This window comes from Pollachius pollachius (assembly GCF_949987615.1).
Source record: "Pollachius pollachius genome assembly, chromosome: 8".
Classification (NCBI taxonomy): Eukaryota; Metazoa; Chordata; class Actinopteri; order Gadiformes; family Gadidae; genus Pollachius; species Pollachius pollachius.
The window spans coordinates 18,171,064-18,228,563 of NC_136941.1; the positions used below are offsets into that span (position 1 = coordinate 18,171,064).

At 48.5% G+C, this 57,500-nt stretch overlaps 3 protein-coding genes across 4 annotated transcripts; 1 reads left to right on the forward strand and 2 right to left on the reverse strand.

Moving 5' to 3' along the window:
• Positions 1–2,889: 2,889 nt before the first annotated feature.
• Positions 2,890–17,791, forward strand: LOC307079116 (PDZ domain-containing protein 4-like; the record flags this gene model as incomplete). Its single annotated transcript, XM_079741216.1, has 8 exons — positions 2,890–2,949; positions 11,142–11,195; positions 12,088–12,422; positions 12,597–12,684; positions 13,118–13,216; positions 13,351–13,413; positions 13,832–13,933; positions 15,728–17,791. 8 exons carry the CDS (start codon positions 2,890–2,892, stop codon positions 17,789–17,791), a joined length of 2,865 nt encoding a protein of 954 aa, XP_079597342.1.
• A 2,152-nt stretch (positions 17,792–19,943) lies between these two features.
• Positions 19,944–35,504, reverse strand: kdm5c (lysine demethylase 5C). Of its 2 annotated transcripts, XM_079741202.1 has the most exons (29): positions 35,185–35,504; positions 33,658–33,805; positions 33,495–33,572; positions 33,282–33,404; positions 32,995–33,165; positions 32,165–32,299; positions 30,414–30,470; positions 29,163–29,286; positions 28,552–28,853; positions 28,283–28,441; positions 28,021–28,140; positions 27,771–27,929; positions 27,495–27,676; positions 27,221–27,383; positions 27,012–27,131; positions 26,707–26,901; positions 26,382–26,563; positions 26,167–26,291; positions 25,930–26,077; positions 25,761–25,851; positions 24,730–25,112; positions 24,392–24,530; positions 24,032–24,211; positions 23,676–23,804; positions 22,474–23,220; positions 22,322–22,364; positions 21,621–21,820; positions 21,224–21,412; positions 19,944–21,131 (listed from the first exon to the last, which is right to left on the reverse strand). In XM_079741202.1, exons 2-29 carry the CDS (start codon positions 33,799–33,801, stop codon positions 21,123–21,125), a joined length of 4,797 nt encoding a protein of 1,598 aa, XP_079597328.1. In that variant the 5' UTR covers positions 33,802–33,805; positions 35,185–35,504; the 3' UTR covers positions 19,944–21,122. The 2 variants fall into 2 exon arrangements, with proteins under 2 accessions (XP_079597328.1, XP_079597329.1); XM_079741203.1 differs by lacking the exon at positions 30,414–30,470.
• Positions 35,505–36,571: 1,067 nt separating this feature from the next.
• iqsec2b (IQ motif and Sec7 domain ArfGEF 2b) lies at positions 36,572–46,616 on the reverse strand. The gene is given in 15 exon segments (XM_079741212.1): positions 36,572–38,994; positions 38,997–40,005; positions 40,409–40,458; positions 40,705–40,881; positions 41,098–41,259; positions 41,352–41,451; positions 41,626–41,751; positions 42,330–42,469; positions 42,877–43,043; positions 43,303–43,425; positions 43,792–43,953; positions 44,119–45,161; positions 45,497–45,814; positions 46,069–46,399; positions 46,606–46,616. Coding segments are annotated over 14 exon segments (4,254 nt in total). The 5' UTR covers positions 46,396–46,399; positions 46,606–46,616; the 3' UTR covers positions 36,572–38,644.
• Positions 46,617–57,500: the final 10,884 nt, after the last annotated feature.

A 57,500-nucleotide genomic window follows, 5' to 3' on the forward strand; every position in this document is an offset into this window, starting at 1 on the left:
GACACTCGGGGCTGTGCACTCTCAAGACGCAAACCACCTGGAAAAGCTCACCGTATTTGCTCTCCCCTGATGCCTTCCCGTGGATTATTGATGACATTAATCACCGCCAGACGAAGAGCCAGAACGGGGGATTTCTCACTTCAAGACGCGGACCCGACAACTTTCTAATCAGGTTGTTTTTGTTTGTGTTTTGACTCAATCGGCCGGGCGGCGGGACCCCACTCACTGCACCATGTGGCGTGCCTCCGTGCGTGTCCTGTAGACATGGGACGCGGCAGTGGCTGTTCTGCAAGGGGACGACAGGCTGAGGCTGAGGTTTGTGACAGAGAAGCAAGTCATGTAGCGCTGGAGGAGGGCAGCAGCTGTACGTTGTACCTACCGTCTACCCGGTGTTGAGGCGCGGAGGATGGCGACAGGGGAGAGGGACGGCAGTAGGACCCCCCGACCAACCTGCTGGCTCTGCCTCACCTGCTGAGCGTGTCTCACACATGTCTGGACAACGCCCGCGCCGGCAACGTGGACACCTTTTCCCGTTGAGTATAGTTGAGCGCGAGCGTGTCTGGCTGTGTGTGCTCTGAAGCACGTCGTATGCTAACGCTGTTTGTTTGCAGAGGAGCGCCGAGGGGTGGGCCAGGTAAGGCAGCGGGGCTGGGGAGGGGGTTAGGTTAACACCGCCCCTGGAGAGGCGGTGGGCCCGGGTTGGTCAGGTGTGCAGAGGACACCTGGAACAGGGGGATTAGTAGCGTAACACCTTGCTCCTGGCAGAGGTCTCTGGAGCACTCAGACAATCGTGTGCAGCTTACAGAGAGCCCTGCAGTCCTTCTGGCCGGAGCGTTAGAGATAAAGCAACGACTCCCGGGGCAGGGCGGGGGGGGGGGAGGGGGGGGGGGGGGGGGGACAGAGGAAGGGACTAAGAGGACTAGAAGGGGATCACACCTGTAATGCTGCATTTTCCCTGGCCCCACGTGGGCTTTTAGATGGATCCACAAACTGTCAGGTTTATGTTGGTGAAAGGGTGAATGAAGAAATAACACATGCAGAACGGAGCCTGCAGGACAACATTTGCAGCACGTACTCAACTTATGTTTTATCAAATCAGCATGTTGGTTTTAATGTTGTGTCAGCAGAAATTCATTAGATTATTGACTCGCTAGACCAAATGGGAGCACATCACCCCATAGGGCATAACAGCGAAGACAAATCTTGATGGGAAACACTGTTTACATGACGGTTCCTTAATGACCTAGCAAACGTAATATCTGTGAGGTCCGTGAGCAGGTCTGGCGTATTGATTCAAGCCTCATAACCAGGTTAGAGCTTTATCAAGTTTCTGATAAAAAGGGCAAATCATTTAATCATAATCCCTCATGTTGTCACCTAGCCTAGAGCGATAGAGTGCAGGACTGTGGGTGTGATTAGAAATGTTATGTCTCTGAGAATCAATAGAGATCAATGATAAGCCCTGTAGACCCGCTGACAGCGACCGCTGACCACAGTGAACCCAGGAGATCCCTGGCCTCCATTAAAGGCTTTCTCTATTGTTTTTCACACTTAACTATCAGACACCACACATTCTACTAATACGCCTTGGTTAACTATGTCTTAAGGATAAGGCCCTTGCCAGCAGTCGTGCTTAGATATTGTGAATTTGTCCGAGTTTTGGGTCAACTTTGATTCCTGTGCAGTTTGAGTGTGTGTGTACGTGCGTGTGTGTATGTGTGTGCATGTGTGTGAGCCCCACAGTGAGGCTTTCGGACATTCTGTTAAACGGTGGAGCTGGCATCCCCCCCCCCCCCCCCCCCAGTCTACCAATACCCTCCCCTCACCAACAGCACACTTGTCCACCCTGCCTCAGCCATTCAGCAGCCCTGGGCTCCTGGATGAATGGACAATGCTGAGTTAAATTAGGCGCCGCAGCACGGAGCAGGTGTTTAAAAACCTCTCTGAGGTGGTGGTAAGCAGGCGGGAAGTCGTGAGCGTTATCTCCCCAGCCAGACACGTCAACCCTGGAGACCAGAGAGAAGAAAGTGGGAACCTTAGTGTGGGTGTGAGGGAGAGAGACAGACAGAGAGAGAGAGGGAGAAAAAAAACTTGCCAGGCCAGGAGTTCTTTGATAGAGAGCATGCGTCTGTTCTTATCTGAAAGTCAAAGTCTTTTGGGTGCGATTCTGCTGTTAGAAGGATTAGTGCAACAGCCAGGGAACAGAGTGGGCGAGAAACAGTCAGAGAGTTCTGCTGAGAAGTCCTGCGCTGTCATCTGTACTCGCACAGACCGACGCTCAGAACAGCGTGGCATCAGTGTGCCCGTGTGATCGTAAGGCTAAGACTTTGGATCATTCCGGATTTGTGCCGCCATCACCATCTGATCTCTTTTTAACCTTCCACGGACCTGTTCATTGCACTTTTTTATACACTTTCTCCCACAAAAAAACAATCCAAAGAAAAGCTGAATCAGATGAATAAACAGCAGATGCCTCGGAGCTCATGAACTAAAAAACTGCATTTGCCATGTGATGGAGACAGAGGCCAACAGATGGACCTTTAACACAATCATCGTCCTGTTGGGAAACACATTTGGATTATGATACTTGAGATGCATTGATGAAGAAGAGCAACCGAGGAACAGTGCTTCACAGCCGGTGAAACCTCGTTAGAGACACGCCTCTCTCTCTGAGCTGGAGCTGGAGAGAGGATTTGTAATTCTGTGAAGAAGGAGCAGCCCAATAAACCTCCACCCTGTGGCTCAGGGTGGGGCTCCCCCACTGCAACAGACAAAGACCTGGAGAGAGAGAGAGAGAGAGAGAGAGAGAGAGATAGAGATAGAAGGAGGAGCTAATCTTCTGTGTGGTGATTGGTGACCTCCGCGGTCAAGCACCAGCTTAAGGTCACAATGGGGTGCAATATGTGCGTGGTGCACAAGCCAGAGGAACAATACAGGGTGATGTTCCAGGTGAGGACTCCTTCTTTACATGTTCTGTATGTCTGCCTGTCTCTGTACCTCTCTCTCTCTCTCTCTCTCTCTCTCTCTCTCTCTCTCTCTCTCTCTCTCTCTCCCTATTATAATGATATTGTTCTTTCCACTCTAAAGACCTTCTCTTCATCTTTCCCTCCATATCTTACTCCATATATTTTCACTCTTTCAAGACATAAGAATGATATGGCCTTTCACCAATTCTGCATAATTACATCTAACACTTCCATATGGCAATTAAAACAGGAATATAATGTCATAAAAAGATGTGTCCCTTTTGAAAAAAGAATCCACCAATTATTTTTCATTACCTAATAAAAGTTACCATTCTAAGATAAAATCTTAGAATGGTATTACAGACTAATAGTATGTTTTATAAAGTCATCAACATGGTGAACAAAGCAGCAGAATGCAAAATCAGGGAAACGTGACAACATTTTATATCATACATTAATCATGATATAGAAATCATGACATAAAAAAAAATAATGATACAAGGGCAGCATGATTGTTAATTAGTTCTACCTTTATCACCAAATCAATAGCACCTATTTAATTAATCAAACACATAATTATTCAAGTGGTGATTGCATATCAAGTTATAGTAATTATATCAGACAACAATATTTAGACTGGTTTGAACCCTTTAGATATTACATGTTTTTATCAAATAATCAAGATAACAATGATACTAAGAATGATCTTAATCATGTTCATGGTTATTAGAACAATCAAAGTCCAAGAGACGAGGAAGAGCTTCAATACATAGAGGGATGTGTTCGGCTGAAGAAAGAAGACAGAGGCAGAAAGAGAGAGAGAGAGAGAGAGAGAGAGAGAGAGAGACAGAGAGAGAGAGACAGAGACAGAGAAATAGAGAGAGGGAGGAATAGATGGATGGTTATAGCTCAACTAAAGAGTTATGGGGAAAAGGGGGTTGCCACGGTTACAGCCTCAGCACCAAGGGCCGACCGACCAGGAAGCGGAGAGTGTTCTCATCGTGAGTCGGCTGGTCTTGCTCTGCAGTGATCTGCAGGGTGAGCTTCAGCCGCTGGCCGATCCCCTGACGACTGTCCGCTTCAACCCATCAAACTGACCGGTGTTTTCACCATAGACTGTGTAAAAGTTTAAACAGAGCGGCGATGCATCCACGCCTTTCAGAGCTTACCCTGCTCTGTCCACAGCAACAGCAACAGAAGCCTTTCCTGAGTGGAATCCCTGGCAGGCTGCAGCCCAGGTCTGTGCCAGTTAGGCTAGGCTGCATCTGCTGCCTCAGGCGCTGCCAGGAATGGGGACAACAGTGAGGAGGGTTTTACTAATGAACCGAGGAATACAGGGAAAAAATACATACACATATATAAAACTGAAGAAACTAACGGGGGCTGAGAGGCGCCCCAAGACGCAGGGGTGGTGGGGTGTGTTTACGCTGCTGCTCGCCGCCAGACAGCAGAGGTAATTGATTCTAGCAGTTTGGAGAGCAGGGGTGGGGTGGGGGGCTTTAATGGAGAAGCCAGGGAGTGTCTGCAGAGCCGCGTGGCACGACGGGAGAGACAGACGATAGGTGGAGGCGGTGCTGCGATGTGTGGTCGTCGTAGCGCCGTGGGAGACCGAGCGTGGCGGGCCCTTACCATAATGGCCGACCCCCTCCGACAGAGGGCAGGTCTGACGGCGCCGGCCCTGCAGGGGTCAGGGTCTGGAGGGGCCGGAGGGGCCGAGTGGAGCACACGTTCGATCCGCACCGTTGATAGATCGTAGTTCGGACAGATCTAGTGCACAGCATGCTCAATGTTTTACAGGTTACTGCAACAAAGAAGGAGGATTGTGAAATGTCCAGCTGTAGCACATGGAGGATATTTGTCTCAGTTACTCTCTCTTACATGACTACATACTTCATACAAGCATGAAAGTTAGGACAGAAAAATTCTGTGGCTGAATTATGCTGGAGTTTAGATAAAATTGCTAACTTGTGGAGTCTCATATGCTATACTGTGATAAGGTTATGATATTATAGTGAGAGGGAATCACATGTGCAGGGCGGCTGAGACAAAGGCTCCAACACTGTGTGAAGGCCTGGTTGCCTGAGGCCAGAATGAATTATGCTTTGAAAAATTCGATAACGTATCAGGATACTTAGCAACGTGCAGAAAGGGAATTGGCCAGAACCTAATTAATAAGAAAAAATAGGAACTCAATGTCATTACTAGACCCGAGGTTTTGGTAACTGGTGCTCCCATAAAATGTTATCAGTCATTACATTTTAAAATAAGATTTTAAAATACTGCTGCAATTCAACAATGCTTATCATATGGCGGAAAGACATTGTCACTGAAAATTTAAAAATATATAATTGTGTTTTTTCCATATTTCATGGCTTATCAAATGTCGTGCCACGGTAAGCCCTGGCTTTGTTCTGCTCTATCTCCAGCAGAATGCATAATTACACCTCAGATTGTTTTGGTGAAATAAAGGCAGGAGCTCCATAGCAGGCCGTTCAACAGCTGACTTCCTCAGGAGCTTTGGCAATCCCAGGCTGATTAATGTGTTTGGGGGGAACGATTTGTTCTGTTACAAGAGGAATGTAGTGCATGCATTATACATAAGGCCTACTATAGCACATTGCAGTGTGCACTAGTGGCACACTCACTCACACAAACACCAACAGACACACACACACACACACACACACACACACATGCACATGCACACAAGCACAGACACACACACAGGCGTACGCATAAGCACACACACACAGACACACACACGTAAACTCACAGAAGCCCACTTACACATACAGGCTCGCAAACTTACCCATGCCTCTGATCAACGCGTCCACACAGCGTTAAGTAATGGAGTCACATAGGGAAATGCACTTTATAAATTGGAATCTAAGTGGTTTGCACGCAATGCACCCAGAAACCTGGGAGTGGCTTTTTGCCTCGCTCACATCCATATGGTGGAGTATACCTGGCCAGCAGACACACAACAGACTAGGTCCATATCTATAGGTTAGAGTGTAGCTGACCAGCAGACACACAACAGACACTACACTTCTGAATGTACAGTCCCCGCACCTCCCTCTCCCTCCCTCCCCCGATTACTGTTGGATGGGGCTTTCAAGGGAGGCTGTTTCCATGGCAACCAAAATCATTAAACAAGCCCTAATGTGCTTTTGTATTTTGTGAATAACACAGAGAAGCATGTTGACATTCATGCCGAGCAAACAGATGGGTTTTTGATGCAGAGCAATGACCCACAGAAATGGCATGATTAGCATACAGAGCAATTTAATGTTATTTTATTATCAACTTATATTTCCTCTGAAATGTTTCTCTGCCCATTATTATCCTGTGGCCCAAAAGTGAATTACCTTTTCCTACAGTTCGATCCCTATGATCGGCTCGGTGTTGTTGCTCCCTAATGATGCAAAAACACAACACTAATTACATCACCTCAAAAGCATCATATGACCTCAACTTAATGATCCTATTTTGATCATATCTATCCTCCCAAAGCAGTTTGTGTGTGTGTGTGTGTGTGTGTATACATGCATGCATGCACACGTGTGTCTGTGTGTCTGTGTGTCTGTGTGCGTGTGCGTGTGTGTGTTTGTGTGTGTAAGTGTTGTGACCTTGGATATCTTTGTGTGTGTGTGTGTGTGTGTTTGTGTATACATGCATGCATGTGTGTATTTATGTGTGTGTGTGTGTGCGTGTGTGTGTGCGTGCTTGTGTATTTGTTTCTGTGTGTGCATGTGTGTGTGTGTGTGTGTGTGCGCGTGTGTGTGTGTGCGTGCGTGTGTACGTGTTTGTGTGTGTGCGTGTGTGTGTGCGTGTGCATGTGTGCGTGCATGCGTATGTGTGTGTGTGTGTGTGTGTGTGCGTGCGTGTGTGTGTGTGTGTGCATGTGTGCGTGTGTGCCTTGGTTACTTCCCCTCCAGACTTGACAGGCCTTATGATTGACAGGGACACCAGGCAGGATGCTGACAAAGATCATGTGTATTGGTTGAATGTCACCTCGCCCACCCACCTCCTCCCTCACCCATCAGAGACACGAGAGACAGGAAGAGGACAGCCAGCCCAGAGGAGCACACAGTTAGAACGTAATACCAGTAGGTAGACCCACACTAATCACATTTAAATGGTTGTATTCAAAAAGCTCCCTGCTAATCAAACAGCCCAATCCGATGACAACAAAACCATCACAAATAAATAACAAACCTCCTTTATTTCTCCTTTGTGTAAGGAGATGAAGGTATCATTACAAATAAATCATCCCACGGAGACCCATGAGTTTATTTCTCATCATACGTCTGAATACTGCAGTCTTGCACTAAATCAATAGCTTCACGTTGTTAACAGCTTCTAAAAGGCCAAGCAGCACAAACCCCACCACCACCCCCACCACCACCACTACCAACCCCACCCCCACCCCCACCCTGGGCCGGTCTATTTACATCTAGCCTTGAGATATCAAACAACTCTGGCTTAGCGCCACCGCACAGGGCCGGCGGTGGCTTTGGAATAATTGATTTCCCGAGGAGGTGACTGCTGCAGCACCTGAAAGCGCGGGAGATGAGAAAAATCAATTACCGAACAAGTGGAATTCAATATGTGGGGGGCATGTCTCGGTCAAGAGGAGCCTGTACGGGGGTCCTCAGTGGGAGCTCTGTAACCCCGGAGGTGGGCTGGGACGCGGAGAGGGGCTCTGTGATGTCGGCTGGTAAACGATTAACCGCGCGTTTGCAACGGGCCGCAGTAGATTAGCTTCGGCATTATTATGGTTATTAATATTTTCTTCAAATAATACCGAGTGTGGCCCGCGTGCTTGTCTGTCGTCTCTTGTTTTGTGTGGTGTTCATGATTGTTTCGCTTCGTTGAAGAAATCCACATCATTGTAAACTAATTATGCTGCAGCCACTTGTTAATTTCCCCAGGGCTTCCGCTGGGAATATGTGTCTGTGTGTGTGTGTGTGTGTGTGTGCGTGTGTGTGTGTGTGTGTGTTTATGTGTTTGTGTGTGTTTGTTTGTGTGTGTTTGTTTATGACAAGCGTTGCACTTTGAGCTGCAGTCACACCTAGCATTTACATGGCTCCCTGCGTTTCCCCCAAAGCTTCTTTTGTTTGTGTCTGCTGCTTCATTACCCACTACTCCTTTTCATCCTTCACCTCTCTCTCTCTCTGTGTCTCTCTCTCTCTCTCTCTCTCTCTCTCTCTCTCTCTCTCTCTCTCTCTCTCCATGGGATCTGATCCAGTGTCTTCATCCTTCACCTCTCTCTCTCTCCCTCTCCCTCTTTCTCCACATGCTCTGCTCCCGTGTCTCTCCCCTCACACACCCTTTTCTTTCTCTTCCCTTCAAACCACTTTGAACTCTTTTGGGTTCCCTTTCATCTCTCTCTCTCTCAGAGCACCCTATCCCCCCCCACCACCCTGGCTACTGACACAGCGATCCCCTGCTGCGTGCAACTCCACAATCTGTGGTAGGTTTGCTGTCAACCGCAGCACGTGTTCTATTTCACTATCCTATTTGGAGAGTGATGGTGGCTAATATGAATAGCAGTCAAATGCATGGCAAAGTATTATCGGATCAGTCTATTGTTATAAGCATAAATTGTGGCATCCGCAGCATGCATACGGTAGCTTGTAGCACGAAGCTCGGGAACGTGAGGAGCTCTGCACTCGCAGGTACCAGCAGACAGGGACCTTAATGGATCCCCGCATACCATACAGGACTGATTGACTTTTTAATGCACTGCAACCATCCCTGAATGTATAAATCCTTTTAAGGAAATCTCCTCACCTCTCATTGATAATGAATGAGACTCCACTCCCTTTTCTGCTGCCGGAGCTCTCCTCTGTATTCAGGGCTGTCAGTCAGAGCCACTGAGCTCAGCCCTAATAGCCAGCCCCCCTCGTCTCCAATCCTGCTTTCAATTCTGTGAAAGGGACTGTGTGTAAACCGTGAATAGGCCGGAGCATGGAGAGCTTCACCCAGGGGGCAGGGGGGGAAGGCAACGCGTGCCGCTCCCCCCTCACACACACGCACACACAGTGCAGAGAGAGGAACAACCTTCACAAAAGAAGGCCGCTGTGTGAGACGTGATGACAGAGAAACACAGCTCTGCATGTGTATGGTAGAAGTGGGGTACAGGCACGATCATGTTTCAGCTAGAGGACATGCAGAGAGCCCTGGATAGAGTCTTAGTTGTTTCTCAAGTGAAGGAAGTCATTAAGAGGGAAAGCAAGATTTATGAAGGGTCATTAGAGTGTGTGGAAGGACAAACGCAGGACCATGGGGAAGGAGAGGGCTGAAATAGAGCACGCTGTGGTTATTCTTTCTTCTCCAGGGAGGGGAGGTTGGCGTGAACAGAACTGCTGAGGCAGCACAGCAAGAGATAGAGTGAGAGAGGGAGAGATAAAGAGAGAGAGAGAGAGAAGGAGACAGAGAGAGAGAGAAGAGAATGGGAGAGGGAGAGAGAGAGAGAGAAGGAGACAGAGAGAGAGAGAGAGAGAGAGAGAGAGAGAGAGAGAGAGAGAGAGAGAGAGAGAGAGAGAAGGAGACAGAGAGAGAGAGAGAAGAGAGAGAGAGAGAGAGAGAGAGAGAGAGAGAGAGAAGGAGACAGAGAGAGAGAGAGAAGAGAGAGGGAGAGAGAGAGAGAGAGAGAGAGAGACAAGGAGACAGAGAGAGAGAGAGAGAGAGACAAGGAGACAGAGAGAGAGAGAGAGAGAGAGAGACAAGGAGACAGAGAGAGAGAGAGAGAGATGCTGTATGGATACAGAACTGGGAGAGAAGGACCCGACATTGGGTCGTGAAACAAATGGGCCAGTAAACGGACAGAGAAGAAAAGGAGGGAATTGGAAAATATTCCCAGCCTGGAAACACAGGCATGGGGAGAGAGCAGAGGGATAGACGTGAAGGCAGGAAAGGAGGGGAACCAGCAGCAGAAATATGGCAAGAAAGAGTTACTGGCTGGCTGCACAGGGCAGCATTGATTTGACATGCAATTACTGGAAGAGCGACAAGACATAAAATGAAAAAAAAAGAGAGAACGACAGAGCGAGGTCGGAGACAGAGGTGGAGAGAGCGGAGGAGAGGAGGGACTAAGACATCGTAGTGTGATGCTGAGCGCGTGCAGCAAGCCAAGGTTAGGGTGTTCAACCTGAATACACACTCACACAATGGCCGTCTGACTCGATAAGAGTCATTTGTCTGCGAGCACACGCGGCGTGTACAACACTACACTAGCGCCAAAACACACACATACACACCGAATTCTAAGTGGTTGCCAAGTAACCAAATGCAAATAAAATAAATTTCCATGCAGATTTTTGTTCTGCCCCAACCACTGAATGAATATTTCAACACTCTGTTGAAGAACATGCACATACATGGTGGTGGCAAATCTAATCCAATCTGTTTGAATCTGGGAGCTATAGGAGTGGGGGTTATGCTTGAAGTGGATCAGGTGAAATATCATTAGCTGTGTTCTAAAAACCAACTCTTTGCCGGTTCAATCACGTTCCCTGAACCAATTAGCTCTCACTGAACCCAGAGCTGTAATCCTCTTCAGACGTCTAATCTTCCTCCCTGTCCTAAGTAACTGAAAGGCATGAGAGTGGAACACCAAGAGAGAGTATGATCGATGTTTCATTAAGAGGGACTGTGTTGAAGGAAAAGTTTAAGCCTCATGAAATATATCAATGCAAAAAGAAAAAGTCCTATAATTGATAATCATCCTGTAAATTTAAATAATTTTGTTTCATATTTAATTTACATAAAATACCATAACATTACATAATGATGTTTCAATTGCAGAATGGTTACTCAAAAAACTAAAACATATCTAATATTCTATACATAAATAACAATATAATAAAAAAAAACTATTCCTTTGGTCTATCTCATTGAAGATAAAACATACTATACATACTATCCCAATTAAAGAATGCAAATACACTAAAGTCAATTCTGGGTTCACTTTGGGTATTTTATGAATTTAATTACGAAATATTCAAATTAGCCCCTCATATGAATTAGAAACCACCTGTCATTTTTTGAGTTTACATTTTGGAATTAATTTATATTCACTCACTTCCAATTTTTAACATTCTCCATTCTTCCAATGGCTGTGCCTCTAATGCCTCCAATTTTCTCCCATTATTCTCTCTCTTTCCACAGAAGGGTCAGATAAACAACATGCTGTGCTCTTTTGACGCTGAGGGGCGCTTGAAGGTTTTAGTACAAAGCTTTCCTCTGTTCACTGTCCACATTATTGAGCTCGTAAAGCTGTCCTTTAAAAAAAGGTGTCCTGGATTTTCAATGTGCCTGTCAAAAACAATAACACTTAGAATAAGGTCTATTATGGTTGTATTCATCATAGTTATTGATCAGGGGTGGAAAGAATACTGTACTTTTCAAATATTATTGATTGCCATTCAGATTCCATCCAAGGCAAAACTAATTTGTTTGTTAAGGCATATGAATAGACCTTATTTGAAAGGGTTTTGTGACAGATGAGAATAACCATCACACTGTTAGGTTAAGGATATTTCTGAGTCATTTTCAATTTTTTTTGGCTATGTTTCCGTCATTGGTTTTGTTTGATGTAGTAATAGTGGTAGTAGTACTAGTAAGTAGTAGTAGTAGTAGCAGTTCCCCTCCCTCCTGTACTCTGTCCTAACAGGTCAGCTGGTTAATGTGGACTAACCTGCTGACGGGTTAGTGTGTTATCCTCTCCTCCTGGGCCTTGTGTCAGCAGACTGTTGACTGACCTTAACCCCTTCCTCCTCCCTGTTCCCTGTATATTATCTTGTGTATCTTGTGGATATTTCTGGATCTAGGCTTGTTGTAGATTTGGAGAAAAATGCTTGCTCAGCGACAACATCTGTCTTGATACTCTGCCGATTGGTCTTTTCCCCCTCATTCATCCCCCCCCACCCCCTTCTCTCTCCCATCCCCCAAACCTCCTTGTCTCTCTTTCCGCCTGGCCCTCTCCTCTTTCTCCCTCCTGCTGAGCCACCCCTCCCATGTGTGTTTGTGTGCACGAGTGCATGTGTGCACACTTGCATACGGATGTGTGTGCGCATGTGTGTGTGTGCGCGTGTGTTTGCTTTCTCCTCTCCAGATGAACGGGAAGGAGCTCTCCCGTCTCTCGCGGGACCCCACCCTGGACCTACGGGACCCCGTGCTGTCCAACATCCTGCGGCGGGGCGGCGCCCGCAGGAGGGCCGAGGGCGGGGCCCTGCTGGTGGGCCGCGGGGCCCCGTTCGGGGGCCCGGCGGCCCTGACCATGGGCATGGCCGACTGCGTGGACAGCTGCACCCAGACGGACATCAGCTTCCAGCATATGTTGACCCTGGGCAAGAGCAGCCTGCACCCCTGCAGCGCCCCGGCCGTGCCCCACCCACCCCCCTCGCCCCCCCTCCCCCCCGCCCTGGAGCCCTATCTGCTCAACGAACTGTAAGGGAGAGAGAGGGCACTTATGCACAAATTGCTGTGAATAATATGTAATTATATAATATATGACTCTGTTATCTATGAATATATTCAGTCGTATTATGGTAATAGAATAGCTTGCTGGAAGGCTTTGCAGTGCCTAACTGAATGTCCTCTCCTCCTCCTCCCCCTCCTCAGCCTCATAGAGCCTGAGTACTACGACCCCAACGACTACTTTGACATCAGCCAGCACGAAGTGGACCGCCAGGACGAGCTGGAGTACGAGGTGAGCCGTGCGGGAAGAAGCCATCACTCACCCTCCAGGCAAACCTTGTGGAGTAGAAAACACTATTAGCTTAACGCTAACGTCACACACTCGTCCTCTGGAACCGTGTGTGTGTGTGTGTCTCTGTATATGTGTGTACGTGTATGTCCCTTTATATGTGTGTGTGGGTTTGTATGTCTCTGTGTATGTGCGTGTGCGTGCGTGCGTGTGTGCGCATGTGCGCATGTGTATGTGCGTGCGCGCGTGTGTGCGTGTGTGTGTGTGTATGTGCGCATGTGTATGTGCATGCACGCGTGTGTGTATGTGCGCATGTGTATGTGCGTGCGTGTGTGTGTGTGTGTGTGGGTGTGTGTGTATGTGCGCATGTGTATGTGCATGTGTATGTGTGCGTGTGCATGCGTGCGTGCGTGCGTGTGTACGTGTGTGTGTGCAGGAGGTGGAGCTGTACAAATCCCGGCAGCAGGACAAGCTGGGGCTGACAGTGTGTTACCGGACGGACGAGGAGGAGGACCTGGGGATCTACGTAGGAGAGGTGCGACGGACACACATACGTCCTCAGAGACGTCCCTCCTGTCACCTGGCATGTGTCATCCATGGACTGTATAAGATGGTGTCCTCCCATCTTATCCTATTCTATCCTATAATTATTCTGACGTTTTTATTCAGGTTAACCCCAATAGTATTGCAGCAATAGACGGACGCATCCGTGAGGGCGATCGAATCCTACAGGTATATGTGGATGTCTCGATTTCCTTTTTGGTGTGTACGTCGTTTTTCCGTGTTTCAGGTGCTATGCTGTGACGTTTTCTCAACAGAAGCGTCACAAGTCACTCAACCGAACTGTCTTCATCCGTTGTTTAATTTGATTTGGTTTGTGTTTCACACAGATGTGTCAAAGTGTCAAATTACTTTCCCATCCCATTAAAATGGCTACAAACCCCCGACATATTGGCTGGGAGCGGGTGGTTTCGTCTAAATCCTTCTTCTTGAGGGTATTTGTAACAGATTGTCCATTGTCAGCAGATGTTCTCCGAAAGGTTTGAAATCTCCCAACTGAACTGAGAGCTAATGGCAGCCTGCCACAGTCTCAGGGGGTTTAGCCAGTCCGTCCTCAGCTCACCTCTCCCCTCTCACCACTGGGTGTCAGATCAACGGTGTGGACGTCCAGAGCCGAGAGGAGGCCGTGGCCATCCTCACCAGAGAGGACAGCACCAACATCTCCCTGCTCCTGGCCCGGCCCGAGATCGAGGTGACAATGTGATGCAAGCGAGACGAGTCCTCAATGGAATACATTTCATGTTATTAGATTGCTTTTGCCCCCTTTACGCCTTGCATCTTATGCACGCAACGCTGATCTTACAAAGCCGTGTTAGATGAGAAGAAGAAATTCCCAAGATGTAGCCCTCGGCGCATTATCATACGATAACAGTTGATCTGATTAGCTGGATGGGAGGCATGGGGTTGCATTCAGAGCAGAGAGGAGATCAGAAGGCTTATGCATCACTCGCTGCTTCTTATTCTTCGTTCCCAGCCATCAGTTTGCTCATGCGTGGAGAGCAGGAAGGTGAGACGATATGATGAGAACACGGATAAGCAGCGCCAGGAGAGGATAGATAACAACACGATGAGAGAGAGAGAGAGAGAGAGAGGAGCTGAGAAGGAGGAGAGGAGGATAGGAAGAGAGGAGAAGTAGAGAAGGAAGAGAGGAGATGGGGAGAACGAAGAGGGGAGAGGAGGGGAACGAAGAGAGGACAGGGAGAGAAGGAAGAAAAGATGGTGTTTACATTCCTAGCGCTATAGTGGATATGCTTTGTTCCCCTCAAGGTTACTGCTATCAGACGTAGGGACACAGTACTGCATATAGGACCCCCAGTCCCCCTCCACCCAATACACACACCCTGCCAAATGGCTCACACACACACACACACACACACACACACACACACACACACACACCCACACACACATGCTTTCTACGAGCACACTCTAACAGATGGGCCACTGTTGCTCACTACTTTAGACCTGGGTATTAGATCCTAACGCGCACAGAAGCACATTTAGAATGCAAACAAAATGTCAGCCTCCTGGCAGCACACGCGACAGCACAGATGCGAGGGCCAGCCATCACAATGAGTTTAACACACACACACACACACACACACACACACATACACATGCAGAAACACACACACAAACACACGCACAAACACACACACATAATCAATTTCCCTGTTTAAGAACACCTTTGTATGTTCTGAGAGAGCTGTGTCGAGACTGTGAGAGAGATACGAGATCCGGATATTTCTATAACTCAGAGGTGATATCTAGCCTGGGAAGCGAATCACAGGCGGGAATTATGCGAGCACAGATTAAAGGCTTGAACCCTCGTCTAGGGAGAGGATAAGTGAGGAAGATGCAGTAGGAATAAGAATGAAGTCAGAGATAATCAATACTCTCGACAAAGAGCCAGAAAATAATTCACATTCAAATATAATTGATCGGGCAATATAGTCCAGTTCGAGGCTGTTGATCAGATTAAGCCTCAGTCTATGTCTTACTTCCCAGCTTTGCTGGGAATGTCAATCAAAATAGCACATACATTGTTAATAAGATGAATATATTGTTGGTCAAATTCCAATATTGACTACGATTTCCACTTTACTTGACTGCTCAGTAATACTATTACCTACTCCACAAGTAAAACAGCACTTGGAGTTTCTCCATAACAGGTATGCAAAACCTTGTTTTTTTATGGTATCGATTTGTCCTTGGGATGCTTTCAGCTCCTTTCCAGCACGATGTTAAAAAAAAACGCCTAGAAAGCAAAATGTCCGGCGTTCAAATGTTATGCTGACTTAGCTCCACCTAGTGGTGATGATCGGTACTGCGTGATGCTGCTCATGCACAGATGTCGAACATCATAGCAGTATCTGTGACTATGCTCCTTATCAACACTCCAAGTAAAATATGTTATCTAACTTGTGTCCAACATAACGAATATCACCCTATAACACCCTCACATACTGTCTGTCTTTATCCCCAGAATGATAACCAACTGGACCAGGACGAGCTGGACCTCGAGCCGCTGGACAATGCCCTCCACCTGCCCAGCCCCCAGAGCCTGCGGGCCGCCGGCAACCCTGCCCTCTCCGGGGGCCCCGGGGGCGTGGGGGCGGGCGGGGGGCGGGGCCGCTCGCTGAGCCGCGACTCCCCGGGCCTGCTGCTGCACACGGTGCTCAGCAACAGCCAGGAGCTGGACAGCGGCGTGGGCCGCACCGACGAGAGCACGCGCTACGAGGAGTCGTCGGAGCACGACCTCCTGGGGGACGACCACACCAGCGCCTCCAACACCAACGCCACCAACACGCCGGGCAGCATGCGCAAGTTCATCTCGGGCTGCGGGGACACGCCGCCGCCGTTGCTGCTGTGCTCCCAGGACCTGCAGTTCAGCACCGACTCCCTGCTGGGCCTGGACGCCCCCGAGAAGGCCGGGCAGCGGAGCTATGGCGCCGAGGACCCCGTCGGGGCGATGATGATGATGCCGGGGCTGACGGAAGAGGAGTGCGAGCGGTACCGCGAGCTGCTGGAGATCAAGTGCTACTACGAGAGGAACAGCAAGGCGCTGATGCTGCTGCAGCCCGGCGAGGAGGGCGGGGTCAGCCCGCTGGACGTCAACATGAACGAGAGCCTGATGCAGCACGAGATGGCCCTGCTGGAGGAGGAGCTGCGCCACCTGGAGTTCAAGTGCCGCAACATCCTGCGGGCGCAGAAGATGCAGCAGCTGAGGGAGCGCTGTCTGAAGGCCTGGCCCCTGGAGGAGGAGAAGGAGGACGCGGGGCCCGCCGGGGCCCCGCTGGGGGCCGGCCGCCTGGGCTCCCTGGTGGGCGAGGAGTCCTGCCACCACGCCCTGTCGGACATCAACGAGCTGCCGGAGAGGGAGCGGTCGGACAAGGACAGCACCAGCGCCTACAACACCGGGGGGGAGAGCTGCCGGAGCACGCCCCTGGTCAACGAGCAGCCCCTGTCCCCCTCCACGCAGAGCCTGGACGGCCCGGAGCCCGCCCCCCCGCCCGGCCTGCGCCTCTCCTCCCGCCACAGGGAGCGGGGCAGCAAGGGGGAGCGGCCCGACAAGGGGCCGGTGAACCTCAACCAGACCTACTCCCCCAGCTCTCACCGGAGGGCGGCGGAGGCCAAGACCTCCAGCCCTGCCGCTAAATTTAGGTCCCTGTCCAGGGACGGAGGCGTGAGGAGGGGCTCGGACGAAGGCGCGAGGAGGGGCCCCAAAGCGGCCGGCGCGACGGAGAGCCGGACCGGCGGCCGCAGCGCCGAGAACAGCCCCTACCTGTCCCGGCGCCAGAGCGGCACCAAGCTGCCCCAGCGCTACCAGAGCTGCATGCACCTGTGGTCCCCCTCCACCCCCGAGGGGCCGGGGGGCCACGGGGCCCCCGGCACGGAGGGCGACGCCAGCCCCATGAGCCTGGGCAGCACGTGCAAAGACGCTCCCCAGGGCCCGCCGGACCCGCCCCAGCACCTACCCGCCCCCCTGCTGCCCGCCTCGCCCCGCATGGAGTGGAAGGTGAAGATCCGCAGCGACGGCTCGCGCTACGTGGCCAAGCGGCCCGTGAGGGACCGGCTGCTGAAGGCCCGCGCCATGAAGATCCGCGAGGAGCGCAGCGGCATGACCACGGACGACGACGCCGTCAGCGAGATGAAGATGGGCCGCTACTGGAGCAAGGAGGAGCGCAAGCAGCACCTGCTGCGGGCGCGCGAGCAGCGGCGGCGCCGGGAGTTCATGATGCAGAGCCGCATGGACTGCCTGAGGGAGCGGGAGAGGGAGCAGGGGGCCCAGCAGGGCGGCGGGGACCAGCAGGGCGGCGGCGGCGGAGGAGGAGGAGGAGGAGGAGGAGGAGGAGGAGGAGGAGGAGGAGGGGCGACGCAGCCGGAGCCCGCCTCCATCCTGGAGCTGTGCCACCGCAGGAGCATGAAGAAGAGGAGCCGCAGGATCCTGGACAACTGGATCACCATCCAGGAGCTGCTGGCCCACGGGACGAGGTCCCCCGACGGGAAGAAGGTGTACAACCCCCTGCTGTCCGTCACCACCGTCTAGAGGTGGGGGCGGAGTCAGCCAGGGGGACGAGACCACGGCCGATGTACGAGCGACCACATGAAGGATTGCTAATATGTCATTGCATTTGTCACCAGCAGTAACCGCGATGCTGTTTTTGGGGATATTTGTAGTTCCTCCGATTCAGATTGGTGTTTGTTGGATATCCTAGATCAGCAGGAAACCCACAGCCCTGCCAACACAACTGAATAACAGATGTTTAAAAGTGACCTGAACTTCCCTTTAGATCTGATACTGTATGCAAGGGAGAGGAGGTCGTGAGAAACAGCGCCCCCTACTGCTGTTTATCCGACAGGTGGGGAAGAAACCAGTGATGGGAAAGTAAAGAACAAAAAAAGGAAACACACTCCGATATTGTTGGAAGCATAAATCCATATTAGTGAACTACTGATTTAACTGAGATGTGTTATAATTGCTTCTGGGCCATAACGATCATCATCTACACATCGAGTGTAACCGTAGAGTAGAATGTAGTTTAGGCATTAATGTAGACGTGCATCAACAAGTGGTCTTTTTTGGGCTGAACCATTCAGTGTGACCCCATGACAAGTCACAGAAGCCTTGAGCTGATCTATCGTGTACACGGTGCCTTTCCGACAGGCAGTCTTACTGTACAGTATGCTTTTTGTTAGACACGCATCAGGACAAGTCGCCACTGAAGAGCTGGATAGTAAGGCACATAACAACCAACACGCACACTCGTGTTGGAGAAGGGCACAACGTATTTGACAAGCACAGGAACGAATACCTATCGGATACATGCATAGGACAAAAGCACACAATTGAAGAAAATGTGGTACTATTTTCTGAACAAAATTTCTCGGTAATATTTTTAACCTGTCTGTATGGTACATTCTGATATAGTGGAAGGCGATGCTGAGCCATATGGGGCCGTTTGTAAACCTTTATTGCTGAAAAACTTTAAATCTTTATTTCTAAATCTAAATCATAAATATAAATTTAAATCTATATCCTAATTCTAAATCTATATTTTATTTTTAAATCTCGATCCTAAATCCATGTAACGCTTATTCTCCTACATATAGCCTACTAATTAGTTCTGATTTCTAACCAGTCATATTACTCGCATTAAGCAGGACAGCAGTTCAAGCTATTTGACATCTTCCCCACATCAATTGGCTATTTATCTTGTATTATGCAACGTGCCGTTGCAGCTGGGGTAACAGCAGCTCTGCAGGTCCGATCTACAGACATTATTCACACGCTGCTTTGGCATCGGCCTGCTGTCTGTGTCCGCATTTCCTGCCCAATGTAAGTGAAGCCTCCCCCGATTATATTACTGGATAGGATGATATGTATGAGAATAAGCATATCCGTTGTCTGGATATAGGATTTAGATATATTTGGATATAAAATGTATTATTAGGTTTAGGATTATATTTAAAATAGTTCTAATTTTAGTTGTTAAAACGTGAGATTAAAATTTCAGTGAGGTTTGGAGGGCTGTTTATTTGCTGAATTTAAGAAAAATTAAGCAACGCTTGAGCTAAATCTGTAACAAGTGAAGCACATTTTTGAGCAGCAACAGTTTACAAACGGCCCCACACAGATCCAGGCTATTTGATGCTTTGAGTGGTTATCATGGTCAACTATTCAATTCAATTATTATTTTCAATCATTCTAAACGCTTGTGCATATTGCAAACCTGAAGCTCTAGAAAATGTATTTAGCCTACATCGTTTAGAATAAGTTTGCAATAGGAATAGGATTTAATTTTTGTAATTATCATTTATGTTGTTTCAGGTACCAACCTTAACTTTGTTTTCTACAATTCTTACTGCTTTACATCTGGTGCCATGGCTTTGTTGGTTCATAAATTATTACAGTAAAGCAAACAATTATTTTACATTTCACTTCGATGCATGTTTGAAATCAAAAGATTTTTATCTTACATTTATCCTGGATTTATGTAACTGTGGATGTGGTGTCCCTGTAAAGGTGTTACTAGAATAGAAAATGTTTGTGCAGTTGTTCATTCAATATCGTCTGTAAAAGGTCTGTCTGCTATTCTAATGTTTGAACATTTTTTAAATAAAATATTGACTGTGCAAACGACTCCAAATATAAATTCTCTGCAAACAGAGGTGGCCATCAAGAAAGAATAGTCAAGATATCCTAAACAATTCTAAACCTTTATTTTCTAACAAGAGTGAAAAGAAACAAAATTCAACATTGAAATGAGAAGTTCATACACAAACTCACGACAACTGTGTGTCTGCAATATCAATAACAATAATAATAATAATAATATCCTTTCAACCCAGAAAACTGAATAAAATGTGATAAAGTGAGATACAGTGAAGAGTTACTTATGTTTATACAGAAAGAGAGAGAAAGAGGGGAGAGGAGTTATGAGAAGGGGAAACATCTTACCAAAGGGACTAAAAGGAGAGCGAGGACTGAAGGTAGAAAACAAAGCAACACATGGAGAGAGAAGAAGAGGTACAGATAAGGGTCTTGGGAAAGTAGCACCAAAAACATGAATGCCTGTTTTTTTACACTTCCCAAAACACTATGGTCTTCATAAGTCCCCATAAATAGCCTCTTGGAACACAATAGTCAATATATATATATATATACACACCATATATATATATATATTGATATTATAAAAGTTTAACCGTGGTGTGTTCACCTATTGCCTGTCATCACATACTGCCAACCGGACACTGGAGCTTCACGCCTGTCCCAAAAACACAAATAACAACCAAAGTTCATCCAAGTTTCTGCGGACAGTTCCTGGGGAAAGACGCGTGGTTGTGCCTTGAGATTAGCATTCGACTAAAACACCTCTGGGACAACACAGCATACTGACAGACCTCAGAGCGACAACTTAAGACCGAGACGCTGCCCCCCCAATACAACGACGCCTTCATTGGAAGAGACGGGGGGCCGAGGGCCCGGGGGGGCGAGGGGGTGGGCAGGTGGAGGGAAACGGGAGCAAAGGGTTAGGGTTAGGGTTAGCCTCCCTAACCCAAAGGGAGGCTCAGTAGACTTGATGGTGGTGGGTGGGGCTGGGGTCAGGGGCAGTGGAGTGTGGATGAATGGGCTCAGAACTATCAGCACTGTGTTAGTGTTTGAATGTAAGCGGGGGGGGTAACAGGGAGGGAGGTAGAGAGGGACGGAGTGGGGAGGGATGGAGTGGGGAGGGTTAGAGGGGAAGGCAGGTGGGAGGGAGGGGATGTCCTGCATCTCTAACGTCTTGGTGTAGTCTTCTGACGGAGAAAGATGCTTCATTCTGTTCCATTTTAACTGGATTCTGGTCCTTTCTGGGGTTCCACTGTGGACTGCATCACAAAACCTGGGAACACACACAAGAGCATGAAGACAGTGAGTTAGGAAGCTGTTGAATCTACAGCGGGCGGCCATTGAAACGGAGCCTGGGAACCTCACCTCTGTACGGGGCTGAATGGGTAAGCGGGGGGAGGGGCTGTGTCCGAGGGGGCGGGTCTTCTTGGACTCCGAGGCGTCCAGAGACTTGGGGCCTTCGTCTGGCCCGGAGCCACTCCTGTGACCCTTCCTCTTCCTCCTCGAGTCCTTGGCCCGCCCCCGACCAGCTCCTCTCTGCTCCTGAAGCTCAATCTGAGACGGCACGAGGTGGGACATTTAGCAAACCATGAAACAATAGAATACATACTACAGAACAATGGTGGAGCGTAAAGGATAAAAACATCCAACATCATTAAAGGATCGAGGTTCTGGAACACCCCCCTAGTTAAGACCGTAGGTGTATGATACAAGTCGCCTCTGCTCTCTGTGGCTCGTGGGGGGGGGGGGGGGGGTCTCTCACCTGGATGAGTGTGTGCAGCTTCTCCCTGGGGGGCACACCGTGGGCATGCAGGACTCGGTGGATGTTGTGGCTCTGGTCCAGGGAGACCTCCAGCAGGTCTCCCTCCAGCTCCAGCTCCTCCAGCCTGGCCCTGGTGGCCGGGGAGAGGTTCACCACCTGGCCCGGCAGGGAGGGTAGCAGGGGAAGCAGAGAGGCCACACCTGGGGTCCAGAGAGAGAGAGAGACTCATCAGGGGGGGGTTTAGCCTCACAGCAGAATCACAAACCTGAGGGCAGATTTTAGACAAAAGGCTGATGGAAAAAAAGCTCAACTCTGGCGGTGGGGCGGTTCACTTTCATGCACACATTTGTTTGGACCGATCGTGTTGCCGAGTGCGGGGATCTGAAAGCGTGTAACTGGCTAACAGTGACCAGACAAGGTGCTCCGTGGCTCGTCGGGTGTGGGATTCGCTTTATAATGAAGACCGACCCTGCCGTAACCGTGTCGGACTCTACTGACCTTCTCTAAGAAACACTTGGCTGATATTGAGGTCAGCAGGTAGAGTAGAGTGCACTGTGGCTGATTAACTTACTCTGGAGAACTTGCAGATTTTTTTGTATTATAATATTTTGCCCATCGATAGGTCGTAGATTTGGTCGAATTTCAGTCTACCAAGATGTATCTGGTTAACCACAGCCCTGGTATGTATAAACAATACTAACCTGTAATACTGGACTTCTTGCCGAGTCCATTTGCACATTCAGCCTGTGGGGAAGCACAAGGATGAGGTGAAATGAGGAAACCACAGCTGGAAGGATTCAATATGCTGCCGCTCCAAACCCCCTGAAGGGAAGCCTGGGACGACGTGCTTTACCTTGGCGCCGCTCACCTCCGTGTTCTTCTTGGGAGAGTCCGTGAGGTCGATGACTCCGTCCTCTCCCCCCTCAGAATCGGACAGCACGATCACAGCGTTCCCTTTGGGCTCCGTCTTGGCCTCCTCCTCCTCCGCCTCCTTCGTCGTCTCCTCGTCGCAGTGCAGACTCTCTTTGAGTTCCTGGAGCTTCTTGAGGGCCCGCTGGACCTCGGGCGTCTCCAGCGCCTCCTTGGCCCGGCCCTGCCAGTTGATGGCCCTCTCGGTGAGGCACTGCAGGGCCTCCCCCTCGGGGAGCCGCACCGGCAGCTTCTGCAGCGCCATCAGCAGGGCCAGGATGGTCTCCAGGCGGGGGCGCCGCGAGCGCAGGCACCGCGGGCACAAAAAGCGCGAGTCCCAGTCCCACCAGCAGAGCGGGTTCGACGCATGTGTGGAGGAGGAGGGGGGCACGACGGAGGGGAAGGGGACGCAGCCGCCGTGGAACCAGTCTTTACACAGCTGGCAGCGGAGCTGAGGGGCCCGCGGCAGCCCGCCGCACGCACACACCGCCGGGGGGCCGTGGGGGCCGCTGGGGCCCCCGTTCTCTTTGACAGAGTTCTGGGACTGGCCGGGGGCGTCCAGCTCCATGCCCTCCTCCGACCGCCCGTTCTCCTTGGCTGTGGCGTCTAGTCCGTCTTTAGACATGTTGGCCCTCTGCAGCCTGAGGAGGGCCTCCTTCTCCTGGTGCTCCCCCTCCTTGAAGGCCATCACCTGGAGGCGGAGCCGCAGGTCAGCAATGCACCATGAAGCACGCTGCTGCCCCGACACATACAGTATTCTACCTTCCTCTATATGAATTATCAATGATAACAAAATGAAATATACAGCTTTAATAATGCCCACACAATATACTACCTACATACAATACACTGCTTTAATAATGCTAAGGCAATGTACTGCCTCGAACTACAACGACAAATTGGGTTTGGGTAGAAATAGTCTTTAGGGGCAACGGGCCGAAGACAGGAGACCCTAGTGTCCCAGCACACCAACACGGGAGCATTTATTCTACAACACAGCCGAGTGAGTACAGTCGGTAAGTGTAGGCAGGTGGAGAACCATTCACCGAGTATGGGTGTGTGTGCTGGTTTACTGTACTGCTCAACACAGTGATCAATGTTATCAAGTAAAGGGCAGGGTGGCTCAGTGACTCTCTGTGGACTCACTATGGCCCCTGGGTCCCTGAGGTCCTGGGCAGAGAGGCCCAGAGTGTTGGAGTCTGAGTCGTCCGACGGGTCGTCCAGCGGCTCCGTCTCCTCCACCTTCTCCCTCCTCTTTGCACACGGACACAGAACCTGCAGGGGAGGGCTGCACTTCAGAGCATGTTGATAGCCCATCGTGTTTGCCTGCAATAGCCTTGCAGGCAGACTTACTTTAATATTACTATTGTGCCTTTGACGTGCGCTTCTTAAGTTTTCCTTTGAAGACGAAGAAAGTACTTTTCCATCCATATATCCATCTCTTAATACGAAGCCTCTTCACAGACCTGTCGGTGAGTTCATTGGCCTCTCCTCCCACTTACCTCCAGCAGGCTGTGCTGGCTGCTCTTCTTCAGGAAGGTCTTGGTGGCCTTGTCCTTCCAGGAGTGGGCGCTGGCCACCTGCACCTCCAGCTGCCGCAGCTCCTCCATGCACACGGGCAAGTCCCTGCCGATGGCCACCAGGCCCTCCAGGTCGTCCAAACACGGATAGTGCTCCCCGTTCTGCAACACAACCGACCAGTGGACGACGTGATTGCATGCAACAACGCCTGGGTGTTATAGCGCCATCCTGTGGCGGTCCTCTTCCCTGAGTCGGGGTTACCTAAACATTATCTCCCAGCATTTGTTCATAGGAAAAGAACCCTCATTGGCGTGGATCAGAAAGAAAGTGGGTGTCTTTACCTGGATCTCCTCTAGGTCGGTCACCCAGGCGCGGGCTCTGCTGAGGCAGCCCTGCAGAGAGAGTATGTTGGGCAGCTTGACCGGGATGAGCTGAGCCTCGTTCACTATAGCCTCCAAGGTGGACAGAGCATGCTTTTGCCTGCGGAAGACACAGAGACAAGGGTCATGTGAAACGGAGCCACACTGAACCGTCGTCACACATCTCTCTTCCACTAGCGCGGTGTGTTATGGTGTAACGGTGGGAAAGCTGCACAAAAACACATGCGCTTTTCTATGAGGGATTCCAGGAGCAGGGGCAGGAGCGAGGGGGTCGTGGTGGCAGAGGAGAGTGGTCTCACCGCTGCTCCAGGCAGATCTGGGCCTTCTCCTCCCAGCGCTCTGCGATGGTGAGCAGCTCCTGCAGCTCCGCCATGGCCGTCTCCACCGAGACGCTCTGGGACACGCCGCAGCCGGCCTCCATCAGGCTTCGGAGCATCGCCAGGGTGACCTCTCCCCGGTCCCCTGCTTCAGCACCCAGGGTCCGCCGCACCTCGCTCAGCCAGCTGCCCTGCGCCTGCTGCCCCTTGAGCAGGTCACACTCCGGGACCAGCACGGGCAGACCGGCCCCTCGGTCCAACAGGGCCTGCAGCTGGTCCGGGCCCGGGGAGTCCCTCCTCCAGTCCCGGTCGCTGATCAGAGCCTTGGCCTGGCCCTGGAACTCCTTGACGGTCTGCAGGACGGCCTGGAGAAGCAAGGACATTGGTATCTAAGGTTTGCTTTCATGCGGGTTACCTGCCGAACTACTAGGGCTGAACGATTTGGGAAATCTAATAGTTTCGACCAATATTGCGAATGAGATTTAGCATGCCATTTGTCTTTTCATAGTTCCTCATGTTCTTTATTATTCACTAAACAAGCAATAAATCATCCTATAGTATGACAATCACAACATTGGAAGCAGTCAACATATAAACTGCCCTTTCCTTTAGGCCAGGCCTATGTGTTGAGATGAATTGATATTATAACATCTTTATTTAACTATTGAATTGTAAAATAAAAATAAATACGAATCTCACCGATCTTCAGTCAGTAACAAAACAATTTTTTGTTTTCACGCCAGCCTTTGTGATTTGCTAATTGTGTTCTATTACATTGCGATTTTGGTTTGAATTCCGAATAATCCTTCAGCCCTACTCACTACACAAGAATTCAAGTTAACACTCATGCCCTGCCAATGCCCACGGCAAGGGCACTGCATCTGGAGTTGGTTCCCAGGTGCTGGATTCACACTTAAAAATCGAATTGGAAAGATGAATCATAAACGTAGACCTGATCATTGACATAGCATGTTGACCTCCTAAAGCTTCCCATGTGAGGAGTTTCATCTTACCTGCACCTCTTCCATCTGGGTCACCACACAGGGCAGGTTCTGCATGGTCTCCACCAAAGACTTCAGCGCTGCCAGTGTAATCTTAGCTCCGCTGAAACCCAGCCACAAGCACCAGTCAGTTTACACTACCGGAGCCATCAGCGGTACTTTATGTGTGGAAGCACCGTACCTGGTCTTGGAGTAGCTAAGAAGCTCAGTGCTGCTCAGCTGGCATTGCTGGACGTCTTTGAGAACAGTGTTTAGTTTGTAGAGGAGCTCGTTGTCTGGAAACTTTTTCTCTGATGCTTCGGCCTTCAGCAGCTCCAAGTCGGCAATCGCTGCAAGGAAGAAGAAAATAGGGAACATATATTTTAGCTGATTTTTGATTTCAATGCAAACATTTGAATAAAACTACAAACATATTTACCTATCTTGTTTCCCTCTTCATGTTCAAGTGCCTCCTTGACTCTGTTTGCCCAGGAATCAAATGACTCAGAGCGGACTTTAAGACGGTGCAACATGGCCAGCAACTCATCCAGCGTGTATCTGTACCTGCAGGGGGAAATGTCAGGAGATTAAAAGAAGCCAGCGATAGACTATAAAGTCATGGATGTGGAATGTTATCTGATGTCCTCTGCGTACCTGAGGTAGAGCTTGTCTGTAGGGCAGTTACATAGGTCCTGAGTGTGATAGAGACAGACCACACGTTCTGGACAGTTGGAGCAGGCCAGGGCAGAGAGGAAGCAAGTCGTCTTGCACATGTCACACTGTCTCTCGTCATCAGGGAGCAGTTCAAACGCCTCTCTCTCCGCCTCGGTGATGCCCTGGAGGTGTTCAAGAAATAAAAGACAAAAAACGGCTTGGTTATTTTGGAAGATCACAAGATCACAGTCTGTGCCCTTCAAACAAATCACAGAAGCACTAAAGGACCGCTTGATGCTCATCCACGCTTTTCCACGCATCTCACCCTTTCCATCAGCCCCTTGCGGAGCTTTCTTTCCTCCTGGACGATGATGAACATCTCCCGGTGGGTGGCAGCTGCCAGGTTGAGGTCTAGCCTCTCTGGGCAGGCTGCCATTTTACAGGTGAGCTCTTCGTGGGAGAACACGCAGTACCTCCGTAGGCGTCGGTAGTGCTCGATGCAGGAGCGCCCGGCTGGCAGCTGAGAGCGAGGAGGAGATGATAACAGAGAGAGAGGGTTAGTAATAGGCTTGAACTATTGATAAGTAATTCCTAGCGGTAATGGAGGTGCAATAATGGATTGCCGAATACCCAGTCTGCAGTGCAGAAATTGACAGCTTCAGCAAAGTTGTATCCTTGGTTGAAGCCACTGTGGTAGGCTCTGGGGAAGGTGATGACAAACTCCCCGGCACACTGGTTAGTGCGCACTACCTGCAGGGCAAAGACCTTGATGGTAAGGGCATGAAGAGGTAGAGAGTTTAGGGGAGTTGGGGGGCATGCGGTCAGCAGGAGCCACGTACCGGGACCCCGTGGGCCATGAGGATGTTGGGGTTCATGATGGTGACCAGCTGGTGCAGGAGGTCGGGCTGGGAGTCAAAGAGCTCCGGCGTCAGCTTCTTCATCACCTCCTCGAGCCGCTCCGCCGCCACGGAGGGCACGCCATACCAGGTCTTGGGTTCCCCCCTGAAGACCAACACAGAAAAATGAGCAGGAGAACAGCGACCATCGCCCGCTGTTAACCAGAGTACACATGTAACGTAGGCTTGCTGAGCGCAAAAAAGGACAGGCGGTCACCAGTGCAGGTAGTTGATGGAGTAGCTCCAGTGGTCTTCGATATGCCAGCAGAAAGCCGAGAACACCATGCCCACGTAGAGCCAGGGCACCTTCATCCCAGAGATGTCGGCGTTGATATGGCACAGCACCGACTGCTCCAGCACAGGCATCACGTTCAGGTTCCAGCCAGAACGGGAATACTCCTGGAAAGAACCGCAGCACAGCGAGCCCTTACACCGGTGCTCTGGAGGACCAGAATATTGTCGGCCTCAGGTAGTCCTCAATTGTGGAACTTACCTCTTCCTCGCTGGAGAGGAGGCGCAGCCCGGTGTTCATGGGGAAGCCACTGCCAAACTCCTTGGAGTGAATGTCTGCGCCGTACTCCACAGTAACATCCTCCTCGATACTACTCACCAGCCTCCAGAACTCTCTCTCCACCAGCTCAGTGGGAACCATCTAAATATCGCAGAGGTTACAAAATATCACATTTGAGTGGCGCCTCACAGAATCAGGCCTTTGAGTGGATGTGTACCGAGGGTTCACTTACATGCACAGGCATGTTGAAGTAATCTGCTTTAAAGGCATCTGCCATCTCCCCAAAACTCTGCAGGCTGTATTCTCGTGTGGCCTGTTCAAAGCCAAAGGCTTCATTCGGCCTCTTGCACTCCTAAAGAGAAACAAGCAGGAAGGTTTAATATAGCAGGCAGTGAGCGAAGCTGGCTTTTTAGTGGATTCTGCACATACTGGTAAACTTGGAACTATCCGTTATGAACCTAAGACAAGCGTTCCTTTTGACAGGACTGACATACCTCTGCAACACATTTGGGACATCGCCAGTTGCCTTTGGGGGGTTCTGTGAGTGGGGGCAGCAGACAGAATGTGTGGTAGTTGTCCTCACAGCCGTCGCACAGCAAGAGCTTCTCGTCGTCATCCCCGCGGCCACACATCCGACACACAAAGGAGTCCACCTGACGCACAAACCATGAGGAGAGGTTTAATGACCCGCCGATGGCGTTCACTACACTTTTTTCTTTTTAATTCACAGATCAACCACGACGGCCCCATGGGTTGTCCTTACAAACTGTGGGTTGTTGATGTTGCGCCTTAGCCTCATGGTCATCTTGGTACAGGGGCCTTCTTTTGGCCCCCCTTCGTCGTCCTCCTCCTCTTCGTCATTCTCATCTTCTTTAACGTCCTTGACATTCGACTCCTCCTTCTTCACCTCAAGCTTGACCCCAGCAGGGGGCAGCGAGGGGCTGGACAGGTTCTCGCCCGCCTCCTTCTTCAGACCCCCCCGCGGCTCTGTGGTGGCCGCCAGGTCCGGGGGAGCTGCTGCTGTGGACACCTTGTCCTTGACCGTGACCGTCTGTGGCAGCTCTTCTGCAAAGGAGCATCATAGACGGCTCAGTTCACAGTTCACAGGGGAACTCACCTAACCACTAGTGTTCAGGAACTACAATGGGTGGCTTGCAGCGATGAGCATCTATTAGCTAATTGGCCAATGAGACTTTATTACATCTAGTTGAGGATATTTATGGACTCTCTCTGGCCAGACTTAAACAAAATTAACAATAAAAGTGTTTAAGCCTAATTTGCCCCTTGGGGATCAATAAACTCGATTTGTTTATATCTCAACTGAGAAAAGGATATCTAAACATCCTCTGTATACTGTAGTGAGGAGGCATCTACCTTTCTTCCGGATGCTCTTGTCTCTGGCCATCAGACCCAGGCCCATCATCTTAGGCCCCGCCCCATAGATCTGCAGCTTCTTCAGCTCTGGGTTCTTCTCTATGTCCTCCTCTGTGGGTTCAGGCTAGGGGGTAGAATGAACGGGTTAGCTTAGGAGTACCAAACCATCTGCCATGACTCAAAAGCACACAGACAGCCAAGCCAAGGAGACACATCTCGGGTGATGGCACGATAGCATAGTGATGCATCAGAACGTGGGCCTAGGCTGAGGTTAGATAGGAAGGGAAATGTTAGCCTACAACGTTGTGAAAAGTTTGAAGAACCGATAATGTGAGAAACGGAGCAACCACCACCAGTAACACCCATACACTTGAAAAGTAAAGAAAACCAAAAAAAAAGTACCAAACACAATGCAACGCGTCAATTGAACTGCACAGTCATTTATGAGTCGTAATATCTACTTGCATTATGGGCAAGTATTGCAAATACTTGACAATCTTTCAAGAGATTGTGTAACCACCACCAAGAAAAACGTGTTAATCGAACCTACAGGCTTTTTTAGATTGAGAGATGCAGTCCAGTGGCACGCATGCAGCTACACAACAATGCCAAACTAAAGAGACAGCTGAAACCAAACAGCCCGGCATACACAGCCCAGCATTTATGCAAACCAAGCAACGTCAAAGACAAAAAACGAGTTGCAGAGTTAAAAGAAAGGAGGGTCCATACACACTTAATGGAGGGGCTTTGAAGACCTAACTCAGCTCAATTGGGGTGAACTAGACTAAGATTTATGTACATGCTTTGCGAGGATTTAAGTTTAAATGTTTGCCAGTTCTTTATGAAGGGGAACTCATCTAGTCCATAGAATCTTCCCATGTAGATTTGGATACATTTACATGGTGTTACAATGGAGTGAAATGGGACAATTTTACTTAAAAAAAATTCAGAGAGGTCCATTACAATATAAGTGGAAACAAATGATTGATGTTTCCAAGAATAGCGACTCTGCCTCAAACATGAAGCTCTGGCGACAAATCTTGGTTGCTAATACCCTTAAAAAACATTTTTTGATTTGCATCATTACGACTCAACCACCTGGCGTATCGCATCCCTGACAGTGTTTGTTGTTGCAGTTAGTGGAAAGGTGAAAGTATAGAGCTTTGGCGAAGGCGTGAGTCTAGGAAAGGAAAGCGAGGCACGAAGGTAGAGGGCTGGAGAAACTGAGCTTGTGTGCTCAGGAAGCAGTACCGCAGAGCTGAGTGGAGGGCCAGCGGAGAGAGGATGGGGGGCCAGATCCTCTGGACCCTGCAAGGGGAACAATACAGGCAACGATAAACTAAGACAGGCGGGGGACAGGGGACGAGAGAGGGTGAGCGATAAGAGACCTGAACCGGTTGAGCAACCACAGGAAATGGAGAGGAGACTCAAACTCACGACTAGGATAATGATTCAACTGTGAGCGTTCACAATAGTCATGTATCTTTCATGTAAATGTCCTTTCCGAACATTTAAGGAAATTCTTCGGATCACATTAAAATAAAAAATGATATTGCATTAGGATACAAATTGTCCAACATTCAGACAACAAAGCATTTGAAACATTTGAAAAAGGAATCGTTGAGACCTTAAAGTTTATATTAGGGTCAATATTAAAAATGACATTAAGAGTTAGTTCAAATAACGATACTATGGTAAGAAATCAGCTATCAATTCTAAATGTAAATCTTAAATTGAAGTCCTATAACATGGGAGTTTGTTTTCCTAATATAGAAGAGGCAAATAAAAGAAACAGCACTAAAAAACAGCCACTAGAAATAGGTGGATTATAAATGTGGCAGCAGATGAAATGCATACTTCTTAACAGGCCGGGAAATGCAGTGAGGCAGTAATGACGGGTTAAAGAAGGAGTACGGAGCAGAGAGCAGAAGCAGCGGTGCAGCATGGAAGGATAAAGCAGGCATGCAGGCCACATTCTTGAAGGCATCATATTCACACTTTTCATGTTCAACTTCATTAAGAGACAAGAAATAAGCCAGAACAGAATAACCCACTAACATACAAAGTTGCTAAACCAAACCAAACCAGGCATTTGTTTTGAGAACCCTAAATGCAGATTCTTGTCTCCAGCCACACTGTTACCATATCAGGCTTTTCACAGTCAACTTATCTCGGCAAACAGACATTGCAGCAGCATGTATGGAAATGATAACATGAGATAACAAACATAATAAAACGGGGGGTGTCGTGTATCCCAACACAAGTAGTCTTTTATGTAGAAGCTTGAATGCATGCTCCTTTAATTTAGAAATAGCATTCCATTTCCTATGAGTAACAGCCAATAAAAAAAGAGCAACAAAAGGGAAGGCCTGAAGGCATCAAATGTTCAGCATGTTTTTATTACTAGGTCACCAAATGGAGATAGTACTATCAGTAGAATAGAATTAACCTTAAGGACATGATGAGCAGAGAGAAACCATCACAGATAGAGCAGTCAGAACCTGATTAAACATCATCTGTTATTTATCAGACTAGGTTATATTGTTGTGTAACTTTGGGATTGCCTATTGATCGCTTTATCGTTTTTCAGTTCTGATTATTATTACCCACAATACAAAACCACAATTACATTAATCAAACGAAGTATGCTAGACTTAAATTATATCAAACTGATAATTTTTATTACCAAACGGTCTTCAAGCCTGTTTTAATGCTTTGATACACAGCTATAAAAATAGAGAGGAAATAAATGCATCTGGCATTAGGTATAGATTACTGTACAATCTAGCGAGGCTTCAGTGCACCAAACTCTATTTGCAACCACATGGGAACAGGAAAAATAGCAAAGTTGACCATCAACTAAACTGATTTTAAGGGTGGAGGGGCATCCCCAGAAAAACTCATCGTCTGTAATCTGTTCTGAACTCTCCAGCCCTGAGATAAGTGAAAGGCAAGGCGGGGCCTTAATGATACACTGGACCATTTGATGTTTTTGCACTCACATCTGGCTGGCAGCGGTTAGCCCTTCGTCCGTAGCTGTTCATCTTGGAGGGCTGGACAGACTGGCGCAGAGGGATGGAGTGTGGCTTGTACTCTCTGTCCACCTCCTCGCCGTCATAATGCTTTGGCTTGCAGTTCTACAACAGGGGGAATATACAAAAGGTTTAGTATGTGATGACTATAAAGGGTAGTTAACTATTTCGACCAAAATGTTCATTGTATGCTCCGTGGGTCCAGGAGACAAAACGATAACAGAGCGATCAGGCATGAAGAGACAAAAAAAAACAGCAGTGTGGCTGTTAGTGATAAACTGTGTACATAATCATTAAACTGAGCACAGTACTTCCTACCAGATATCGAAATACAGTTTAACAATAAAGTTGAAAGCAATGAATAACCAGAAGTTAGGACTACACCTTTAGTTTGATTGCATTGCAACTGTGAGCAACACAAGCTAACTTGCTTGTGTCTAGATACAATTGCCATAAGAAATCCCCAGTCTTCGTCATTTTTGGAGTCATTCAAATCATTTTAATGTTCTGGCCAGATAATGCTGGTATGCATTGTGAAACACTATGTAATTATCTTCATCCGATTTTACTTGGGAAGGAAGTAGGAACCCAGCTGTCAAGTTCTAGTCAACAGCAGAACTGGTTATGGTGTCAAGACACCGCCCCCTTGATTTGGTTGAAAAAGCTATAACTGCTCCACATCACGCAGTGCTTACAATATATTTAATATGCAACAAGTTTGGTCCCCATATGTCTGCATCTCACAATGTCGCTGTCTGAATGTACAGCAACAGGAGAGTTGAGCGTGAGCAGAGTTTTACCGTCAGGCTGGCACCGGAGTGGAACATTTCAAAGGGGTAGACGATCCTCTCATAGTGTGAGCGTAAGAGGGAGCCTATGTTCTTCCCGGGAGGGTAGCCCAGCCGCTGGGCCACACGGGCCCAGCGGCGCTCCTTACACACCAGGTCAAAGCCTCCTTCATCTGTTACGATCTGGGAAAGGATGAAAAACACATACAATTAATTAAAAATCCAACCAGGAACAAAGAGCATCACATAACACAATGAATAAAGATAACAGCTTTCTTTAACAGCATTAGATTTAACACCTTTGACAAGCTGAAAAGGTCAAGGATGCGCCTTTCGATGTTTGGGATTTTCAAGGAGGATCCCTGGATTTCCCAAAACTTGGCAATGCGGTCCAAGTAGTTTAACTTCACCCGGGTTTCCGCCTGGAAATGGGATGAAAAAGCACTGATTACAAGTTCACTCCCACAAACATTAGTCTGTCCACAAAGCACAGAAGGAGACAAGGGTCAAACCTCAAGCTCATTGAGCCTCTGGATACGGGGAGTGAAGCGGAAAGTATCCAGCTCCACTGAGAAGGGCGGTTGCCAGTCCTATAGAGAATTGACATCAAAGTCATCTTTTGATCCATCAATTTGAATTAATTACTTGAACATCATAAGATAGATGAACATTTACCGCTGGGGGCCGGATCTTGCAAATTCCCGACTTTTCTGCGATTGGACGGATCTTGGCAATGTAACCAAGAGGGTCCTGAAACTCTTCCCATGATGGCTCAAACACCGGGCACTCCGGAGGAGGCACAAACTCTTCCCCTTCCATCACCCTGGCAACAGAGAGAAAATGTTCAACTAAGTTAATTACAAGCATACACAGTGGAAGGCCATAGTTTTGAATCATATTTGGGGCAATGGCTTTATTTTCCATAGGTTTAGGACATCAGTATTCAAAATAAGTTGTGGATTAATTAATATAGAGCCATAATTATTCACAAAAAAATCCCCAAAGGGGGGCACATTCATGAAAACGTGTCATGTGAACATTTCAACATATTAGATGGACGTTTCAATTATCTATAGCCTTTGCACTTCACAAGAGCCAGTTTGATTTATACCTGGTAGGCCCTACCAGCACTTTACAGCAACAACACAGATCTGAGGTTAACTTCCGTTGGGGGGGGGGGGGGGGGGGGGAAGCCTGAGACTGAGACTGGTCTAAGCTCACCCCTTCCCCCAACATTACAGACACAACAAAACAAAAACACCCGTGAATCCAACAAGGATCATTAGGACACAAACTTACACAAACATATAAATAAACATGGATAAATTGAGTAGTGCGTGAGCAACACACACCAGCACACGAAGTCTGTCGTTACGTCAAAGTATAGAAAATATTTACAAAAGTCCAAACATAAAGACAACCATGTGTCGAGAGAAGACGATGGTCTATTCAAGTCGGCACGTGTACTGGACCGTCTGTACTCAATACTGACCAAATTTGGGACTAAGTCGCTCAAACTATCATATCTGGTGCTTGACGGGCCTAAAAACAAACAATGGCGTTGAAACCACGAACCCAAGAATCGAGGCCAACTACAGCATCACTACTCCAAGGTGGTTAACGACTGATGCCTTCATTTACAAAACACACATCTAGAAGACCACTGACCGTCGGTATAGTAATACAGAACTATATCCACGAATAAACCAAGCGTTAACCCGAGACACTGGTGGTGTGGAATAAAATAATCAAGTGAGAAGTACTCATACGCTAGCAAGAGTGACACCATGAGCTCCAGAGACGTTTTCCACAAATATGTGCATATAGACATGAAAGTTCACATGACGTCCAAAATATACAACTGTCGTACTATGATCCTATCCCCATCGACACGTCTGGAGGTCTTGAGGGGTTCGCAGGGCCCGGGGTCACAGGGAGTGAGGATGCTGTCGGTAGCGTTTGCGGCCTCCACTTTCAGCCAAGTACAATCACCTCCCACCACGGTCTAGGTAAGCAGCTAGCACTAGCAGGACTGACGCTAGCGAAGGGAACTTGACTTGACAACGCTAATGACGTTAGCGTCCGTAGCCAATTACCAAGCGTTAGCTACACACGTAACAATGGCTATAGTGAGAAAATAAACAACGGTCCAAAATTGGACACACATGACATTTTTGGCTTGATTAAACAGTCGCTACTGACCCGTAGACACCTCGATGTCCCGGGGAATGATGAGGGTTGGTAGCGACTGCCCTTCCTCTGTTGTGATTTCTCTGGTGGTTAGCTCACGTTGGACAGCTGTGGTCGGTCCAGTTGGCTAGCTACTGCTAGCAACTAAAGTTGGCCGTTTTACAGCTTATTCCACCATATAGCACCGTCCCATTAGAAACATAGGCGAAAGGGACGGACCGTATGCGCGTGTTTCACTTCAGAAAAAAAATCTTAAACTAAAAAGGATGACACTATTAATCCAATTTATGATCAACACCATCTCTGCCTTAGGATCATCCTATCTTCCTTAACAAGACGCCATTTTAGTTTTTTTTCTCACGGCCGAAGCACAGCCCCGAGTCTCGAGACGAGTATCTACGTCAGAATCACAACAGAGCTAATGCCGTGTGAGGAATGTAGCGTTATCCCGGTCTGTAAAATCGCAATTTCCGTCTCTTACTTCCTATGTGCGGTGTACGCTAGTTAACAGTGATCAGAGCAGAGAGATAAGAACAAAAACCTCACAAAAATAACAACATCAAGGAAAAGGATAATTATCTGGAGTTTGAACGAAAAATGGCAAAGAAATATCCCAAAACATGTAACGGAAACGGATATCCCTTTATTGTCAGTCCCGCCCTCTCTTGCAGCTAAACCAATTTAACAGAAGGTCCCACCCTCTCCTGCCTGTAATCGCCATTTGGAGTATCCCGTTCCAGGCGTTCCGACGCGAACGCATGGGAACGAGGTTGCCACTTAAGAGCAGGACAGGGAATCATAATTTTTTTCAAAGGGTCCGTTTAGAGATACACTAATTCACAACAAAAGTACAGAATGTCAGCATATAAAATGTGTGTTTCACTCTGTTAACGCTCATTTATATATGCTTGTACTCTTGTTTGCATTGTTCGTGGCTCATACATTTGATATATGGACATCGCCACATAATAATAAGTAGCGAATCAATGAGAGACGGCCCATCTTTTATCTCTGTTACCGATGGACACCTCACTCGTTATGTACAATTGTCAAAAATGTAACCTTTTATTTTATTGCTACATGTTTAAAGCTAGTCTTAAATTTTATTTAGCTTTCACTAAGTTTATGACTAGGCAAATGGGCTGCTTTCAATTTGTGCGTTGACCTATTGCATTGACATTTGGAAGACATTTAGGCTACATGGACATGCTTATGTTGGCTATATCAGCAGCATGCATGCAATAATATTCTCTATATATTATTGGCTTTCAATTACCGGATTGTGCCGGTTTTTAGTTTCCCCGTTTGACAGGTAAGATTATGGGTTGTTTAAAATGTCTCATTACACATGCTTGCTCTCGGCCTGAGCCATGTTCTAGAATAAAAATAAACATAGGCGTTTCACTGCAAGGACGCTTTTTTAATTTAAGCAATAAATATTCACATCTCTTTCAGCACACACTTGATACATTCACAAATAAAAATTCTAAAATTGTATATTTAAATTGGTGTCAATAGGTACCCTAACATATTAACACTTGTAGGCCTTTATCATGGTAGTTAACCATCTGTTTTGAATTAGAGAAATGGAAATAGATTTTAATTGAAGCCTACTGAATCTACTTTCATGTCTTTTGCTCATATATACATACCTAGTGGCACTCACATGCACGCACCTGAAACAGAATAGGAGTAATTTACCCCAAAACAAAGCCTATATGTATAATATATTATGTACATTTAGGTTTATACAGTACAATCCATTCAATTAGTGCAGATATACCCATGCAAAAAGAGCCAAAAGAAAACACCATTGAAGCGATAGGCAGAGCAACAAGTACTGAAAAACATTTACATTTCACATTCCTAAATCTCGCCAAATGTCACAATACACTTTATTTCTTGAGGTCTTTGATGTGCCTTCTTCTTATTCTGCATCTCAATTAACAACTTCATCAACTTCAGATCCCAAACCAGTCTCGAACCACATACCTTTGCCTAATAAGATACACCATTTAGCTCGGTAATCAATGGCACTAATTCCGGCCTATCTTGGTGCACTGTTACACGTTAAAAAACGACTCTAAGCACAAGAGACTGCACACCCAGGAGGTACTGAGATAAAGAAAAGTTGTCTTTTACATTCCACACGCGGGTTATGTTGAACAAGAAGCCCATTCAGCAGGGGCCCGGAAAATGTCCAAAAGTGTAAACAGAGATCTTTAAAGAATGATGAAGCAGGAGGATAAGAAGGCCATTGCTGACTTAAGACATCACTTGTGTGCAAAAACACAAAACTGCATTTAAAAGCGTGCGTTTTTATAAAGGCGTAGAGTGTCAAAACGCGCAACAAGTTGGTTTTAATGGCTGTAAAGAGTTGCCTCTGAAGGAATAATGGCTTCCTAAATGGAACATAGCTTTATAACTCTATGGCAAGGCTGAAGCCCTTTTCTTTACACGGAGCCATATACAAAATTCTAAAGTATATTTCTCCCCAAGAGCTCATGTTTTGTTTGCAAAAATAATCTCCTTACTCAACGCAAAGGGAGGAAGGAAAAGGTTCCACCATCCAAAAGGTCCTCAATCTCATTCATAATGTTTAAACCATTAGTATTACTATCGACCAAAAAAGAAATGGCAGTCATTATAGTATGGAAATAATCTCCCTACACATACGATAACACCCTCAAGCAGTTTACGTGAGTTGAGGGGATTAATATGTGTGCATAAATGGTCCTATAGTCATCTACAGTCAAACATCGCCGATATAATTAATCACTGATCAAAACATTTATCAAACAATAGTCATCATACTCATAGCAGATATACAGTATAATAATATCAATACAACAGCAAAAAAGCTTCAGAAACACTCAAATCGATTATTGTTCAGATAATTAATTCCCACTTCCCAAACGAAATGTTATTTATTAATAAGCCAGCTGGCTTTTGTCAACAGGAAAACCACTGTAGATCAAAAGACCATGAAGCCAGAAACCGTGCACAGGCCGAAGGACTTTGGGACAGGGCAACACATCTGAGGCTCAAAATAGAGAAAAATAAAGAGTCTTACAGCTAAGCAAAATCTGAAAACAATGACAGACACTAAGAGGCTAACAAGATTATTGCAGATTGTGTATGTTTCTTTGCAATTATCTGCAAGAACTTTTTACAATGTCAAACGCCCAAATAAACATAATCAATATTTCTAGTAGTCTTTTTTTTTTTTACATCAATAAATAAACGGCTTGTTACTTATATATGTGTGTTGGTTCCAACACTGCCTCGCCTCTCACAAAGTCATAACGCAGAAACAGTCAAAGGGGCCAAATTCTTGCACATTCAACTAAAAATAAAGATATATGGCTATAGCTTTTTATTTGTTCTGACGTCAGCGTGTATGTTTGGGGCCTCGGTCCGGTGGGTCAGTGTCTGAGCATGTGAACTAACTTCTACGCTACTGGTCAACGCTCTACATATGTGGGAAGCGGAGGTGAAAGTAGCAGAGGCGGAGCAAGCTGCGTTTCCTCTTCTCGCTCGCCCCGCTGCTGTCGGTCCTCGTCGAACGGCTCCGGGCTCTGCTCCGGCTCCCCGTGTCCTCTGCCCGCTCCGACCTCTGACCCTTGGAGCCCGACCCCCTGCTCAGACCACGGTGCTTATCCGGTTGATAGCTTTGGACTTGGAACTGCTGCTCCCGGGGCCGGTAGGACCCGCCCCCATCCCCTGCGGGCCCTGCTGAGGCGGCCCGGGGTGCTGAGTGGGGTGAGGGGAGAGAGGTGTATGAGGGGTAAGGGGGGAGGAAGGGGGGGGTAAAGGGGAGTGTGGTGGGGGAGGAGGGATGGAAGAGAGCGGAGGGTACTGGGGCAGATACTGGCCGACGGTAGAGGCGGGATGTGCATTGGTGGTGGTGGACGGTTGGTGGTGGTGGTGGTGGGGCAGCGTGCCGAAGATAAAGTGTGTCTGGTGGACGGGGTGGGTGACGGGGTGCGGGGTTTGAGAGTGACCGGGGTGGGTGTGGGAGTGTGCGTGGGGGTGCGGCTGGGAATGAGACAGTGTGAGAGGCGGCTTGGTGCCAGGGACGCCGGCCCCTCTGACAGAGTGTATGGACTGCGCGTGGTACCGGCCGAACTGCGGGCTCGGGGATGGCTGGGAGTGAGGAGAAAGGGGGGGAGGACAGCCCACTACCATGTTGCCGTACCGACCCGGCAGCCCATGCTGGGAGAGCTGGGAGAGATGCGCCAGCTGCTGCGCGTGCGTGGGCCCAAGCGGAGGGCGACAGGGTAGCGGGCTTCTCTGTATAGTATGAGTGGGAACGCCCTGCATAGGGGACGGGACAGTTTGTACGTGGTAGCGATGGTGATGGTAGTAGGGTGGCGGCGGCTGCACGACGGCCGTGTGACAGTACTGTGCATGTAGGGCCTGGATCTTGGAAGGCCCCCCGTCCAACTGGCACAGGGATGAAGGGGAGTGAGGAGGGGGACCTCCCGTAGTCGGTGGGGGGACAGGGGCGGGGTAAGGTGGCCCCGGTGGTATAAGGGGCGCCGGTGGTTTGGCGCGTTTGCTCCCAAACAGGGACCCGAGGAAGGAGCCACTGTTGTTGTTGCTGCTCCCCCCGCCAGGTACCCCCCCCACCCCTGATCTCTCTACACTGCTGGGGACCCCCCCCACTCCCGTCCCAGCAGTGGTGTGTTGTTGCCCCGGCCCACCCCCCACCCCCGATCCGGGGCTCAGGATGGGGCGATGCGGCCGGTAGTCTTCAGTTCCATAGCAGCCGGGGACCACGCCCGGAACGGTGTAGCGCTGGTGAGGCTGCGGGCTGCTAATGATGGAGCCCTGGGAGGGGAGAGAAGGAATCAATGCTTTGGATGATACCAACACGCCCACCTTCGCGGGGGAGTCCCCGGAGCAAAACAACCGCCTCCACCTGACAGCTCGGCGTCAAACACAAAGATGCAAATATCAGTATCATGTACAGAGCATGCTCGGCCTCCTATCTTCTTTTTTATAATAGGCATGCAAAGACTGTTAGTGTTACAGCAGGCGTGTGCAGGCATTTGCAACCAAGAATACACCCACGCACACACATACACACACACACACACACACACACACACACAGAAGACATGCATAAATAATGCAGTGCAAACATAGCACATGCTGGGGTCGGCTGTATAAGGGGTTGTTAAAGGTTAGGTCTGTGGGGGTTAGACAGCCACGGCTAGCCACTCAGACTTACTTCCATGGTACTGTCCAGAGAACCAACACTGTTCCTGCGACCACGTTTCCCTGCACCCCATCAGGAAGAGTCCATCAGTTAGTAAAGAGTGAAAGAACAGAATGGTTCATTGGTGTTTGTTTTACATGTGGTTGTTGTTGGGACATTGATGAGGTGGTGTCTGAATGGAACTGATGAAGAAATAGAAGAATATGAAGCAAGCAGGGAAGAATTTGACCCCAAGTGCTTACCCCAACCCATTGGAGAGAAATCAATTGGATTGGGCCTGTATCACCGAAGAGGCTATCCTCCCTCACCTGTGTCCGATAGGTCCCTGAGAGATGAGCTGAGGGCCGTGCGTTTGAGGCCTTCTGCAGCTGAATAGTTGTCATCCAGGCTGGGCCGTCCGAGAGAGCCGTTCACCACTTCCCCCTTTACCATACCGCTCGACAACAACCCAGTACGCATTACGCCTTTCTGCTTCTCCAACTCCGCTGTGGAAGACATCAGAGGAGCCATTAAAGGCTTTTAACAATCTGTTCGAGCCAATAAATGGCCATTATCTCTTAAAATTATAAAGGAAACCGGCATACTGACCCCTCATCAATAAACATATACAGTACTTATAGTATTAGTCAGATATAAACCTTCATCGTTCTCGGACTTTGGAGTTGCACTGCAAGACAATGACCAGCAGGGGGGGTACTTACACTCCACTCGATATTTCTCCATCTCCTGAACTTCTGCAATGCTCTCCCTGAGGTCGCTGACAAAGCGTGTACGGTCCTGCTGACTGGGCGCCAAAAAGACGATGAGCACTTTCCTCTCCCCGCCCAGCACCGCTGATGTCAGGCGAATGCCGTGGGGGTAATCTGGGAGGTGAAGTATGTTTGTTTATTTCAACATCCAAACGAGAGGGTCATCAAGAAATAGTTGAAACTCGATTTTTTTTATTGTTGCTCACAGGAGTTCTGGAACATGTGCACTTGCATCTCCACCAGAGGGAATGATTGTCTGAAGCTGTATGTCACTGAGGTTTTCTTCTTCTGGAAGATCTTGGTCACCTGGTGTTTGACAAAGATAGGCCAGGGTTAATACTCGCAGAAGATACTAAATGACAACCATTGTTATCTACGTGTAGCCCTAACACATTCAGAAATTTGACCCATGCAATATATATATATCACTCATACCTTTGCATGCAAATGGCCTCCTAGCTCTAAAGTCTCAAGTCTTACCACAAGGAGGTCATTGAAGAGGAAGACCTCTCTCTGGTGCACTCCAGTCCTCTGTGGTCTGGTAGGATCAGGCACCTCGTAGAGCTGGCAACAGCACACCAGCCTGCGGTGAGGCAGCGACAGCACCTACCCAAGCACACAGCTGTCATTTATTGGGGACATGAAACACTAAGCATGTGATCATATGAGAGGGTGAGAGCATGGAATATGGAAAAGTTTGATCATAGAAACAACGCAAGACATTTGGAAATACTCAGGGTCTATGTATTTACGATTTCCTATTGGAAACTCATCAATATTATTTATAGAAGCAGTAGTTAAAATATTTAGAGTGTGATTTGTTATAAATGCCATAGCCATTATTTTCTATATGTGAGTGAAATCTGTGAGAATATCTCTGTATGAGCCAATCTCTATATGAGCCTCTGTATGAGCCAATTTCGATTTTAGACCAATCCCTGCTTATTTTGGACAAATCATCTCTTCCCTTATTAATTCAGGGAATAAAAGGAGGGAGGGAGCAGAGAGTGAATGGGTTGTTTTATTTTAAAAATGTCATTTCTCTTCTGTTATCTATTAACAACTCTCAAATATGACCTACTTTAGCCAGAAACATAATTTGAGTTTCTTATTTTCTAAATAGAATCTGTTTCGAGGCTAAAGAGACCTGGCTCTGGCTACAGTGATTCAAATGTAAAGCTCACAGGCTTCTTGCCCACAATGACTCTTTCCACGGCCTGGACTTGGGACACGTGGTCATCGTTGGTCCTCAGCTCCCACTTCTGAATGCGCTGGTAGATCCCAACGAGGAGGTCCCTCGGAATGTCTTGACCATTGTCCACCCCTTGAGTTAAATAGGAAGGTTATGAGTTAATCCGCTTCCAACAAGTCTGATCAGAATCAGTGAAAGCAATGACAAGATGGATGTCAAGCTTAGTTTTACAGGTTTTTTCCACACTAGAGGGAGCTGGGTCCCCACATGATAGAAAATTCAATTGTTTTCAATGCTGCTTCCGAGATCCAGAGTTTCATAGTTAGGTGAATGTTGTTGAGTGCAAATTGTAACCTTACGAATCATTAGATATTGGTTTTGTGGTTATACATATGTGATTAATCGAGTCATGCCACATAAATCAATCTTGTAAATTACCTCATACATCCATAGCACGTTGAATCAATCTCAAACTGGTGGTTTGTTGTGCTTTCAAAAATTTTAATCGTTTTTTGCAGAATAATTTAGCTTTTGCCCACCTCTCAAATTCTTGATGAAGTCCTCAATCTTCATCTTCCTCTCGGCCTTGACGTTGGGGCTGTACATGTCTGTATTGAGGAGGATGATGGCGAAGGCCAGGATGAAGATGGTGTCCGGGTTCTGGAACTGGCGAACCAGCGTTGGGTTACACACACAGTACCTCTGACTGTGTGGAGGAGAGGAAACAAAGACCACAACTCAAGGAAGGGATTCAATACCACAGTCCAAATGTTATATATACTTGGTCCAAGCTTTGATGCAGTCGTAAACAATGCGACTGCATTCATTTATATGCATGGGCAAGATTTGAAACCATAACCACTGTTAACCGCTTAAAAACAGGTCACACGGGAACACAGCAGACGTGTGGAGCCCCATAGCAGCTCCCTCATGCAACAGCGTCATGGCCATGGTCCCAAACGCACCTGAAGGCCTCGATGAGCCTCTCCACCTTCTGGGCTTCTCCCTGGACCTTGATCTGGGCCTGGAACTTCCTCAGGGCATCGTCCAAGTCCATACCAGAGAAGTCCATCTCATCCACCACACAGCTGCACACACACACACACGCACACACACAGACACATGCGCGCACGTACCCACGCACGTACCCACACACGTACCCACGCATGACCCACACAATGTACACCAAGACAAAGTTACAAATTATGCAAGGACCAAAAAATATATATTTGTGGGTGGTTGAAAATCCTCTTGCATAAAGGGATAAGACCATGCCACTTTATTATTTTTTAAAAAGTATTATGTAAATGGTCTTTGTGTGATCTTTTAGATTTTAAAGAGAAAAAAAATCTAACCGGACACATTACTGAAACCTGAAAAGAATCCATTTGGTTTCACTTCTCACTCGCTTACGCACTCAATAATTTAGGTTTGCTTCTGGATTCCTTACTCACTCCAAAACATCCTTGTTGAACTGTTTCTGCCGGTTGCCTAGGAACTCCCCAATCATCTGTCTGCTGAGGCCCTTCCTCTCAAGGATGAAGCGAGCGATCCCCACCGGCGTGTCTGACACAAAGCCTCTCTCTATCAGGTACTGGATTCCTTTTTCTGGCTTCCTGTAAGAGGCAGAACAAAGTTCCCATTCAAAGCTGAACTGTACATACGATGCATTCAAGCAAGACATTTATGACATTTTCTTGGACTATAGACTAGTGGCTTCTATTTATATTCTGTCTTACATGATCGATATTCCTACGACTGAGTTTCCGGAGGCCCCTTACTTGTTGAATAGGTTGAGGCCGATGCGGTACTGGCGCCTCTGCACCACGTCGTTGTTGAAGGGCGGCGAGTCCCAGCTGTGGCGGCTCTCCCTCTGGTAGGTTTGCTTGCCCAGCGGCGGCAGCGGCTCGCGCAGGCTGTCCTGCGACGAGGAGCCCGAGCTGCAGTTCACCGTCTCGTTGGAGTTGGTGGTGGAGTTGAGCGAGTCGTTGTCGCCGTCGGAGCAGCAGGGCTGCTCCAGCACCCCGGGGGGCAGCGCCGGGGAGGAGGAGGAGGACAGCGGGGTGGTGGGGGGCTGCTGTGGCGAGGAGGAGGAGGACTGCGTGTCCGGGTACTGGTGCTGGTGGTGGATGGGGTGCTGCTGCTGGTGGTGCTGGTGGTGGTGGAGGGCCACGTGCTGGGGGATGTGTGTGGGCAGGGGCCGGCCCACGGCGCGCGTCTGGCCCTGGGCGGTGGCGGTGGAGGGGGGCCGGGTTGCCATGTTGGGCGCGTGTTTGAGGGTCCCCTGGGGGGAGCCGGTGCCCGCCCCCGGCTCCTGCTCGTACACCAGCTGGCGGCTGAGGGAGCCGCGGTCGGAGCGGTCGCTCATGTCCACCGAGCTGTCGCTTGGGGGCTCGATGGTGAGCAGGGGCAGGTGGGCGCCCCTCAGCCGGTAGTCCCGGCACTCGGTGCACGGGGTGCTGCGGCGGCTGTTGCTGCTGCCCCCCCCCTCTGTGTCGCGGCTGTCTTCGCGCACGGCCACGCCGCCGCCGGGGCCCCAGTACTCAGTGTCGGTGCTGCTGGGGGCCCGGTCCAGGGACAGCGGCGAGGAGGGCATGCAGTCGTCCATGTAGAGGGTGACGTCGCTGTAGGACGTGGCGGTGCTGTCCCCGTGCATGCTGGCCCGGGCACGCTCCCCCAGGCCTCTCTGGGAGGACGGGTTGCTGCTGCTGCTCCACACGCACTCCCCGAAGTCCCCGCCCTCCCGGCTCCCCTCCTGGGAGTCATCGCGGCCCGCGGTGCGGCAGCTCAGGGCGTCGTCTATGGAGTCGGCCAAGGACTTCACCTGGAGGACACCAATGTAGGAATAGGAAGGATAAGCAATCGGAAGTACGGCAGGGATGTTTATCTTCTCCCTGTCTGAGATGAATGATGGACTGAGCCTTTGTTTTCTCAGCATAACATTGTTTCTCGCTTTTGTCACTGGGTTTCAGGAAATTATCTTTTAATTAAGATTTAATCAGTACAAAGATGGTTACGGTTATGATTCTCCTACTGAAAAGACTGACGTCTGCATATTTATATATGTGTGTCTGTGTGTGTGTGTGTGTTTGTGTGTTTGTTCTTTTAAGGAAATGGGCAAATCCATGTGTTACTCATAGCCCCATTCAATGCCTTTACCTGCTTGGAGAAGGAGTCCTCTAAGTGTGTGTAGTTTGCGGGGCGGTCCACATCCGGAGAGTGCGGGGGGCCGATGGCGACGCTGTGGGTGAAGTTGGTCTGCGTCTGGGCCTGCTGCTGCGGCTGCCGCTCGTCAAAGGAGTACTGCAACCGCATGTTGGACAGGATGATGCGCCGGGTCATGCGGCTCTCCGAGGCTGAGCTGCGGAGACGCTCAAAGTTCTTGTTCATGCGGTACTGCCGGAAGGCCGTCTGGATGGTCTTGGCTGCTCTGCGGCTTACGAAGGAGCCACCGTACTTTCTCTCCAACATCTCCACCTGGGCAGGGGGGGGGGAAAGGTTTCCGGGCGGTCACGTTAAGGCGCAAGGACACTTTGCAAGAACACTTAAAACCGAGCGTGGGAACTGCTTTCATGAAACACGTTCACCATCAGACCAGGAATATCGAATTTGAATTAGAATTTTGAGTTTGAATTTCATTTAATTTTTTAATGTTTTTACGTGTCATCATTTCTATACATTAAGACACCGACGATGTAAAACACGGACGCTATCATTCACAGCAGCCATACCTTCTTGTCCTGCAGGTCTGTGGAGAGCTCATAACTATCCAGTGCCTTGCATCGCTTGTTCTCCTCCTCCTCTTGTTTGCGCAGAGCTAGGCTAGCGGGCTGGTGGCGCGTGCGCAGCGCCCAGGCCAAGCCCACGGAGCCGGGGCCCGACACACAAGGAGGGCCCCTGGGTCCCAGAGGGCCGACGCTGTCAGTGTAGAGCTCGGGGCCCCGCTGGTAGGAGGAGGTCTGGATGTATGAGCCGTCCGTGTGGGAGCCCGTGTCCGGGCACCGGGAGTCCACTTCCACACTAGAGGAGGAGACGGTACGAGACGTTATGGTGGTCATGGTTCTAGGGAAAGTAGGACATCAGAAAAGATCAATCAGGCATCGCATCATACATTTACACCATCAGGTTTTTTGAAGTCATGCTTATCAATGTATGAGACAGGAGGAATCTGGACGCACAGGGCATTAGCAAACCTGTTGCGCACCAGATACAAAGCAGTAGTTGAATTCCTCTAACATGGACATCATAGTTTGAGACAGGACACTCACGTGTTAGCATCCCAGCGGCGGTGTATTAAATATCTCTTATTGGATCTCATAAGGAAAGGACGCCACGCCGGGCAATGGTGCACTGAACTAGACCTCTATGTCTTCTGTTATGTGTCTTAAGAGGACGGACACATCCAACCTGACACGTAAAAGGATCTTTAGAATCAGATCCAGAGAGAAATAAAACTTTGGCCAAGTGTCAGAGCAGTTAGTGATAAGAATGTTGCAGTTCGTCAAAATAATGTTTTGCCTGGGAAATTATTTAATTTTTCTTTTTAACCCACAAGCTTCAATATGCGTGAGAGAATGTGCCTCTGACTAACGTGTCTCTCTCGCCTCGATTAACACATTAAAATATCCCTAAGCTGAGTTTTAAATAAGTACTCGCTGAGCAGGTCAGCATCAAATACGAACATTATATTTCAAGGAAGCTACTGAACACCACAGCGTAACTTCCACACTCAAAAACTTTCCACCTACTAATTAGGTGGTTTCAAACACTGAAGAACCTTTTACCGCAACCAAATCTGCAATTACAGCCTAGATCTAGCCTCAGCACTGTCCACCAATCAAAAATTCTGGTCTCAAAGATATCCAAAGGGCTGGCGTTTGTACGATGTCCTGGTAAATACTTGTGGTCTTGTTGCAAATTATTCTACCCAAAGAGTCCCTCTAGTCGGTGGCTCAGGGCTTTAAGAGCCTATCTCTACATTTCCTGCCTGGCCACGCCCCCATCCGTCGCTTGTGCCCTGTCCCGTAGCGAGACCCAAACACTGGGAGGTGACGGGCGAGGTCAGTGGAAGTTTTGACGCAAGCATAATGATCAGGAAGTGTATGCGTATCTCCTTGGATCTTTCCTTTCTTACACTGTGTACTGTGATGCCAATAGGATGGCTGACAGGGGATAACATCTAGCCTGTTGGATAAATGCCTTCATGAGGCATTATTCACATGAAGCCAAACAACATCCACCTCCTCCTCTACTCGCAGAGTTTGAGTATTGCTCACTTTAGTCGCTTCATCGCTTCTGCCAACTACATAACTAAACAGGAAACTGTGTTTGTATGTCATTGGCAGAAGAGAGACAATGAAGGCCCATTTTGTGGGAATGATATTCAGTTTCCATGCAACAATATCCATTTAGGTGATAAAGAGAAAAAGTGAATCCTGATCAAATAAATATGGCTTGTTAGAGCAGAGAGAGAGAGAGAGAGAGAGAGAGAGAGAGAGAGAGAGAGAGAGAGAGAGAGTTATTCGCCGCTCTGTCAACAGACAGGACTTCCTGTACTGACAAACAATGCATAGTTTGGCTAAATAATGACAGCGAACCCCGGGAAATATGTTGCATAACACACAGGAACATATATAAATAAAAAGAGCTAAACTCTGACATCTGCTGGCGATCCATACAGCCAGACATGCATCCAGTTCACACTTGCATAATAAACACAGGTGGTGAATACATTTGGGCTCGCAACCAACAAAATGATTTATCACATGATACGAGTGCTAATACAAGTGTAGCCCTGCTTTGTAAGGCTGGTTCTATCACCGAGTGGGTTCCCACCCTCGCTCCTTAAATAGAGAAATCACGAAGATTGGGTTGCTTGGTGACGGTTGCTGTGGGGCCTTTGTGGGCGGCGAGGCAGTTGTTAAGGTTGAGACGCAAAGTTGCCATGGCAACGCCAAAGCCATTTTTTCCCCCAATTATATTGGGTGTAGAAGATGCGCAAGCCGTGCTTGACAACATATCTTGCATCCATGATAAGCACACATAACAACAAGTCGCTTAGAACAAACCCGGTGAATTTCGACTATTTACAGCTTCACTTTCCAACGTCCACAGCCCACAGCTGTGAGTGTCCTTCAGAGTGCGTCAGGCGACCCCATTTGAAGGAGCGGAAAGTAAGGGCACTCTGTGGCTGGGCTGCCAACAGGTGGGGAGAGCCCTGACCCCACTCTGACAGCCCACTGTGCACATCAGCGCAGCAGATGGCCTTCCCCACCTGATACCCACACTGATGATAAGCTGGAGGAGCACACAGGCAGCCCCACACTAGATGCCTTTCAGAGGCTTTTTACCTTCTCATTACTAAGAGTAAGAATATTAGTGGCAACAGTTTTACCATCATTTATAATTAAGTGAAATAAATACGGTAACCGACGTAGTCTTTTGTCTGACACTTTTATTCAAAGCAACAGGCAGGGCTGTCGCATGCTTTGGTAGATAGCGGACGGTGGGGATCGAACCCGGAACCGTAAATCTGGGAGTGGAACACGTGACCACTTCTGATATTCAACGTTAAACAGTATTAATCGGAACTAAACCGGACCTTTACTCAACATAAAACACTGGTACTAAACACTTTAACTCAACATGAACGACTGGTACTAAACAGACCATGACTCAACATGAACCACTGGTACTAAACAGACCATAACTCAACATGAACCACTGGTACTAAACAGACCATAACTCAACATGAACCACTGGTACTAAACAGACCATAACTCAACATGAACCACTGGTACTAAACACTTTAACTCAACATGAGCACTGGTACGAAACACTTTTACTCAACATGAGCCACTGGTACGAAACACTTTAACTCAACATGAGCCACTGGTACTAAACACTTTAGCTCAACATGAGCCACTGGTACGAAACACTTTAACTCAACATGAGCCACTGGTACAAAACACTTTAACTCAACATGAACCACTGGTACTAAAGAAGACTTTAGCACTGCCTTTCATTTTTCTTGGCTGTGCAGAAGTAGGACGTAGGGTGAAACCAGGGGACAGTTGAGCTATAAAGGGTGTTGTATAAATTATGAGTGTAGTCATTCCGCAGCTGGTATCTGCAGCTCATCACTTATGCAGGGGAAGCCTGTCTTCCTATTACACTTGTCCCAAAGCGTGTGTGTGTGCGTGTGTGTCTTTGAGTGTGTGTGTGTGTGTGTGTGTGTGTGTGTGTGTGTTCTCTCCATTTGCAATCAGAGTCTCAGGCCCTCAGTTGTATCCCCATCTTGGTTTAACCCGGGGCGTTCCCAGACGGAGGGCTCTCTCCCCCCCGGAGCAGGGTGGTTGCTGGGGAACGCCGGAGTGACGGGAGGAGGAGGCCCTCACAGTCACGTACACACCCTCTGCCTCCTGTATGTGTCTCAATTATTGATGATTGGTCACTTTAGGATGGTGTGTTTGTGCGTCTGTGTTTTTGTGTGAACAGCCAATTTGCTGATTGCGCTATTGAGACCCCAGCAGGACTTGGAGCCCGCTCCATTAAGCCGTCTTTTGTGTGGATGTCAATAATCGCTCGCATCGCACACCGCCTGTTAACTGAGTTTTCAGACTGACACTGGGGTGCCCTGGCACACAGCAGAAAACCATGTTCTCTGTGTTATACAGTGACTTTCAATTCAGCCCGTCGGGGAGTCAAACCTAGAGGGAACAATCGGCTCATTCATGGATCAAATCGCAGAATTCCTGCCCCGCCAACACACCGTCTCCAACCGCCATCTGAGGCACCAGCACACTGTACACTCTCTGCTCTCATTTGTCACATTCTAGTCATGTTTCAGACCGCGCTGCAACAGGACAATCCCACATTGTTCCAGAGGGCATGTATTTTTCTGTTTTTTTTATATAGGTCAGGTGGTTCAGTGGTGACGACTTATGGCAGCACATCTTGGGCTGGCTTTATATGTCAGGTTCCAGCTAAATGGCCTGCACTTTTGCCCACCTTTTAGCATTACCATTGCGATGTTCCTTTTGATTTCAGCTCCACTCCAGAAATAACAATCCGTCTTTAAAAGGACAGTACTTTGATGCGTCAGTTTTCTTGTGCGTAATGAAAAGTAACCAAAGGTCTGTATGGTGAGTAGACAGGCTGTAGGTGAGTCCCGGAACTGGAACAAGTCACACCACGTCAACCCTTATGTATATATATACAAATAAATAAATAAATATATTTATATATATATACAAATCCATGTCTGTTCTCTGTCTGTGTGTGTGGATGCTAACAGCATATCGCCTCAACCAAATACTGGCTTTCATCGGCGTGACAACATGGACACAGATAACTGACATGCAGCGTTCTTGTGTTGTTATTCTGGCAGCTTTCAAGTGAAATAGAAAAGACTGAAGGGTCTTCTTACCATACTGAACTGTCAGAGGAAGATCCCAGTGACTGTTGCTCCGAATTACAACACCAGCTCTATCTCTCTCTGTCTCACACACACACACACACACAGAGACACACGCACACACACTCTGAGCGCTAACTCTACACAGTTTGGATTCACTCTGGCTCACCCTGTATAGCTAAACAGGTTACATTCCTGACAGTCCTCAGACAGCTATGAACTACTCTGTGTCTTGATTCTACCCAGCCTCTGGCCTCCTCCCCTTCTCCTCCCCTGGCCAGGCATTTGGCTCAGCTCAGTGACACACACGCACACACACACACACACACACACACACACACACATACACACACACACACACAAACACACACACACACACACACACACATACACACACACACACACAATGATACACAATACCCGACCCAAACAAAACCATCAAGAACATGACACGGCAACATTGCCCAATGTTGTCACAATGGACATGGTACGGCAGAGGACATGTTTATTTCCAAATGTCTGCAAGGATTGCTTTACAAGAGTGATAGTAAAGTGGTGCAAAACGGTTAAATTATTCTCCCATGTAAACACGTCACCTACTGTTAAGAATGGGCCATCGTAACAAATCACCTGCTCGGCATGCCATGCATATATGGATGCAGCTATGAGGAACATACAAACACTTAGCCCAATTTGTCTATCCAAAGCCGTCTTTGTGACAGAAATATAACATACAACAGAATGTAACATGCAACTCACAGATTTTCTGATGACTACCTACGACGTAATTCTTTGCCAAGGACAAATTAATTATACCACTGGATTAGCATGATTACAATTATGTAAACAAACACGATTATAAATCATAGCAATGCCTCATTAAAAACAACATTTAATTATCATTTACACAGAAATATATTCTTAATTAAAAAGGCTAACATGACATGATGCACATGAATAACAAGAAGGGAGTGCTGTGCACAGAAGATTGCTGAGATGACTAAACCAGTTCCATAAAGCGATTGCACATGGCCCTCCCAGTAATGAGGGAATGCAATACAATACGTATACCACAATTTGTTTTGACAGCCTGATACACAGCTCGGGGCTAGACCAGTAAACGGAGCAGTCAACAAGTGTAAGAAACACACATCACACTTCTGATAACACAATTGACTGATGAGCGCAAACACTAAATCCAGAACCTCAGCGTGCGGCAAAACACGGCTACAGTCAGCATGCATTTCTAAGAGCCTGTTTCAGTTTGGTTCCAGCCATGACAGTGCGGAAGCAGTAAAGTGTTTATAACGCTGATCCACAGGTAACGTGGTATGACTCGGTCATCGGGAGGAGGGGCTACTGCAGCCCGATGGGGGGCAACAGAACTGATGGGCCACCTCCTCATCTTCCTCCTCTCTTGGAGAGCGACAGCATGGAGAATGAGGGCGGCGAAGCAGAGAAATAGACAAACCAACAGACAAACAAACCAACATAAAGACAGAGATAAAGACAGTAACACAACGTTAGCATAGAGAGCGGCAAAACGGAAAGATAGCATAAGACAAACAGCACAAAGAAGCATGAGAAGCAGTCCAGCTGGAATGTAGGTATGTTACATACATAGCAACTCAAGCATATCAATCTGGGATGAATTCATGCGTTCAGAGGAGGGAATGACCACCACTCTGTAGGACTGGCCTGTGGCAGTAGATGGCAGTGTTGGAGCATCATGCAGTGACATGAACATCAGTCACTGAAAGACGTGGGAGAAGGGGAGAGAGGAGGTGAGAATTACCCAGGTTTACTTGTGACTCAGTCCATGAAAGGGCCCCCCCCCAAAGAATATTGCTCACCTTCTACTACCCTCTATCTGTCCAACTCTACCTCCATCTCTCTCACTATTTTGCACATGCACAAATGTGTTTGGATGCACCACACACACACAAACACAAACCCACGCACAAACGTGCATGTACACGCCCACGCACACACACAAACCAACATGCATGCACACACACACACACACACACGCACACACGGATGCAAGCATACACAAATGGACACACACACACAGAACCACAAACACCCAATCACACATTTCCCTCTAGCCTCATCCCCAGGTCCACGGAGGCACAGACAGGCAAACAGAGAGAGGGACGGCACAGTGCTCCTTCACTGAACACACCTGGCTATAAGCAGCAAGGAGGCCTCAACCAGGGCTTCCTCCTGCGGGAGGAGGAGGGAGTCAGGGGAGGGGAGAGAGCCAGGGGAGCTGAGGGCAACAGCAGGCAGAGAGGGAGAAGCAACAACAGGCCGGGGCAATTTAAAGAGTGGAGGGTGGGGGTGGACGACGGGGACACTGTGGCTGGGATCCATCAGGATTCTTGCAAATGCAAGTTTGCAAGGGCTCTCTTTTAGCGGGTGCAGGGGTTCAACCATTGGTCGGGGAGAGGAAAGGGGCGTGTCTGAGTCGCCGGACCACAGCAGGCCGCGGTGCTGCAGGGCCCTTACCTGTCCTCCCCCCCCTGCTGGTGGTGGTGTGTGTCGGCGGAGGGGCAGCAGTACTGATGGAGGCTGAAGCTGTGGAGGGTCAGACTGTGGGGCAGCGGGGCGCCGTAGAGGGGGGGCCCCGAGGCTGAGGTGGGGGTGGAGGGGGCCGACACGGGCTGCCCTGAGATGGAGGGCGGCCGGACACTGACGGAGAGGATGGAGACAGAGGACAGAGGCATGGGGGGAACACACACACACACATACACACACACACACACACACATACACACAGACATAAGACACGCACATAGACACACAATCAGTCACACACACACACACACACACACACACACACATAGAAACATACATAGACATGCACGCAGACATACACACAGACATAGACACACACATAGACACACACACAGACACACACACACACACAGGGAAAAATAGACACACACACACATACACACACAACCACGCATACACATTAACACATAGACACACATACACACACACAACACACATATAAACAAAGACACATTTAAACAAATAGACACACACACACACACACACACACACACACACACGGCCAGTCAGTCAGAGATAAAGCGTGACAGCGAGAACATTGAAGTAAAGGCAACATATAAATCATACGGTGACAGAAGCAGTGATGGTAGTAGATGAATGTAGGATAGGAGAGAGATAGGAGTCAGCCGATGTGTAGCACATGAAACCCATTGCAAACAAGTGTTGTGAGGCGAGGTTTTCTTTTTGTTGGTAAAATTGCACGACTTGACGGGAAGGCAGTAAGACTGACAGTCCTGACTTGCCGATGGGATGCAGGTTTTGATGGTGTTGAACATATTGCTAAAAGAGAGGGGCATGGCATGGAAGGACAGACCTTGTGGAAAAGGAAGGGAAATCCAAGGTTGTTTGACGGGAAAGAGAAAACAGCAGAGAGAGAGAACTAAAAGTGGGGCTGGGATGACAGTGTGAGAGAGATAGAGAAAGAGGTAGGGAGGGGTTGAAAGAGTCTATTATGTAACCAACTCAAGCAAAAGTATGGATTTCTACAACGAGTATAAAAATGCAGTGCTGCCCTTGGTTATGCATGTAAAAGTGTAAAAGCATATGCTACATGCCAGCCTTCTTTCCAGATCCTTCCCTCTACTCCAACAGTAATCAGTGGAGTATCAACTGCAGGATGTGAGAGTGAGTGAGTGAGTGAGTGAGTGAGTGAGTGAGTGAGTGAATTAGGGAGTGAGTGAGTGAGTGAGTGAGTGAGTGAGTGAGTGAGTGAGTGAGTGAGTGAGTGAGTGAGTGAGTGAGTGAGAGAGGGAGGAAGGGAGGAAGGGAGGAAGGGAGGAAGGGAGGGCTAAAGGGCAGCAGCGGTGGGGATTAACATGTAAATGGCAGGCTACTGACTGTGGAGCCAGCTGCTATGAAGGACACACACCCCCTGTTTGTGAGGCACAGCAGAGATACACCGAGCACACAGAGGAAGACAACACAACGCAGACTCAAACTGCAACACCTGAAAACTAAGGAATGGATGATTACATGAATGAGATGAATACGGATGAACAGATCAGCAGAGCATCTAATGCAGCAATCAAGACATGTTAAGATGTAACCTATTTTGGTTTCATGGGAGGTAATGCACCCATGGCTTACATTGAGATGTATGTTGGAAGATGAAGGAGGGAATCTAATGGAAACAGCAGGGGGAAAAAAACAAATTGTTCGAGTACACTGTAGGGGACGTGAGGAACATCAGGAACAAGATCTAAAGAGATAAGAGTGCTTCAGAGTGAATGCTGAGTAGATAATGGAGCACACGGAGCACTCGTTTGCTTTAACGAAGGTGATAAAATGTTCCAATTAAGCGTGAATAACCTGTCAGTGGTGTACTTAATGGAGCTCTCAGTGCGTGAAGACGAGCTCCCTTTCTATTATTAGAGATTACAAGGCTGGAAGTTTAGTGAGGGACCCTGGAAATCAACTGCTGCCGCAGAAACGAGCTCCTGATAATTGTCATTCTACGCCAACGTGTTCAAGTCAGAATACCAAGGGAGGAGATTGGATCTGTGTTTGCTACTTGTTCCCTGGGAGATTGGGTTGTGTGTTTTCTTCCATGATATGGCCAAAAACGATTTACATGGATATGCAAAGGTAAATAAGAATCTTAACCGGCTGCCACTGGAACGGCGGGCTGCGAAGAGTATGAGAAATGCTATTATGTAAGAGCGTGTGCGAGCTGTGTTGGTATGAACTGCCATCCCACACTGCCAGGATTGGCTGATGCCTGTAGCCTCCTGCATTGTGCAGCGCTGACAGACTCTCAATCTGCATCGGGGCATCGCAATCAAGTACTTCCGCCTCTCCTGATGACTGCATGACAAACAGGCGCACACAGAGACGACATGCAAAGAGGCTCACTGTCGCCGTGCGCCGGTCCCACGGCGCCTATGACTGAAACCACCCAATAACACCTCCTGCCCTGCCATCTGCGTCTCTGCATTCATTCATGTCTACTGCACACAGCAGAAGCAGTTGGAACATGTATACTCTACAACCATTAGACCAATGAACAAACCGAGCTGCAAGGGTCAGAGGTCAACGATAACCCCCGCACACATGCACACACGCACACACACACACACACACACACACAAACACACACACACACGTGACACAAAGAGCCAAAGGTCAGATGGATGGCGTACATGGCGCGCTGCACTCTGCAGCGAAGCGTAGCGATGGCCCAGAGTCTAGGAGGGAGGAGAGAGTGGGCAGAGAGAGGAGCGAGAGAGTGGGAGAGTGTGAACATGGAGGAGGGCAAAGGGTGGTGATAATCAGGAGCAAAGAGGAATAGAGGAACAGCTAATTGAGGGTGCCAGCGTAGCGCATGGGTTGGTGCTTGTGTGTGTGTTTGGAAGGGGTTAGGTGGGGGGCGGTGGGGATGGAAATAGGACGCCTGCTGGGGTGGTAGACTACTTCCTGTAACTCACACAAAGTGGGCGAGGGGGGGAGGGAGGGAGGGAGGGAGGGAGGGAGTGATGTCAGTGTGTAGGTGCAGCGATCTCTAAAAGAGGAAAACAGCATTTATGGAAGCAGGCATCTGCCGTTGTTTGCTGTACGTCGCTGGGCTCTAAGCTGTGTGTGCATTCCAACCATGGACAAACAACATGGACGTATCGTCCGTGGATCACCCACTGATTGACACACGACAGCTATGAAGCCGTAGATTTCATCGGGTTATGGGCACTGCCAATGCTTCAGATCTTTGCCCACAAAAGCAGACTTTTGAATAGAATAAAAGTGACAGGACATCTGGAAAGACATAACACAGAGATGTTACTGAGATCCTAAAGACACAGGTACAGATGAATTTATTTATATTGATTCTGGACCACTAAACAAAGAAAACGTTATTCACTTTGTATAAGAAAAAATAAATCACAATTTTCCCATTGTCTCAGAACGGTGAAGGGGTTATTTCTGCATCCAACCACTGCAAGCCCCCTGTAGGCCTTTAGGGGAACTACAGCCCAGTCGCTTCCACCAAGGCTCCCCACACACATTGCACACACTGACTGAATACTGAACCCCTGAGGGCACCGGCTCTGGGTCACAGTCCACATCCCTGTGACAGGGACAGGGATGGGCTGGTTTTCTGAGGCACAGGATTTGTAGGGAGTCACTAATTCCTCCATAGTGTCTACAAATAAGTGAGTGGGAGGCCATTGCGTCACGCCACCTCCTCCAGAGAGTGACCTCACCGACTCCTGCTGACAAGGAGAGACGGTTGATAATCACCACCCCACACGCACACACACATGCCAATCTCACAAACACTACACACACACACACACACGCAGGTATGCACACGCGCACACAGTGATGTAGCCTCAAGTTAGGTGTCTTTCAGTCTCCACACTTCCCATTCTGAGCTTGAGTCTCCTGCTGCTTGGCAACAGTGCGGACTGCCTGTGTGGGCGTTTGGCATTAACTGCCAGGCGAAAACACTGACTGAGGAGGGGCACGGTTACAGTTACGACTTGACTACGTATTCCAGCACCTGCTCTACGCTGTGTGTGTGCTGTGTGCGCACGCACTTCTGTGTGCGTGTGTGTGTGTTTGTTCGTGTGTACATATGTGTTTCCTTAAATAGCTCAGATGGAAAAATAAGCTGCGTTTGAATAGAGATTGCCAAAGCAGGCATGACATAATGGATTCAATAAAACCCTGCCC

Excerpts from the sequence above, each read along its gene's own strand:
- kdm5c (XM_079741202.1), bottom strand. The coding sequence starts at position 33,801 with ATGGAAGGGGAAGAGTTTGTGCCTCCTCCGGAGTGCCCGGTGTTTGAG. Across the intron at positions 25,113-25,760 it reads CCCAGATGGAAGAGGTGCAG|GCCGTCCTGCAGACCGTCAA; the intron begins GTAAGATGAAAC and ends TTGCTTCTCCAG. Across the intron at positions 24,212-24,391 it reads CCGACCTAGAGGAGATCCAG|AACGGGGAGCACTATCCGTG; the intron begins GTAAAGACACCC and ends GTTGTGTTGCAG.